This window comes from Calypte anna, chromosome 3 (genome assembly GCF_003957555.1).
Source record: "Calypte anna isolate BGI_N300 chromosome 3, bCalAnn1_v1.p, whole genome shotgun sequence".
NCBI lineage: Eukaryota > Metazoa > Chordata > Aves > Apodiformes > Trochilidae > Calypte > Calypte anna.
The window spans coordinates 5,549,770-5,621,858 of record NC_044246.1 but is presented as its reverse complement, the minus strand read 5'-3'; the positions used below and the strand labels follow the sequence as shown (position 1 = coordinate 5,621,858).

The following is a 72,089-nucleotide window of genomic DNA, read 5'->3' as shown; positions in this document are numbered from 1 at the left end:
ATATCTGCTGTCTCCAGGGGAAAGCTGGAAGATAGGAGAATGGTGACACCACCTTCCCTCAGGAGTGTAGCTGTGCCCAATTATTATTCTCTCTTGTTCCTGTTGCAAAGATGCAAACCCATGTCTGTGTATCCAGGGAAGAGGCACCCATATCCATCTTTTTAGTCAAGTGGGCTAAGACTGCAGGAATGGAGGCTGCCACTGCTCTTTGATATCTCCCATATCCTTCCCAATGTCCGAAGAAGCTCCAGGAGAACTCAGTCTATGAATTCTGGTCAAATTAACTGTTTAGTTCTGAATACATTAAGGAAAATATAAAAGGGACTGAGAACATGATTTTGCTTCAAAACGGTTACTTTTTAAAAGTATATTTTCAAGTATTTATTTTCTTTTTTTATTTTTTTGTTGTTGTTGTTGTTCAGCCATCACACATGGAGGAAGAACCCCAATCCATTCCCAGTTCCAGTCAGAATGGAGGCAGCAGATGATCACCCACTGTATGAGGGACTCTGCCTGGTGTGACCCTAGACAAACCAGACCCACATCCAACTTTTCCTTAACTCTCCCCCCTCTGTCAATCAGGTCCTGTCACTCAAATAACACATTTTCCCACAACAAAAGCAGTTTCCAGGGTGCTGTTTGGCTGTTGCTGCAGCTGTGTCACCTTTATTTACTGCCTTTCTTTTAACCACCATGTCAAATACACAGCCTGCTGCATAGCACTGCCAGTTCAGACATTATTTGGTCCTAAAATCCTTTGGGGAGTGCCATAAATTTAAGAGAGAGGCCATCTCCTGGCACGTCAGCCATTTACCTTTGCAGAGAATTCCTACTGAAGACATCTGTGACAAATCCCTTTTCTCCTTCCCTTATCTCAGGTTATGAGTATAATAAAACACACTGTAACATTAATGGTCTTGTAATATCAGTTGAAGCATTTGGGTGCTAGGAGACACTGCAGCTGAGGTCATTTCTTCAAGCAGTGGATTGGATTACAGGGCTCTTTTTGTTTTTTGTTTTGCCTTTCCCTGCAGAACTCATCCCTACACCGAATGAAGTGGGAGCTTGCTTAATACAGCCATGCAGGGGGTTTCTCTCCTCTTCATGGTCCTGTCTAACCACATGGCATTTCTGTTCTTTTGGAAAAAAAAAATTGGCACTTTTCCTGCACTTTTCCATGCACTGTCATGTCTGAATACAAAAGAATAGGGGTGCATTTACTGTCCCAGCAAGCTGGGGCTGAGGGACTTCCAGTCCCTCTCCCTTTTCACAGGTGAAAGATCAAGAGAAATTGAAATGTCAGACCATCCATTCATTGCATGACCAGCTTCAGCCAGGAAGGATCTGTCCTTTTAGAACACTGACATTATACAAACTTGCAATATGTGATCATCACAGAATTGGCTGGGTTGGAAGGGACCTTGTAGATCATCGAGTCCAACCCTTGAACCACTGTTGCGGTTGCTAGACCATGGCACTGAGTGCCACATCCAGTCTCTTTAAATACTCCAGGGATGGAGAATCCACTACTTCCCTGGGCAGCCCATTCCAATGCCTGATCACCCTCTCTGGAAAGAAATTCTTTCTGATATCCAACCTAAACTTCCCCTGGCACAACTTAAGACCATGCCCTCTTGTCTTGTTGAAAGTCATCTGGCAAAAGAGACCAACCCCCACCTGGCTACACCCTCCTTTCAGGGAGTTGTAGAGAGATGATTAGACAGATCTATAAATCCAGATGTGCTGGACACATGGCAACACTTCAAATAATTCAGATATTCCAGGCAAAGTGAAAGTGCTGGGAGAGGATTAAAATATTTGCATGGTACAAGTGAGCACCTTTCCCCTCACAGCTCAGTCCCACACCATCTAGGAATGACCTCAGGCTTTAAAGCCTGATCCACAGCTATTCAAAAGTGGTGTGTTTGAGTCTGAAGTGCCTCTGTAAGCCTTGCATCAGAAAATAGGATGTTTAATTTAATTTTAAGTTTAATTTTCTGATCAGCAGAATGAGCCATGACTTTCTGCACAAACAACTTAGCATGGCAAATGCCAGGGGTGAAGGATCCTCAGCCATTACATGGCATGGTTTAAGGTTGGGCTGACTATTAAAATGAGAAGGAAAATTGCTGAAAATAGAATTGGTGCTTTCCCAGCTCAAACCAGGACAATTTATCACCCAGGGAAGGACCCAAGGGACTGGGGATGCTCACTCATTAGAGCCCCCGCACTCAGCCAATGTTTTGTATTTCTGGTCCCACTTCTGGCTTGCAGGAGCAAATGCACCACATTTACTAAGGGGCTGCCCATGGGAATTCCAAAATGAGGCCTCTCTGGCAGTTCCTAAGAGCAGGTAGAGACTCCAAGCAGAGATTCAGGTGGCAGCTCAGCTTGCCTGGTGTCACCTTTCATTCTCAGAGAGGTTTAGAACATGGGTTTGTGAGATTTCCCCCCCTCCCTCAAAGCTGCACCTTCCCACTAGGAAAACCAACATGATTTATGGGCTTTTCCTTCAGAAACTCTCAGTAGAAACAGTAAATTGTAGAGGATGAAAGTTTTTTCTCTCTGTCAGTTACAGAAGTTTAAATCCATGCTCCTTCCCTACATATCTTATTCCTCCTTTCCTTCTGCTTTTAGCATGGTCCCTGTCTCTGTATCTTCTCCTTTCTTCTTCCCTCAGCCCCTTGCTCAGTGTTTGAAGGCTCCTGCTCCACTGGATGGTCCTGCAGGACCTAACCCCAGCTCTACCAAGACTTTCATAGAATCACAGAATTGTTTGGAACCTTAAGGATTATCCAGTTCCATCCCCTGCATGGGCAGGGACACCTCCCACCAGCCCAGGATGCTCCAAGCCCCATCCAACCAGATCTTGAACACTTCCAGGGATGGTGCAGCCACAACTTCCCCAAGAAACCTGTTCCAGGGTCTCACCACCCTCACAGTGAAGAATTTCTACCTAATGTCCAACCTGTATCTCCCCTCCTCCAGTTCTAAGCCCCTTGTCCTATCACTCCATGCCTTTGGGAAAAGTCCCTTTGTGCAACATTTGTGCCCCAACACATCAGGCAGTAAATCAAGATGTCAAGTTGATACAGACTTGGGCAGAATGTCCAGAGAGAGGGATTTCTCTCTTACTGTCTCCAAGATCAGGATGAAAATGATGGATCCTGCTGCCAAGAGCACCCAACAGCCCCAGCAATCATCTCTGGGCAGGGGAGGTACAATTGGTCTCACAGCAAACACAGGGCACAGGGAGAAAGGGCACAAAAAGCAAACAGCCAAAGCACTGCTGTGATGAAAGCTGACAGCTGATTGTGCCTGAAAAGGCTTTCCTTCTTCCCATGAACACCAGGTCCCTATTATGAAGTCTGATCTGGGTTTGAAGGAAAGTATTTTTAACCCAAAAAAAAAAAAAAAATTAGGAATGTGTGAAACCTTGAAGGTGGGTGCACTGTTCATGCCAGCTGAACAGCTTGGGAGAGACTGGCATTATGCATGTGAAATTCAGATGATTTAGAATTTGCCCTTTTTTTCCTTTCATTTGGCATTACTTTTTGGTAGGACAGAGAAAGGACCTTTTTTGGAAAGCAACAAACCTGATTAAGGCCATAAAAAGTTTAAACTCTACAGGGTCCAGGCTGTTAAGGTCTGCATAGAGGTGCTCAGCCCCAAGGCTGAACTAAGAGAAAACCAATGGGAAAAAGAGCCAAACATTGGTGAAGATGGAAGAGGAAAGCAGCTGGTCAGCCACACCTGGGACAGCACTAAGCAAAGAGGAGCTGGGAAAAAAAAATACCAGGCTTTTCAGAGAGTGAAATAAGAGCACTGGAAATTCCCTTTAAGTGAAACCTACAGAGATGAGGAGATGTTGGTGATGGAAGGCAAACCAGCAAAGATGGAGCCTGTGGAGAAAGAGAAAATACATACTTGGGAAAGGAAAAGGTGTGAAAAGGGATAAATAATGTGTGCAACTCCATGGGTTACCTGACAAACACCCCTGTAGCTGATCTGCACAGGCTGGAGCAGGACAATAAATCTGGGTTTGTAACCAAACCCTGCCTTGCTCCCCCAGTCAGAGGGGTACCCAGAGTGTGTCCTTGGCTGCCCATCTGGAAGGGACTAGAAGATGGACTTTACACCACTTTTAGTATCAGCAGCCCTCACCAATCTTCCTAACATAGACCCAACATTATCTTCTTTATTTATTTTTATTTTAATGAAGATTCAGTGCAAGAAGTGCTGAGAAGAAGCTCACATCACTGCAGACCATTGCTCTCAGCCTCTTCACCCTCTTCTGCTCCCTGTCCCTTGCCTTAAGCACAGCCACCAGGGCCATGTCTGAGCACCAGCATCTTGGTGTCCTGGCTCTACCCTGTCCCTCTTGTTCCCCATCATTAACATGCTGCTCAGGGAAGGCTGAGGGACCTGCCAAAACTGGGCACTTCCTGGAGCTGTTTTCCTCTGTGAGTTTGTGTCTTGAGTCTGTGACCTTGTCCTCTTCCCACATTCCTGTGCTCCTCTCCAGGTTATTCCCTGCCAAACCTTTTCCCTGGTTTGCAAAACACAGAGAAGCCCTGGGGGTGCAGGCAACCATCAGTACTGAAGCCTTCTTCATTTTTGGGAATTTATCAGCACTCATGCCTGGTGTCTGACACCCTGCAGCAGTTCCTTGGCATCACCCCGGGGTGATTCCTTCCCCCGAGGAGGGTCCTGGGTTTCTGGGGGTGCCAAAGGGTCACTCAAAGAGACTTTTGGGTTTGAGAGCAGCCATTCACTTGGTGAACTGAGCAAGGAGAGAGGAAAGGAGTGGCCAGAAGGGGATGGTGTGGCAGGAGGTGGTCTGAGAAGGAGGACCAGGGTGAAGGGAAGACTGGGAGGAGAAAGGAATGGGCAAGTGGAAAGTAAGAAGTACTGAAGGCAGTTATGGACTTAGGAGAGTGGATGACATGGGTGGCAGCTGGGATTTCTCAGAGCACAAGAAAGAGTGACATGCTTTTTAGGCATTGTGACTCTTTTCCACTGCTGTGTGAGCAGGACAATGCAGCTGCAAGCAGGCATATGGCTCAGATAAGAGGAGCCTAATAAACATATGGATGAGGCTTAAGCCCAGCTAGATCAAAGAAATGGTTTTGGCTCTTCTCACAAAAGGAGTTTTACCCTTCCTCAGTATTTCCCTTCAGACAGGAAATTCATCTTTAATGCTGGGGCAGCTCAGACTTTTTCTGTAGGTCTCCAAACAGCACTTGTGGGAGTCTATAAAGAAAGCTGAACTCCTGGCTTGCCCCTAGCACAACCCTCTGATTTCTCTGCTCTCAGCTTCTCACTTCCCCAGCATCACCCTCAGCCCTTCACAGCTGCACCCACCCCACATCCCCCCTAAGCCCCCAGGTCAGCCCAGGATGCTCCCTGGGCTAGGAAAAGATGCAGGAGAGCTGCACTTGGCTCTTACCTTTTTCTGGGAGTGTGGCCAGAGATGCTGCACATAGATGAAGGCACTAACCCAGGTGAGCTGCTGACACCCAGAAGCACTGATAACACTGATAAGCACTGATAACAGCCAGCAGAGCCCCTTACTTCAAGCTGTGACTCCATAGCTAAAGCTGTTTTACTTAGAGTTTCTTTCTTGTGCACACTGCTGAGATTTTTGCCATTTCCCTTTTTACCTGGTCTGACCTCCTGCAAAAACTCCAGACCTTCTCCAGCCCGGCCACTAATTGCCATCATCCACATCAGCTGCTTGGCCTTGCTTAAAGGGAGAGCTGCCTGCAGCCCAGAGCATTCACTTTTTCCTTCAGATTTCTCTGTGACTGCTCACCCAGAGAGAAGTCAGCAAACGTGGTTTCCTACAAGAAAATCCCAACATCTTAAAGATGGCAGGGAATGTGATGAGGGGTCAGGATTTGGTTCATTGAGGAATAATAACTTCCCCTTTCAGGTAACATCCACTCTATCTGTTCCAAAAAAAATTACTCCTAGACTTACTCTCCGTTGGTATTTTCCCACAGACAATACTGTCTGGTTTGGAAAACACATCAGGCCACACCAAAAAGGTGACAGATTCTGACTGAGCTGATGATTCCTTTGGTACCCTTGTTTTCTTTATCTTGGGATCCTGGATCTCCTCTTTAATTATTTTTAAATGAACTGCTGCATCTCTTCTCTTCTAGAATATTTTACCCTTGTTCAGTCTTGTATCTCTTCCTTATTCACAACATTAAAAGGAATTGTGATTCCTCTTCTTTGATTATTAGTGGTTTAGCTCATTGCTTCTCTAAACTGAGGACACTTTAAAAGCAACAATTAATATTCAGGTCTTCTCCTCTGGTTCTGTGGTGTGAGTGCTCTTCCCAGCTGCTCAGCCCTTTCCAGTTGGCTTTTCTTGTATGCCAGATGATGAAACCTGATGTCCTCCAGGAACCTGTCAACTATGGGATGATGGAAAAGGGCTCCTGGAGACTGGATAAGTGAGGCAGGAACCCACCTGCTCTGTCTGCATTGCTGCCACGTTATCCACAGCTCCCTTATGGTGACTACCACGTGTCCTGGTTTTGGCCAAGCTGGTATCAACCAGACCCCCACCCCACTGTGAGACAGGGAGGAGAAAATCCACCCAAAGCCTCAGGAATTGAGACAAGGACAGGGAGCTTCTCCTTCCCAGGCCTGGATCACTGCACTCCCACCTCCTCCTCAGGGCACAGGGGACGGGCAGGGGGATTTGGGGTCAGTTCCCCACAGGGGGTTTCTGCTCCTTTCCTCCTCAGGACTCCTCACACCCTTCTCCTGCTCCAATGCGGGGTCCCTCTGATGGGAGAGTCCTTCAGGAACCCCTCTGCCATGAGTCCCTCCCATGGCAGTCACTTCCTCTGCCACAGGCTTCTCCATGGCTGCAGCCCCACATCTGACCTGCTCTGTCATCCTCCACAGGCTGCAGCTCCATCTTTGCCCACCTGTGACACCTCAGGGGCTACAAATCCACAGTGACCCCATCTTGGTCCTCCCTGGGCTGCAGGGGCACAGCTGCCACCTCCCCACGGGCTGGGGGGACATCTCTGCACCTTTCCCCCTCATTCCTCACCAACCTCAGTGTCTTTGCTCTGGCACTGCTTGTTCTCACCTCCTCCTCTCCTCTTGTCTCCTCTGCAGGTCTTTTTTTAATGTATTTTTGCAGTTTCATTTCCCCTTTCTACTTGCAGAGACACATCCAGCTTCCCAGATCTGCAGCTCCAGCATTGGAACTGGGGGAGCAAGAAATTTATCCCAAAGAAATCCAGTGTTTTCTCAGGTGTACCCTGCTCTGCAAGGAGAAGGGAATATTCCTACCAGTGTACACCAGTACACCTTTCAGTTTACATCAGTGTCACTGGGGAACTGACACAAGGTCAATTGACATTGTCTGGGAAGTTGGGACAAAAAAAAAAAACAACAGGAGTGATGTTTAGGATAAAATGTTGAGAACTCCTGCTGTGAGTGGCATGAAGGGACTGAGGATCTTTTTTTAGATGTTCATAGGTGTGAGATGTCCATACAAACCTCATGGTACCCAAATATTCTTAGCTCTCCAGGGCTTTCACCTGCTGCCAGGTGACAAAGAGGTCCCAGGTGGTGGCTGCATCATGGCCAGACAGCATCATCTCAACTGCAGCCTGGGCCAGGATAAAGCTGCTGCACCTTGTGGAGCTTTCTGTGGGGCTGAGGGGCATTTTCAGAGGTGACTTTGGTGTGTAGGAGCTTCTTTAGGATGCAGTTTATCTAAAAAGGTGACTGGCAGGGGTCCCAGTGGGAGAGGTGGAATCATAATGGGTAGAAACCAACTTTTCTTCAAGATCATTTCAATTGTGGCCTCTTACAAAAAAATCAAAGCCTGATCTATATAATCTACTCCCAGCACAGCTCAGACAATATGTAGATAAATGACCAGGCAGTGACATTTCTATTTGTTCAGCACAACCCATGCTTCTGTGATCAATAAAACACAAATTTGGAAAAGCAGGGATTGAGTGAAATAGGTTTGGAGCAATTTCATGATTATAGGCAGAATGAAATGAAGCAACTCTATGGCAAAACACTCCAACTGGCATCTTATGTGAATGTGCCTTCTCAAGAGCTACTTATTTAATATTTTATCATATTAGCCTTAAAATCAAGGTATATTCTGTACAGACTTGTGACTGCATGAACCTGCAAGTACAGGAGGGGAGAGTAAAGCCAGGACATGCAGATAGAGAGTGGAGGTGGATGAGTTTAGGGATTAGCAGGAGGTGAAGACGTGAGACCAGGCAAGAGCCAGCACTGATAGAGACCTGGAAATAATGAGAAGAGGCCCAAAAGGTGGTGAAGAGCACCCAGCAAAGCCCTGAGAGCTGTGCACCAGGGAGCAGAGGAGTAACTGGCATCAGAGCAGAAGCTGAAATGCAAGCTGACAGTGAAACAAATGTTGGTCAGTAAAACACAGGCTGATTGCATCCCAGTTAGCATTGATTTGGATGCCAAGAATAACAGCAGGCACTGGGAGAGAGTGGGGGAGTGCAAGGCAGGCACCACAGAGAGGAGATTAAACAGATAAACAAACAAACAATCAGCACACATCGTCCCCTCCATCCCAGGGAGGAAATTATAAAAATCACACAGGAACACAGAGCTGCTTGGTTCTGCTTCTGTGTGAAGCAAATCCTTGGAAGCCAGCAGGGAGCAACTTGAAATTACTAGGGGAAAAAGAAGGGGTGCCAGCCATCAGCCAGGACGTGTTTCACCTTTCTGAGAAAGGTGGTGTAAGTGTTTTTAATAGTAACCATGCCATGGTGGGCAGTGTTGGAAGGAGGTTTGATTTCTGGAGCATCAGTGCTCCTGCTTTCCAGGGGATGGTGAGGCAGGGGGTCCCCAGCCAGTCCTGCCCCAGGACAGAGGCCCCTCTGGTGGGCAGGGGGAGGTGAGACCTCCTCATCCACACTTGGCTGACACAGGGGGTCTGATGTAACCCTGGAGCACTGGGATTTGGATTGGGGAACCTGCTGGGAGTTGCCATGCAAACAAAAGGCATCAAGGAGTGGTGTGTCCAGGCTCTGCGTGGCCAGCTTTTAGGAGGAGAAGGGGTAAGACAAGAAGAACCCCCCAATAGGCTTAAACCATCTAAGATCTTGTAATTTGTGCTGTATCAACCCAGAGTTTCTATATCAAGCCATTGCTTTCTCATTACAAGCAGACACAGCAAGAATTTTTCACCTCCTTTGTTACATGCTACCAATGAGCAGGGGGGGGAGGAAATTAAGCAGATAGCAAAAAGCCATCATGCTCACTGAAAAGAATTAGGAAATGGGATGAGAGAAATAGCTGGTTATTATGTACAAATGCATGCAGATGGAGAGTGCTGTGAAATAGGTTATTCCAGTCAATAGCATAAATTGATTTGCAACATCTCTGCAGAAGAATTTAGTGCAGTGGCTCCCCAGGATTTGTTTGTGAGCCTGGGATGTGCTGGAAAATTATAAACAGCGTGGGTGAAGAAGCCAGTGTAAGAGGATTAATTGGTTGGGTTTGTTACCAGCACACAGAGGCATCTCAAAGCACAAATTAGCCCCTTTCCCCTCATGCCTACAGTGCCAGAGAAGTCCTGTGTTTGTCATGGATGACTGGGAATGTGATGAGGGGTCAGGATTTGGTCCACTGAGGAATAATAACTTCCCCTTTCAGGTAACATCCACTCTAGCTGTTGCAAAGAAATACTCCTAGACTTACTCTCCATTGGTATTTTCCCACAGACAATACTGTCTGGTTTGGAAAACACATCAGGCCACACAAAAAAGGTGACAGATTCTGACTGAGCTGATGATTCCTTTGGTACCTTCGTTTTCTTTATCTTGGGATCCTGGATCTCCTCTTTAATTATTTTTAAATGAACTGCTGCATCTCATCTCTTCTAGAATATGTTACCCTTGTTCAGTCTTGTATCTCTTCCTTATTCACAGCATTAAAGGGAAAGAATTGTGATTCCTCTTCTTCGATCATTAGTGGTTTAGCTCATTTCACAGGGAGGATGAGGTAGCCCTGGGGCTAGTAAAATCCTGAAATGTGATGGGGAAAAAAAAAAAAGTAGAGCATAATTCACCTGGGGGCCAAGAAGAAGGTCTGTGGCTGCATGCTGAGGTGTAACCAGTGGATGCTGGGGAGGAGGGCAACCTGGGCTCACTGCAGAATGAGCCAGGGATGCTCAGCCTCCTGCACTCCATGGCCAGGGCTGATGTGACAGCAGATGCAGGAGGTGTCAGGTGAAATTTTTCCAGCCCTGGCACTGGCTCAGGCACTGCAACAGTCCCATGGAGCTGTCAGAGTGCACTGATGATTTTAAGATGATTTTAAACAGGCAAATGGGAAAAGGGGTGCTCAGAAATGAGAGCTCAGGGGAGGTTAAATAACCTGTCTCGTGTGGCTGTGTTAACAGGAGACTGAGAGAGGGCAGAATTATATCTGAGCAATAAATACAGGAAGGGAGAGGATTCCTGATCAGATAAAAGCTGCTATAACATCAAGCAGGTGTACACAGAGCCTGAAATTGCTTTGGGAAGTAGTGCTGGAGCAGTCTTGGAGCAGGAGGCTGGGAGGAGGTATCCAAGTGTTACAAGATAACATTGGGTTAGGTTACAGAAGAAATTGTGTGTACACAGGGCTGGTTCTGGGTTTTGGAAATGATGTAAGATTCTGGGCTTCAATTCCTTTGGTATTATCCAGCATTCCAGTTGAAAGGAGTCTTGAAGACTTTCTGACACGACATTGAGCCATCCAAGCCCATGCTAGGCTGGTTTCCTGGTTATCCCCAGACTCCAGGACAGATTTGCTCTTTCTTGCCTGATGCTATTAATTTTGATTTTTACTCTTCTCTGGGGCACTGCAGCAGCTGCAGGCAGGATCAGGGTGTTGGTCCAGCTATGTGGATGCCTCAGGGACACCAAGACCATATTCAAGCACCCCAGCAGCTTGTGCACTCCCTCATCAGAGAATGCTGAGATACCTCAGGTCAGCTGAGACAATTTTACTGCTTTTTTCTCTGTTGATTCAATGGGGGAAGACTCTCATGTTTGGCAGCTGACATAGCATGAACCTAAAGGGAAGAATATAATGAAGAAAGGCATTACCAGCTGCAGAAATTCCTGCAACTGATGGACTCCTGACATGGATTGAGTCCAGTCCTTCACACGTCAGTACATCTGGCTGGGAGAGACCCTCTGACTGTGGATGAAATTCACCTGCAGAAACCATGAGTATTTGTTAAGAAGGGCTTTCAGCCTGTACCCTTCCCAAGCCAAATGCTCACAAATGCTCATCCAGGCTTGCTTGTTTTATCAGAAGAACCCTCTTGAGTGGCAACAAATAGAAACTTGGCAAATAAATACCCCAACAGGTAACAGCACATCCAAACATAACCAAAGGAGCTGTTTTTTAAAGTGCTTTTTTTTTTTTTTTAACCCAGAAATGGTTCCCAGGTGCTAATCTGCAGCATAAATGGGCATGAAGTCTTTTTTCCTCAACACTATGTACCCAAAACCTCCTTCAGGACCAATCTTATCCAGGCATTGAGCACTCTGGATGTTTTCAGACTAAACCCCTGGGCAGCAGCATCTCTCAGAGGACTGACAGCTGAATAAAACTTAAGCCTATTAAATACATAAACACACTCTGCTGGGGCTTTAACACACACCTGCAGCCAATATGATGCATAAGCCACTAACTGGTTTGAGTTTGGCCCTCGTGATAATAAAATATTTATCCAGCACCTGTGGCTGGTTATAAATATTTGTGTCACAAGTATTTTCCTGTAATTCATTTTGCTGGGCTTTAGATTGAACAGCACCATATGGAAGAGCAGTTACTGCTATGGCTTGGCCCAGCATTGAAAGTTTGGATGCAAAACTGGCCAAATTTACATGAAAATTGCTAAGCTCCCAGGGGAGTGAGCACCATACTGCATGGGGGCATAAATGTGAACTGAATTTAAGCAAAAGAGGAACAGAAATTCACATCCCAACTCAATGTCTGTCCTTGCTTCCTCACAGTCCTTCAGAGACCTGTTTGTCATCAAGAAGCTGAATTCAGGCTCTTGGGATTGAGGGAGAAATTCCAGGTTCCATCCATGCTCCTGATTCTTGGTGTCAATCTTTTCACCAAAAGCAGCACAGAGATGAAGGGGACAGAATCTGGGTGCACTTGTGGAGTGTGGCAGAGCCATGATATATCAGCAGCAGTGTTTCTGTGATCAGGAAATAAGATAAACTTTGATTCCTTTGGAGAGAGGTGCAAAACTACAGGCTGAAATTGGAGCAGTAATTCCTTCTATTATTCAACACATGGGTTTTCTACTGAATTTATACCTCACACCTCATAAAAGGGGTTATCCAGAAAAAGGGGTTATCCAAATGCCAGACTCACCATGCAGCATCAGGGAATACCTCAAGGACATTATAGTGTTAGGACACCATCATGCTGCCAACACAGTGCTGATAAAAATCATGTCAGAAGAAGCTTGGATTCCATCCAAAAGGCCAGCACCCCCCTGGATAACTGCAAAGTGGAACAATAAAGTGTAGCAATAAAAAGGTAGAAAACCAGCAGAAGTGGTTGTGTAGCAAACCTGCTGGGTCAGCTTGGTGCACACACATCCTCATGGTTTTTGGGATGACCTTCTTGAGGTCTTGCTGAACTGGAGTTGGTTGCTTTCCATTTATTCCCATTTCTCTGCTCTGGCTATCATCACTGGGAGGTTTCTGTAGGCTTAGATTTTGCAGGTGGGGAAGAAATTCCTGGGTAAGTATTTGCTCAGTGGATCTATTTTTGTTCAAGCATTCAGTGTCAGTCTCTCATCTGAGGCCAGATCAATACATTATTCTGATTAGTCACCACACTCACATTTAAGGGCATTCAGGACTAAAACCATTGGAAAAAACTATTGACATTTTGAAATTAGTTTTTGCTTCAATGCATACCAGGAAAAAAAAAAAAAAAGAAATTAAACCTAATTAGCCTCCTTTGTGAAAAGATGAGACCATAAAAACCATCAGTAACTTGGCAGATACTCACAACTTTTTTGGTTGTTTAGAGGTGGCTCCTTGGTGTCTGATTTTTTTTTTTTTTTTTTTTTTGACATTGTCTTACCCACCTCAGTATCATGGAGCTAAGGCACAATTGGGTGAGAAGAGGGATGAAAGGAAACCTGGGAGTCCCCAGGGAGATGGAGAGCAGGGTGGTGTGGGCAATGCACTTTGAAAGACTGAACCAGGTACAAGCTGATATTTTTTCTTAGATGCTCGTGTTCCACAGCCAGAGGAGCTGAGCCTGCTTCACCCATTAAAAAGCACAGAGGGATGATCAGCTTCTCAGGGCAAGCAGGCAAAAAAACATAAGCCCTACAGAAATGCTGCTTCTGGAATAATCCATTAGAAAAGAGGAAAGTTCTAATCAGAGGAGGTAATTAACTTCTGGGACAGGGGAGGAGAGTGTGAACAGAGCCTCTGTCAGACCTGGAATCCTGATCTGCCCTAACACAGCTACTGCCAAGGTAGCTTAAGTCCTGTAAGGTCAGGGGAAAGCATCTCAATGGTCGCTTCTCCCTTTAGAAGACAAAAGTGCATCTTTTCTCTCCACACCTCCTAGATCTGACAGATTCACTCGTTCCTACTTCTGTTTCTTTGTAGTCCACATCAAAGCCCCCCCACAAACCACTGTGGAAGATCAGAAGTAACTTCAAAAAGCAACCCTTCTCCCTTTGATAATCCTCACGGCCAATTATTCCATCCCTTTCTTCAGGTGTCAGCAGGTGCAGACCCTTCCCCAGGGGCTGCAGCAAGCTGCCTGTCCCTGTCCTTGTCCCCTCCAACCATGCCCTTTACTGCCCATCTTTGCTCTTTGCCTTTGGGTTTGGAGCAGCTGTGCTCTCTCCTCTCACCTCCCAGGGAGGATGCTCTCCTCTTGCTACTCTCCAGGGCTGCCCCATCTCCTCAATCTCCCATCTCTCCTGGAGATGCTGCTTGCACGGTTCAGCCAGACCAGGTCAAGCTCCCTGGGAGGTGGGGGATGAAATAAGGTCACTTTCTTTCATAATGATTTCCCTGTTTTCTCTCTTGACACGTAATAGGAATTCAAGTTAAATGCTCTGTGGGTTTTAATTTCTGCATAAGAAATTTCAAACAGGGCCTTGCCAGCCCATGCAAATAGGATTAATCTACAAAAGCAGCTAACTAAACATCTGGGATATTGTACTTTGTTTCTGGACATCAGTGCTTTTTGCATCTCTGCTCAGAAAGCAAGCTTCCAATCACAGATGCCAACTGCTAAAGAAATTTAACAGATCTTTGCCCATAATCAGGAAGCCAGACCAGAAATGCAGAATTAGGAATTGCTAATTGCATTTAAACTGATACCACAGTTTGCTACCTAATGTTTATGTAAGCATGCTAATTAATTTCTGCCCATGTGTGGCTGAGACAGAAGCTGTACAGCTGTAGGAGAAGGTGGCACTGCAGGCCAGAATAAAATTAATAATCTAAATAACAATCAGGATCACAGTAGCAATGCACCTGGAAACAAAGAATAAAATAATTAAATTCTTCTAGATGAGCTATTAGTTTTTATAGTCAATACATTACTGGCAGTGTGAACTTTGGCTGACATAAAAAGAGCACATTTGGGTGAATATAACCATATACTGACCACAGTCCTTATATGCCAGAAATTGGAAGAAAACCTCTGGGATTAATACAAAATGGCCTTGGGGAGCTTTGAGCTTCCCAGAAGAGTGAGTTCCTCACTTTTTAAGGGAGAAGTTTAACTTCTCTCTTTCCACACAACCTAGACTTTAAAAAGGGAGACAGCCCCAGGGCCAGGCAGTGCCCTGAGCCACGTTTGCCCCTGGGAAAGTTTCAGCAGTGATGTTGGACTTAACACTCCTGCTCATGGGTCTGAACATTCAGTGACCTGAATACACAAAAACTCATCCCAATAACAAGTATTCATAGAATCATAGAATCATAGAATTAGCCGGGTTGGAAGGGACCTCAGAGATCATCTAGTCCAACCCTTGACCCACCGGAGCAGTTGCTAGACCATGGCACTCAGTGCCACATCCAGTCTTTTTTTAAATGTCTCCAGGGACGGAGAATCTACCACCTCACCGGGCAGTCCATTCCATAGCCTAATCACCCTCTCCGTGAAGAAATTCTTTCTAATATCTAACCTAAACCTCCCCTGGCACAACTTAAGACTGTGTCCTCTTGTCTTGTTGATGGTCGTCTGTGAAAAGAGTCCAGTTCCCACCTCGCTACAGCCTCCTTTCAGGTAGTTGTAGACAGCAATGAGGTCTCCCCTGAGCCTCCTCTTCTTCAGGCTGAACAGCCCCAGCTCCCTCAGCCTCTCCTCATAGGGCCTGTGCTCGAGTCCCTTCACCAGCCTGGTTGCCCTCCTTTGGACCTGTTCCAGGACCTCTACATCCTTCTTAAACTGAGGGGCCCAGAACTGGACACAGTACTCGAGGTGTGGCCTAACCAGTGCTGAGTACAGGGGAAGAATCACCTCCCTGGACCTGCTGGTGACGCTGTTTTTGATACAGGCCAGGATGCCATTGGCTTTCTTGGCCACCTGGGCACACTGCTGGCTCATGTTCAGTTTCTTGTCGATGCAGACTCCCAAGTCCCTTTCTGCCTGCCTGCTCTCCAACCACTCTGTGCCCAGCCTGGAGCTCCCCATGGGGTTGTTGTGGCCAAAGTGCAGGACCCGGCACTTGGCCTTGTTGAACCTCATCCCGTTGGAATCGGCCCAGCTCTCTAGTCTGTCCAGGTCCCTCTGCAGAGCCCTCCTGCCTTCGAGTTGGTCCACACTTCCTCCCAGCTTGGTGTCATCTGCGAATTTGCTGATGATGGACTCAATCCCTTCGTCTAAGTCGTCGATAAAGATATTAAACAGAACTGGGCCCAACACTGATCCCTGGGGGACACCACTATTAAGTTGCTTTGAGGAGAAGAGGGATCATCTGAGGGGATGGGACCACTCATATTTCCCAGTTGCAGAGAGCAATAATTTGTGAAAAAGCCCAATTCTATTGAGCTTCATTTCAGGTTAATTTCTGGCAATGTCCTCCCTCTTTCCTTTCTCTGGGAAGCATTTTCCTCTTACTCCTAGTGACAGGCAATGAAGCCTGCTGAAAACTCTGTGGTCACTTAGCTGTCTGCCAGGATGATTTTGATCTGACGTTGGCTGTCAGCCCATGCACCTGCTCCCAGCCACCCTGTCCCTCCTCATTACCTAAATCTGTCATTTGTCCCCAGCTGCCACACATGAGGCAGTCTCAGTGGCAGCTGAGGCAATGGCTCTGACAAACACCAGCATCATCACCAGAGAAATAACTGCATCGCAGCACTCATCACTGGTGGCAACATAACAACCTTTGAAAAAGAACTGGGACAAGAAATCCATGACAAAAAAAAAAAAATAAAATTAAAAAAAAGCAAGCAGGATGGTAACATAGGAAGCTATGAGATCACCACTGCAGGCACTAAAAATGACAGACAAATATTGGTACTGACAATTTTCTAATTTCCCCAAATATTGGAGTGGTTGGGTTATCAAGACAAGATCAATGCTGTGCCACTATTTTTTATTTGCTATCATCAGTCAGCATCTGAAACAAAACCAAACACTCTTTGGAATGTTCTTTTTTCCTACAGGGATAACCAACCCACCACTAAGCTAGAAATAATATCAAGGTTAGGTAACACTCTCTGGCATTAATGGTCCCTCCTTGAGCTGAGGTGGGATGCACAATCTTGACAAATGGAGACAGGATTTCTGTACCAGATATTCACACACACACACACACACAGAGCACTAAAGAAAATACTCCCCATTTCATAGTGCAGGCAGGCAAAAGCCAGACTTTTTATTAAAGTTTAAAATAACAAATACTCACCTACATCACAGTATAATTCTTAGGTTATCCCTTCAGCTTTGAGTTCTGTGCTTTCATTCCATGTGTTTACATTTTTTGCAATTGTCTACACACTGCAAAATTAACTTTTTGACTCATTTAGCATCTGTGCATATCCTGTAAAGCTTAACGTTACACTGAAATGAAAGGAAATCTTGAATCTTAAGGTACTTAGTCAATAAAGTTCCACTGGAAAAAAAAAAAAACCAAACAGTATAAATGTTTCTTGTAGTACAGTACTCTTAATTTTATGTCAGTGTCATTTTAATGCCATAGTTTTCTATTATTGACTGTATAAAGAGAAGCCTAGGGAAAAGAATATCTAAAATGCCATTCCTAAGTCTGTTAAACTCTGTTGATTTATGATATATGTACAGTATATAAATATATTTATGTATATATGTACATATATATTGGTTAACATTCATTATAAATAGAACTGTGTTAACTTATGCAGTATAAAAATAGCCACTTTCCTGGGAACATGCAAACACAGTATGCTCTCACTTATTCTATAAAACCCAAAACATCCAAAACCTTTAGCTCTGTGGTTTTTCTTTTTTTTTTGTTGTTTTGTTTAGTTTCTATAAACATGAATTTTAACTGAAGATTTTCAGCTGATTTAACCATAAAGTAAGTTTCTCCAGTGAAGATATAAAATCTGTTTGATGCTAGCTCTAAGGAAGCTCAGACACAGTATATTTTGGGTTGTTTACTTTCAAGTATTTTCCCCATGTGCACTAAATTGAGACACACTGCATTTTTTTTCTTTTACAGTAAACTATTATTCAGCTCTAAACACTAAAAGCCAAATTACAGGCAATCTGGCATGCTTGCACTGCAGAGAAAAGGCTCTCCTCTACACTATTTCTACGTGGGAGGCTGTCCTAATATGGCTATTTGTGCTCCAGATCTTTTCTTCACTGCAAAGCATGATCAAGATTCCCATCTCGTGGATTCTTAAGGCCAGAAGAGAAAGCACTACAACCACTTCAACCTCACCTGCTGCTCACTGAAATTCACTCTGAGGTCTCTGCATTCAGCACAGTGACTGGCAGCTGGACTAAAGCACCTCTCCTGTGTCAGCCAAAGAGGGTTCCAGCTTCAGAAGTTGAGCAAGATCTTGACTTTTTTAGTGACTTTTCCCAAGGGGAAAAAAATTCGGTCCCATCTGAACCACACGTGACATTTTTCCTTTTTTTTCTTGCCATGTGAAAAAAAACCTGAAAAAAGTGTTTTGCCCTGAAACATTCCCTTCTCCAAAGTGCTCCAAGTACTTACAAGAAAAGCAAAAGCAGAAAAAGGGGCTATGTTTAAAGGGTGACACTACTTCTGCTCCTCTGCTTGCCCAGCAGCTCGGCAGAGAGCAAGCACACACTGGGTTGGACTGTGGAAGAAACAGAGCTGAGCCCTTCTGCTGAGCAGATTTTAACCACCCACCAGAATGCCATAAACACATGGCTGTGCCACCCATGGATTTCAGTTCTCATTTTCCTTCCATTCATAGCTAAAAACCCCACTCCTACCCATTTCAGAGGACAGAGGGCTGAAAAGCAGCTGTCTCCCCTCCTGAAAAGCCCCATCTCACCCAGCAATTTGTTTTGCTACCTTTTCAGCATTTACAAAAGCATTTCATAGAAAGACAAACAGCATGGAAGACTCAAGGCACACTCTCTTCAGGACAGTGTTTTTCTCATGAGTGGGGACCTTTCAAGGAAGTAGGAAACTTGCATTTCTCAATGGCATGGGCAAAGGAGGGATGTTAGCCCTGGGTTTTTTTTCATTCCAAGAATTATTATTTGCACCTTCAAGTTACTGGTTGATAGAGGGATGATCTAGATGCTCCCCCTCCCTCCAGTAGATCTATAGATACTGCTCTGGAAATGTTTTCCAGATTTAGGTATTTTGTGTGTTTGGAGTAAATCTGTGACTACACTTCTGACAATGAAAAGTGAACAGCCCAAAACTGGCTGTGTCACCACTTGCAAGATGAGATGTGCAACTAAATGAGTTGGATGCCAGGGAAGACCTAACTTCCCTGGAGATGTTGGATGAAGTTGCTTCTGCAAACCTTTCTCTCTGGCACCTCTGAAAGTGGTAAACTTAACTCTTTCTCCCTCAAAAAATGTTCCCAGCCACACCTTGCATTTTTTCCCTACTCCCAGGGTGGCTCCCACACTTTTCCCAGAAGTCTTTTCTATGTCAGAAGTGAATCTTTGTTAAAGTAGCACAGTCTTCCAGCTTTTATATTTTCAGGAAAAAAAAAAAAATAAAAATGAGGCATTCTATTTCTTATAGTAAGTAGCATAAATGTACCACAACAATGGCATGGATACCCCTGTATTAATTGTTTAGAGAGCTGTCATTGGAAGTTGGGGACTGGGAAGTCACAAAAGGCTCATTTGCCTTCTGATCGTCCTTCATGGAGGCTGCTTGGTCTGAGATGGAAGAGAAGGAGAGTTGGTCATGTTCCATTATATGCACTTGGTCATCTTCCTTGTCCTTCTTCACATAAAACAACTTCCTAAACTTTTTGAGCTCATGGAGTTCACAGAAAGTCTCAAGAACCACCAACATTGCAATAAGGCCCAGCAACAGATAACCTGGTATGAAAAAAAAATAAGAAAAATAAGTTAATTATTATCAAGTGAAGTGGGGCTGAAAACTTTTAACCCTGTAACTCTTCCCACCCCTGTCATCTCTGACCAGTATGTTTATTTTCCCTATGACCAAGTTGAAGAGTTCTGCAACTCACTGTGGACCCTCAAATCCTTTTATTCCTTTTTCATTTTACAATCAACAAGATTCCATATAACCAAAAAAACAATGGTAGTGGCTCTAATCATGTTACAACTGCACAAAATAAAAATATGTAAAGGCATAAAATGAAAGAGAATACTAAAATGTACCACATGTACAATCAATTCATGTACAACCCCTCACAACTTTGATGATTAAGGACTCTTCAAAAGATTTTTTCCCTTAGCATTCCTACATCTTACAAATAGAAGTAAAATATGGTAGCTAATTATGGTTATCCACTGTTTGTATCAGTTCAGCAGGACAAATCTCTTACATTTCCTGAAAACTTCTGAATTATTTTCAAGTATAACTTGCTTAAGTGATATTGATGATGATTCTGATGGTGTACTGACTGATTTTTAAAGGTAATAATTCTCACAGACTGAGACTTCTGGAAACAGAGCTTTGTGTGGCTAATAGCTCACTGTGCTCCTTTGGGGTGGTTTTTTTTGTTCCTCTTCAAACATGAGCATCTAGAATTTGAGGGAAGGTATTAACATGAGCATTTTTTAATCTCACCATTTCATTAGATCTCCTCTACTAATCATTAAAATTTACTGAGGGGCACGATTACTTGAATATTTTATCATTCCAATGAGTAAATCAAGCAGAAGCTAAGTGTATAATTATTAGTACAAAATGCTTATCCAAAGGCTGAGCATTAAATGTGCTGAGATTCAGATCAGACAGTTTAATTATATTCTACATATGGTCATGATTGTGTTACCTAAAGGCATAAATATTTCACTTGTAGTTACAGATTATGCACTGGCAACAAGACTCTCCTTTTCCTTCCAGAAGCACCATTAAATCAATATTGCAATACTGAGTACTGATCTAAATCAGCACTACAGCTAAAATTTATGAGTTGTTTTTCAGCTTTATCTCATGACACCAAATGGGAGCTCTGCATTAAGACAAGGAGGAAGTGACAAAGCTATGCCAATTAAAAGGCATCAATAAATCTGCACTGAGAATGTAGTAATTATCTCTGAAACTCTGTCCAGACGATCACCACTTGATTTAGAACAGGACTAGAATTCTTGGAAAGCCTGTAGCATTTTCTGATGTAGAACTCCAAAACTTTTCTTGAAGAAAAACTGCATTCAACAAGAAAAAATATTGTATACATCCTTTTTGGTTCCTTGAATAATTCACATGACAGGAAAAAAATAATTTAAAAGTGATGAACTTAAAAATTGTTGAAATTAAATACTCTCATGTCATACCATTGCCTGAAAGCTACTTTTTTTCCTTTTAGTACTTCCTTCAATTTATTTCCTCAATTTTCTACAGTGTGAAAAATGGTAATCACAATGTGTTGGAGTTTCCAGAAGGGTTAGAATTCTTTACAAGGCTTTTACTACACATGACTTTCTCCATCCACTTCTTCAGATAGCTTCCCCAATCAGCTCTGGAGCTCAGTGGGATAATTAAAAATTAGTGCTGGTAAGATGGGCATGATGGGCAGAGGAAACAATGTCCTGCAATGACAACAGGCCTGGCAGGAAAATAAAATAATGTCCAGTCAGCTAGTTCAAGGCCCTGCTTCAAGGAATGAAAATTCAAGGCCCAATCTTTCCATAGGTAAAACACAAACCAAGTTAATGGACACTTTGTCTGTGCTGTGACTGCTGGGTCATGCACAGCAGCACAGACAAATGCAAACCAGCCTAAGAACTGGACCTGAAATGAAAGGTTTTTTTGGCCATTCAGATCTTCTAACTGGTGTGCCTGCTGACCCAGGGCTGCACAGACTGAAGCCGTATCAGTCTCTGGGATACTTCAGAACAAAGTCACTGGAGAATACTGCCCTCTGCACACATTCACTCAGAATGCCAAAGCAAAGAGAATTTCCTTACCTCTGCTTTGATCAAATCACTGATTTGATTCGTGCCTCTCTTCAGTGTGCAACATAATTAAACAATTTCAGTTCAACATCTATGGTCTTGCTTTGTTATCATCTCCATCTAACTTGTCTCTTTGACAGCTGGAAAGTCCCAATGCCAAATCCAGCTACATTCTGTTACAACTGTCATAAACTTTGGTATTCTGCCTCATTTCCTGTTGCTCATTAATTTGTCTCTGTCTACCCACTATCTCCCCTTATGAGACAACCTGAGGTCACATGGATCATCTTCCTCCTCACTGAAATCTTAGACCAAGTTGCTCATTACAGTTTTCACAGTAATGTGAGCATTTTTTTCTGCTCTTAATGAGAATAAGGAGCTATGATTTAGCACAATGGAATTCTGGTTTAAGAACCTGTTTATTCTTTATTAAGAAAACTGACCTTATTTACAGGTTTTCTTCTTACACAGAGACCCTCCAATGCCGAGTTTGCCAGCTGACAGCTCACAAAACAATCACCATCCACAGAAAGGAGAGGGGGGAAGTCTGTCTAAAGTCTGACTATTGTTTTTCTGTTTATAAGATGCCTCTTATTTACCTGGTCAGTTCAATACTTACATGTAATACCAATTTTATACAGCTCTCGGAATTTCTGATTGTATCCTTCTCCCGGCACGTAGTCTCCGAGGCCAATGGTGCTCAGGGAAATGAAACAGAAGTAAAAAGACTCCAAAAAATTCCAGTCATCTTCCAGGACAGAAAATATTGCTGCTGGGATTAAGAAGAAGCAGGAGACCGTGATGAAGCCAAGGACTACAGCATGGATGATGGCAACAATCTGCTTGGAGAAGCCCCAGCGGATGTGGAAATAGAGCACGGGCCGCCGGGTGACGTAGACGATGATGCGCTGCACCACGGCTGTCAGGAAGAGCAGGGTGAAGGGGATCCCAATGACAGAGTAGATGATGCAAAAGGCCTTTCCCCCATCAGATAAAGGCACTGTGTGTCCATAACCTGCAGCAAAGCAGAGGTGACAGAGGTTGAGCTAAAGCTGGAAGCTCACGTACCGATGTGACACGGTCTGTGTGGTGGGAGACAAAAGAATTTCTTCCTGGTGGGTGATTCTCAGCCCTGCTCCGGACAAATGCTGCTCAAAGGTCTGTTTTAAGCAGGTAAAAACAAAGCAATAAGCAAGCTATAAAAATTACATTTCAAAACTGTGAATATAAATGTATCAATGCTTATTTTGGAGAAGGAAGCAAAGGACTGGAAACCTACACCAGGAAAACTGTGTTTTACTCTGGATTTTCCTGTTGAATTTTTTGTTTAGTTTTACAAAATGATGCAACAGCTTTTACCCACCATGCCAGGTGGAATAACCCAGACTTCTGAAGAATACTATCAGATCTACTTTGCGGTAAAACAGTCCAAGTTCTTTTGGAATTATCATAAATCAAACAGAATTATAACCAGCATCCCATGTTATAAGCTTCCATGCTTCCACAAGGTGTTTAGAAGGTGGTCCATCTAATATGTATCACAGAAAAACTCCTGGGAGGTAACCAATTGCAGCTGAATTTTTGCCTGGCCATTTAGGTACAGAAATATCAATAGTGATGGGCTTGGTGTGCAGCAAACTATCCACCACTGTCCAGCAACCTCAATATTCCACAAATAAGTGGAATAAATAATAAATAAATTCCACCCAGCACAAGCAGCTATGCTGCCAAAGCACACTCTGCCAGACAGCTTGGTTCTAAATGCAAACCAAGGGCACAGAAAGAAAACCAGTAAATCCTGCATAAACCAGGAATGCTTTCTTCTGTTTGCCAACCAAAAACCACAATCATTTTGTTTTCATTGCAACAAGGAAGAGGAAATCTCTTGAAATCTAGTCTGGGCAGTCTTTACACTGGTAGCAAACCAAGCAAGTGCAGGCAGACCCTGTTTAATTCTGCAATCCCCAATCTGCCAGCTCATTCAGGTCATGTTAGTGCTGTACAGGGAGGCAATTTCCAGAGCTACTGGAAGTAACTATGTGGAAGAGCTCAGGCAGAGCTCAGTGTGTGCAGGGCTGTGCTGCTGCTCATCTCTGAACTGGGATCACTCAGCAACACTGGAGCAGGGAGAAGTTCCCAAGGGGATTCACTTACCTGCTCCTCTGTGATACCTGCTGCTCTACAAGCCCCTCCAGGTTTTATATGAACACAAGAGATTTCTCCTCTGTGTTAATGAATATAATACAGCAGTGCCCCCTTAGGTTTTCTAGCAGTGTAAAGAAAGATGATGTTCTTTTTATTAAAGATGCACAGAGGCACTCACAGACAATGGAAGACAGGCGAAATGTTTTAGCATTACAATGTACAAAGTCTTAGAGAAGAAAAGCATGAGACCTGGTTTCTCCATGCTAGTTAACCTGGCAAGAAACTTCAGTTGTATTTTAATTTTAATGACAATATGAATAATTTACTCAAGCTCAGTCTTTTGAACCCCAGAAATTTGTATTAATGAATGGCTTTTTTTCTTGCTCACCTTCTGTTTGCTTTATCTGTTCTGAGATTAGAGAACCAGAAGAGCAGCTGAATCAGCTGCAGGGCTTTCTCACCTTGTGTTCTACTCAGCCCCTAATAATAATAATGCTGGACATTTGACTGGCTTTTCTGATTACCACTGAGCTGACACCTCCTTGACCCTTTCTATCAGGAAGGTCTTGCCCCTCAGAGGTACCTGGGGCTCCACCAGGTCCCATCATTTTGCATGTGAAACTATGAGTGGTTTTGTTGTCTGCATCACTTAACATTTTATCTGCACTCATTTTCAAGGACCATTTAATTGCACAGTTGCCCTGCAGCTCTTCCACCACCCTTACTCCTTAAATAATTTTCTGTGTTTTTAGTAAACTTTGTTGCCTCCCTCCTCCAGGTCATTTATGATTATGTTGAACACCAATATCCACAACACAAGGCCTCCAAGGAGCAGCCCTGGTGACATTCCCCTGCTTCAAGAACTTACCATTTTTTCCTGCTCTGTTTTCTACGTTTTCCTACCTCACATCCATGTGCTTAGTTTTGCTGAAAATTTGTGAAAGACAAACACATGTTTTGAGTAGGTCCCAGTGTACCCATGGGACACGAACACTAAAAAGGCAACTGCAATGCTCCATCACATCAAGACATCTTCAGTAAAGCAGAACCAGAGGTCTGCTATTTGATGAAGATGCTGATCAGACCTTCTCTGGATTAATCAACCTCATTCTGTACATTCCTGCTTAAAAGAATGAATTGACACTGGAAGAAGAGCAGAGTATGGTTACTGAAACCATCAGGGGAATAGAGATTATTTTATGAGAGGCAGAAAAAAAGTGGTTGGCTTCTGCAGCAGGGCTGAATGGAGGCTGAAATGTGATACAGCATCTCCCTGTTAATGCATCAGCATCTAAGTGCTACCAAGGGGAAAGAAATGCTTTAGATGAAGAATAATATTGCCACATAAACAAACAGCTTTGATGTAGCGTGAGTAAATTTAGTCTAGAGATTAGAAAAAGGTTTCTAACCTCCAGAGGAGTGTTCTGGAGCAATCACCCACTTTCAGTACAGAAGAAAGAGCCCAGCTCTGTTTAAAATGGAGCCTGGTGAATTGGTAACTTTAGGGATGGTGCAGTACCATGAGGCTACACATGACAAGCAGAAATTGACCCTGCAGGCCTAGAAAGTCACTTGTAAGCTCCAGGTTCCTAAATTTAGCATATGTTTGCACTGCACTATTAATCCAAGCTTTCACTAATTTGAACCCAAATACACATATCATGCAGACAGAAAAAATTAAAAATTCTGACAGTTTCTGCACAGAGCAGTTTGACAGCAATTTAATTCCAACCTCTGTCAGTTCATTTCTTGGTGTGGAGGGGCTGTTACCCCTTCCAATATTTTTCTCCTAACTTCTTCATAAGGACAGACATTTTCCTTCCAGATGCTACTCACTATGAATCCAGACTCAGAGAAAAGTGTAGAATGAGAAAAACTTTACCACAGGCAAGTTTGTAGCAAGAATCATAGAATCATAGAACTGGCTGGGTTGGAAGGGACCTCAGAGATCATCAAGTCCAACCCTTGATCCACTCCCGCTGCAGTTCCCAGCCCATGGCACTCAGTGCCACATCCAGGCTCTTTGGAAATATCTCCAGACACGGAGAATCCACTACTTCCCTGGGCAGCCCATTCCAATGCTTGATCACTCTCTCCGTAAAGAAATTCTTTCTAATATCCAACCTAAACTTCCCCTGGCACAACTTAAGACCATGCCCTCTTGTCTTGCTGAAAGTTATATTAAAGTTATATTATATATCTTGTTGAAGGTTATATTAAAGTAGGTGCTCAGATGAGCTTGCCTGGTTAAACCTTACAGCAGTTTTCCCAATGCACAGAATTAGGTGAGGTGCCTGAAGCAGATGCCACCTCCCAGGTTTTTCTCTGCACTTCTGGTGAGGTTGTCACATCACTTAGGGGACAGCTGAGGGCATTGTGTAACTGCTCCTCAGCTGCTAATATTTTGAGGAGCTATAATACTAAAGAGCCTTGACAGTTTCAGACTGAGAAGAGAATAGATGCTCCACTGAACCAGCAGCAACAAGAGGGTGAATTCTTCCAAAAGCAATGGATGAGTGACCCAGTGTTTGCTACTCAAGATCCAGTCACTGCTTGGGAATAATTACACTGCAAAGCTTGAGCTAAAGCAGTCACAATTTATGAGGCTATGGCAAGTGGGGAAGGAAAGAATATGGTTTTTTTCCCAGTGTTGCTTATGTGACTTTTCCTAACAATGCCTATAATCTCAGTCATCACTGTACAAATGTCATTTAAAAAAAAACCCCATGCAGCCATACATTAAAAGACAGGAAATTACAGATCTGAGGCAGGAGATATTCCACATCTGCTTGCAGACACTCACACTCTTGCTTCCCATCTCAACTCCCACACCTTCTTGTAGCTTCTTTGTACTCTCACCTCTTCATGGAAATGTCTTTCTATAATCCCTCCATAAACTGATTAGCACATTACTTCTATATAAATAAACAGATAATAAAATGTGTGCCAGATTACCTTTTCCAATGGAAACTACTGTGGTCAGAAGCATTACAACTGCAATCCTAACATCTTTTTGTTATCAAAAAAGATGTTCAGGAGCAGGAGATGACTTATGAAGACATTTAATCTATCAAGCAGACTTGATATGGGTGGCTAGAATTAAATTGGCTGTGTAGGATATCAGATAACTGTGTTACTGATTAAGAAGACAGACAAGATTTACTGAATGCTGTACTTTCATATTTATAATGCAAATATCAGATAACAATCACTCATTTAAAAGCACCAACCTTTGAACAACCAAACCCTCAGATAACCTGCCCAAACTCAGAAGCAAAGTGACACGAGAGATAAAAGGATATTACTCAGATATAATCCCTTCTATTGCCTATTCATAGCTTAGAGGTAACATTCCTTAAAAAAAGCTTGCAGAAAAAACTGCATGCAAGATTAGCACAATTTGCCAAATTAAAGATCAACCTTCCATCTAGCTCAGTGTCTTGAGACAGACAATATTTGACTGATCATACAAAGAGCAGAACATATAAAGAACAAAACATAGACAGTTGGCTTCCAGTTCTGTTCACATGTGGGGAACTTTTCCTTAAAAATTATTTACTCTTATGATTGAAGGACTTCTACTCTTTTAAGTTCATACATATACACAAAATGTCTTTATTTATTATGATGTGATATCAAATATCATCATCTTAAAAGTGCTTTTTTAAAAAAAATAATTCAAAATGTTTAAGTCTTTCTACGTTGATCTTGGTGCTGTGAGTTATACAGGTCAGTTATGTGTTCAATAAAATACTTGCTCTTCCATTTGCTGTCTTCCAAGATAGCCTCTTGCTCATATCTAGTTAAAAAGACTTGGTCATGACTTTTCTATACTTTTCAATGGTTTTTATCTCTCTTGTGCAAGTCCCTCTTTTAGTTCTGTCTTACCTGTGTCTAGCTGTTCCTCAGACACTGCTTTGACCAATGTAAGCAGCTCTGTAAATCACTGCTTGGCCAACAGGCACACACATGCCACAGCCTTCAGAAAGTTTGTCCCAGATGTGATGAAGCCTGGCAGGGGGGTATGCAGGCTGCAGCACTGGCTCTTTCTCTCATGGCATTGGATGCCCATGATCTCTTCTCCTGAGCTGGTCTCATGAATGGGGACCACTGTCCAACAGCAATGAAGATCACTCCTTCATGACTTAAATAGTCAATGCTTTTTGTCATCTGTTTTCTTTTGCCAAGTGCTCTTCTCTCTCTTTCCTACCATAGGTTTCCTTCCAAGCCACTGGTACCTCAGGTCCTCCTAGCCCTGTTGTAACACCACCAGGTCTATGTGGCACCACTAAACTACTCAGGGTGAGGAAGGGGTCAGCAGGAGCAGCAGCACAGTCAGCATCCTTCTCCACACGCCCATTCAGATGGCAGAGTCAGAACACCCAAGCTCAATGTGGCAGAACATGACAAGCATCTCCCTGATGGTCTGAGTCAAGTGTCCCCAAAGAGAAGTCAGCCCTTTAAGTCTGCTTGTCACCACAGAATACCCAAACAGATGAAGTGAAGCCTGTGCTAAGCACTAAAGTCATGCAAAGATCTCTTCATTCACTGCAAGTGTAACATGACTCACTGGAATATGATGAGGATGAAAATCAATGATAATATTTGCACGATCTCTACATTGTTATTTTTACAAACATTTGACATTTTCCACTGTGTTTAACAGTGAAATACATCCTCCTTTGTAACTGGTCTATTATCTTCTAAGATAAAAAGGAAATGTCTGGTGATGGTAGATCCACGTGGCAAGAGAGACTACAAGTAAGTCTCAAGTATTTTTTCTATGGCAAGGAAAGAAAGTGAACAGACACCCTACAGAGTTCAGACCAACAACACTGTGCCTGAAGTACCTGATTAGTAAGTTTAGGTAAGCTTACTGGGACATAAATTTGTAGGCAAAGGTCACCTACCATGCAGAATGAAAGAAATGACAAAAAGATACACTATATTATCCAGCATATCCATATGTGCCAAAGCATGTGCTCACTATCAAATTATTTCAGGAAAAGTATTTTCCTTTTTCTCTTTCTTTAGGGTGTGCACTGGGATGGATCAGCTTTAAAAATGGCTACTAAGCTGTTAACCAGTCCCTTAGCACAGCTTTACACAGAAGCCTTTCATCCCTGCAATACAGACAGAAAAAAATAACATAAAGAACCATAACCAAGCATGGAAACCTGTGGATAGCTAAAAATGTGCAAAAGAGTAGACAAACAGTAGTGTTGTGCTCTTCAAAACTCTTACTCTGAGGTTTGAGACACAGCAATACCATTAAAATAAGACACTGAAACACAGTTATATGTTGGAAAGGGGTAAGAATTACAAGTTCACAGTTCTGTAAAACAAACCTGAGAACTTCTGATTTCCAGCCAGGCTGAGATTAACTATAGAATATGACAGAAAGAAAAGAAGAAAAATTTCCCTATGACAGGCATTTTAATGCAGAGGAAAGCCATTTGGATGCTACATTTTGCTACCTCCTCTGTTGAGTTTGGAATTAGTTGTGTATGAACTGGAGGAAGGAGGAGAAAGAGATGCTGTGAATTTGATGAAATTATCTGGGATTTCAATTAAAAAAAAAAAAAAGACAGAAAATGTGGATGATGAGGAGAGTTTTTTAAAACTTTTGTTCACTGCTCAAAGCTCACAGCAACTCAAAGAGTTGCATTTGCTTAAATGTGGAAGTGATGAAGGCTGCAGCTGAACCTCTTATGCCAGTTCTGCCACTGGAGAAAACATTCACAAGGTTCATCCTCACACAGCACCAGTGAGGTTGATTTAAAGTTCCAGTTGAGGTGTTTTAGTATGGTGCCATCCCAGCTTCCTTCCATAATAATATATCCCTCAAATGTCACTGGAAAAAATGGCAAAAGCATATTGAAACCAATTAAACATGAGGATGAGATCATCTCTATAAAGATTTCCCAACAAATCATTTTTCAGCATGGAATTGTGTTATTTTGCCAATTTCTAGAGCAATACAGGCTGTCCTGGCCCCTTCTGCAGCTTAGCAGTCCTGGGAGCTCCTGAGTTCCAAAAAACTTTTTATAATTTCAAAATTATGGCATGGAAATCCTTACATTATTCATATTTACCATCAATCCATTTCTATGATTTCCAAGAAATATTCTTCTTCTTTCCAGCCAAGTAATGTGTTAAGATGTGCCAATCTAGCTGCTGATGAATTGCCTGTTTGAGGAGAAACTGAACTATATTAAGGACACTGTGCAAAAAAAAGCATGAGATACAGGAGGTGGGAATATTGAGATTGTAGCCTGGGCATGTTTTTCCAATTCCACTTTTTTGTTGTTCCAACTATGCAGCAGGAAGAAGTTGTGTCACTTCAGATGAATGAGAATGAAGCACAAATAATTTTTATTTCTTTCTTCAAATTCTGACATACTTTCATATCAATTATTATCAACATTTTCTCTCATGTAGAGATGAGAATATAGATGAATCCTTTCAAACCAGTGAAAAAAACATTCTTGAAGACTGATGAAAAATAGCTTTGCTCCATATCCAAGTTAGCTGCTCTTGTGATTCACAAACACTAATATAAAAACTCATGTTATAAACATTTTTCAATTACATCCCAGTGACAAAACATAAAGCAGTACAAGTTACCTGCTGACATTTCAATCAGCATGAGAAAAACTGCAGTCAATGCAGGGGAACCCCTGGATAGTAGATATTTATATATGGTAATTTTCCATTTGAAAAATGCAATCATTTTTTATAATCTTCATGTCCCAGGCAGACAGAAGGAGATACTAAAAGATGTCACGATGAAGAAAATGTTTTGGCGTTGTTTTGCATTTTTAGTCTTTAAAAAAACCAAGAAGAATTGCACAGTGACTTTGTTTACATTGGAATTACAGCACAGTAAATACAGATCCATGCAGGGGAACACCAAACTCACCATGAGATTTAAGAAAGCCCAAGTTTCCTTCAGATTTGCTCTCCTCTGTTTGCTAAGCCTGAGTGCCCAGTAATTGCAGAGGTATTTCATAGAATCACAGAATCATAGAACTGGCTGGGTTGGAAGGGATCATCAAGTCCAACCCTTGATCCACTCCCGCTGCAGTTCCCAGCCCATGGCACTCAGTGCCACATCCAGGCTCTTTGGAAATATCTCCAGACACGGAGAATCCACTACTTCCCTGGGCAGCCCATTCCAATGCCTGATCACCCTCTCCAGAAAGAAATGCTTTCTAATCTCCAACCTAAACCTCCCCTGGCACAACTTGAGACCTTTTGTGCCCTCTTGTCTTGCTGAGAGTTGCCTGGGAAAAGAGCCCAACCCCCCCCTGGCTCCAACCTCCTTTCAGGGAGTTGGAGAGAGTGATGAGGTCTCCCCTGAGCCTCCTCTTCTCCAGCCTCAACACCCCCAGCTCCCTCAGCCCTTCCTCACAGGACTTGTGCTGGATCCCTTCACAGCCTCCTTGCTCTTCTCTGGACCTGCTCCAGCACCTCAATCTCCTTCCTGAGCTGAGGGGCCCAGAACTGGACACAGGACTCAAACTGTGGCCTCACCAGGGCTGTGCTCCTCTCCAAGAGTGCCTGCTTCAGGATTTCCAAATCCAAAAATACTCCACAAGGATGACAGAAAAAGGGGAAGCAGTAATGATCTGGAGATTTGTTTCAGCTCTGCACTTCATCTGAACCAAAGCACTACAGCAGTGCCAAAAAACCTGGCAGACTTCAGCTGCCTCCAGAGTTGGAAACTGCAGTTCCCAGAGTTTCTCTAGCATCAGGTCCTGCAGTCATGTTTAGCAGTGCTTCAAAAGTGCAGTTTCCCATACATGAAGTGTTTCTACTTCTCTGACAGGCTCCAGAACTTTTGTAGGAAAAGCTTTCACCTATAGTTTCTGAATGGCCATGGGTGACTCTGTAAGATCAGCAATGCCAGACTGAACAGTCTGTGAAGCCACCTGAACCACAGGACACTCAACAACAAGGATGATCCATGAAGTGATGGGAAAACAGCACTCCAGACCAAACCAAACCTATGCCAATATTTTCTAATTCTGACTCAGGTATTCAATGCTCCCACATTCCTCAGGAATGTTGATCCAGGTCTCACTCACACCACCATGCAAGACAATGAAGGCTTGGGGTAAAGACTGCAGCCTGATGGGCACAAGAAGTTACATTTGGACCCTTTACAGTGACTCAGGCAGCATCTACCCATAGTTAACAGTTAATGAAGAAAGTGAAGAACCTTACACCATGTAGCAGTGATGCTCATGATGAAGTGATTCCCATACCACCAGTTAAGAGCCATTCAGGAGCTGTTCTAAGGAAGTGCTCAGTACAGAGTGGAAGGATGCGAGGCACTGGAGCAGCACAACAGTAGATGGAATTTTCTGCACAGGACCCAGATGCAGATAAAAAGAGGAAATCCAGAAATTGGTATTGTCCCTCCCACATCTGAGGTTATCACTGGTGAGTGTTTGGCACAACACTCTCTCTTTTCAACACGAGTATCAGAGAGAAACACAACTCAAGAGATAATAACTTGAAGTGGAAAATGATAGTGTTCTTTCAAGCCACCACCTGACACCAGATCTTGCTAATCCTGCCTGGATACATTATGCATGAGTAAAATAGACACCATCAGCCCAAGGAAACTCTGAGATCCTTTCCGACCAGTCTACACACATTGTTTGCCACCAAAAAGGGACCTACCATGTTGCAGACAAGGGGGGCAGGACTCCAGCTGAGGTACATACTCCATTCCACAGCTAATAAATGCTCTCCCCAGGCAAAGTCTGGGTTCTCAGGCACTCAGCTGGCAAAGCTTTCCCACTGACCCTGCAAGGGCAGGCTTCCCAAACCCCAGATGCAGGCAGCACAGCTCCTACCAAACTGTCCATCGAGAAACCCCCTGTTTGTTGGGACACACTGAGCCTGGCATGAGCTTTGTGGGGGGCCCTGTGCTCCAAAGACCCCCAACAGCTTCAATCATGTTTTTTGAAGTGAGGTGTCAAAGACTTTATCCCCTGCATCTGCACAGCTTCACCCTGTGCTCAAGGCAGGAGCAAAGATGAAATATCCAAGTGCAGGCAGAGAGGTCTGTCCAAACCTCTGCGCAAAGCATTCAGGCTTCTATCACAGATAACAGTGAAGAGATCTGCATAGATTTCAGTGTTATCCCAGATTTAAAACCCTATAAGAGTTAAAGTGGATCAATCTAGTTTTGGGTTTTCTATTTTTTTTCCCCCACAGGCCTCTCAGTAACAGCACATCTCTAGAAACATCATCTATTCCAAAAATCAAACACCACATCTTTAGATCTGCCTCTAGCAAAGATTTAGCATAAGTAAAGAACCATCTACCTTGTTTCAACAGCTGTTTTCCCTGTTGTCTCAGATTCGTTCTCCAGTGGAGGGAAAAACTGAAAATTACAAAAGTCTGCTGACTAAAATCCAAATAAAAGGACAAAAGCAAGGTGAGACTTCCTAAGGGCTCCTCTGAGAATTCAGCCAGGAAAATTCTTTCATTGGTTTGCCTGCCTGCTAGGCAACAGATGGTAAGAAAATCTGTATCAAAGCAGGGGCTCCACTAACTTGATTATGGATGTTTCCTGACAGAACAAACTGTAAGACTCAGAAACTTAAATCTGATAAAAGAGAAGTATGAATGAGCTCCACAAGGAGCTTTTTTACTTGCAGTCCTCTGAAATGTTAGAAAACAAATGACCAGCAAAAACCCCCCAACCTTTGCACTGTTATGTTTGGTTACACATTTAGCAGCACTTCCACAATAATATATTTTAAAGCCACTCATCACCAAGATCAACATGCAATCAATGAAACAGGTTCATTAAAAACCTTCTGAAGAACTTCACCACCAGCTTAAAGATACTGAAAGGGGTAACAGCCCTTCTGCAGTTCTTCCTGGGATTCCCAGCCTTAAATATTCAGTGTAGGAAAAAAAATATCTTAACATGGAACATGTTTTGGCAAAAAGACCAGGAAAAAGAAAACTCACATTACTGACCAGATTTAGACAGTAGTTTGCCCATGACAGTGACCTTCTCATTTCTCTTGTTAACTTGGTAAAGAAACATGATGAAACTTCCACACTGACAGCAGCAAAAAGCTGCTGTGTCTTACACAACAGAAATACTTTCAGATTTTGTCTTCAGATTTGGGTTTGCTGCTTGGGTTTTCCTTTTGGTGGTGTGGTTTCTGCAAGTTAACAGTATTTGGGTTTTTTTAACCCTGAAGTCTTTATATTAGAATTTGGTTCCCTTTAGTGCTATCCTGAATTTAAGACCCTGTAAGAGTTAAACTGCAATTAATGAAAAAGACTGATCTATGGAATCTTTGGAAAAACTCATTTAGCAGGTAAATAAGATGCACTTAGCATCTAATTGGCAGCAAAGCTGAGAGGAAACACACTTTCAGAAGAGACTGGTAGAAGATGGGAGCTTTTTCCTTGAGGAAAAGGCTTGGAACCATGGTTTCATTTCATGCTGTGATTTTCTCTCTCCTCACCTCCTCTAATTTTTCTGTAACAGGTTTTAAAGTTCTGTCAATGACTTCAGCCTTCCCCCACCTGAAAGACCTTGTTTATGCACAGAGTGCCACAGGGATGTGCCAGCTGCTGAGCCCAGCACCTCTGCAGTATGGAACTTCCTCTTCAAGTCTGGTACAGTTTACTGGGAAGAGTTTTGGAAAACTGATAATTTGCACCTGCTACCATCCCAAATGCACCTTGGGATCTGTCAAAAGCTTTGAATCTGTTGCAGGGGCACTCACTGCAATGCTTTAATCACTCTTCAGTCAGTGAAGAATACCCATCTAGTCTTCAACTCAGTTGTAAGTTCCTGCAGTGCAACGAGTTGTTCTTTCTGTCATCTGGGAATAAAAAGAAACACCCAGCTGCAAATTAGTATGCTTCCCACCTCCACTTTGGAAACAAAGATTGCTTTATTGCCCCACCAGAAAGAACCAAGCATGAAAACAGTGAACGAGACTGGTACTGTGGAAGGGATGAGGAATTCACACAACATTTAAAAATCAGGCTATTTCATGCTGTGGAGTTTAAGTCAAATCTGTGAGCAGCATCTTTGCATCAAAATGCAATCTCACATAGAAGAAAGTGTTCTCTACTAGATACAGCAGAGGAATAGGAATTTATACTTCTAATCTTATTATTGATTTAACATGGGCAGATCTGGGAAATTACTGTCATCAGCACCCTTGTTTGGAAGAAGATGCATGGTCCTTACCTATCTTTGCCATGTACTCCAATATTTCATGCATAAATAAATCAGACATCAGAGAGTATTTGCATACAGATAAAACATAATTCTATCTTCTGTTTTAATAGCTGTTTCTCAGAAACATGAAGAATTCAACATATGCAAACTGATTTACCATAAACAGCAAAATGAATCAGTCCTCACCTTAACACGTGGCTTATTTCCTCTACAATATTAATTTCTAACTTCAAAAATAATTAAGATAAAGAGTCAATATTTACAGAAGGGCCAAAGTGAGATACTTTTTCAGGTGAGAAGGCTTATTCTAAACTTTAAATCACCATCCTAAACATGATGCTTCATGGTACTCTGCCACATGAATATACTCCCAGTTTCAGGCTCAATATAGAACACGAATTTGCAAGGCCCACTGGGGAAATACTTCAGCTGTGGTGAGAAAGAGCTCACTGAACCATGACCAAGTTTTGCATGTGCTCTAGAATGTTGAAACATTCACATGTTTAGGATGTATCAAACACTACAACTCTATGTCTGACCAACAAAGAAAGGAAATTGAAATGAAAACAAAAGCACTGTAGCTGTATATATGATTTCTCTTTGTAAGAGGATGAAATGGAGACAGTTTTGCTTATCTACTTTATTTAGAAAGAGTGATTAAGAAAGGCAAACTACAGACACAAGACCTTTAGGCATCCATGTAAAGATTCAGAGAAACACTTAAATGTTGGGTGGTTTCCAAACTTTGATGATTGGCATTTTATTTTTAAATGGTGAATTGCTCTACAGTTAGGGAATTGCCTCTTGGTGGGATATTTGATGTTTCCAGAAATTCTTACAACTAGAAGGGGATTTCCTTAGTGAAAAGATATTCTGACCTCTCAGGGCCAGAATAATATAGCCCTGCATATAATGAAAGCAGGCAACATTCAATCAGTAGGAAAACTCACCAAAAATGCTACAGTTCTGGACCCAGCAGATCAGTCAAAGACTGTTAACACTGACCAATGATTTTGAGTCCCATTTTCTTAAATCCCATTATGCTAAGGTGGCACAAATGTCAGAAATGCTTGGCAAACATCCGGGCTGAATTCTGAGTGAGGTTTCTCATGTTCAGCACCCTACTTGTATTAGCAAAACATGGGCAACCCCCAACAGGCAGGGCCAGTATAACCCATGACTCCCTCAGAAAAGGGGGATGCTGTGAGTGGCATCTCCCAGACCTCCATATAAAGCAACAGGGAATCTAAAATGGTTGGTAATTCCAAAATCAAGTGATTTGGAATCACTGAAGTCTGGAGCAGTAATGTGTGGGGTGAAAGGTAAGAACTTTTCAAGGGAGGAATTTATTTGCAGGTGTCTGGCCCTGTGAATGTGTGCAGTGTCTTGTAATTGTCAGTGGTCATCATTTGTAAATGAGCTGCAGTAAATAAACACAGGAGTATGGCTGAGTGACTTCCCCACTAGTTTCAAAGACAATACAATTTATCACCTAACACTAGTTCACAGAATCATAGAATCATAGAATCGACTGGATTGGAAGGGACCTCAGAGATCATCAAGTCCAACCCTTGATCCACTCCCGCTGCAGTTCCCAGCCCATGGCACTCAGTGCCACATCCAGTCTCTTTTGAAATATCTCCAGACACGTAGAATCCACTACTTCCCTGGGCAGCCCATTCCAATGGCTGATCACCCTCTCCAGAAAGAAATTCTTTCTAATCTCCAACCTAAACCTCCCCTGGCACAACTTGAGACCTTTTGTGCCCTCTTGTCTTGTTGAAAGTCGTCTGGCAAAAGAGACGAACGTCCACCCGGTTACAACCTCCTTTCAGGGAGTTGTAGAGAGTGATGAGGTCTCCCCTGAGCCTCCTCTTCTCCAGCCTCAACACTCCCAGCTCCCTCAGCCTCTATTCATAGGATCTGTGCTTGAGTCCCTTCACCAGCTTAGTTGCCCTCCTTTGGACTTGCTCCAGCATCTCAATCTCCTTCCTGAGCTGAGGGGCCCAGAACTGGACACAGGACTCAAGCTGTGGCCTCACCAGGGCTGAGCCCAGGGGCAGAATCCCTTCCCTGGACTTGCTGGCCACGCTGTTCCTGATCCAGCCCAGGATGCCATTGGCCTTCTTGGCCTAGTTACCCAGCAGGAAAAAATTAAGTTCCCCTTGAAATGTGTGTACCTGAGATACACTGGATACAAATATTCTGGTGGTGGCAACTGTATGAAAAAAAAGTCCAGTTAAATTCTTTCAGCTTTGCTAGTTGTCATTCTGCTCCTGCTTGAAATAATGCTCCTTTACAAGGGACAGCCAGCAACTGTCAGATACATTATCAGTCCACAAAACATGTTCTTAGGTTGGCAGCTTCTTGCTTACATCTGTTGTTAATTTGGCTGTGCGGTTTTTATTCTGCTCATTCACCAAGTTGCTACATAAAATGTCTTATCTACTCCCAGAGTTACTGCTGGGAAAAAAGACCCTTGGCATGGGTCTATCTTCTCTCACATTGCTTGCCTTTGACCTGCCTGCAATAAGTCAGTACTCCTAGTCTGATACACTCAGGTCTTGCTTCTTGGTCCTGTGCAGGGAATAAGGTTGGACCGTAGGGTAGGAATCAGGAGTCCAAGACATCTTCCTTCCACTAACAGAATTATTAGGTAGGCTGAGTCCACTTTGCATCAACCAGAGCAAACATTTTACTAGGTCTAAGGACAGGCAGGCAGCACATGGCAGCAGAGAAAACACTGTCTGCTTCCCACAAAGGTTACTCAGGCACTTGGTAAATAATGTGGGCTGTATTAACTGGCATCAGGTTGTTATTTAAACACAGCACACAATTGAACAAGTTCTGGGAAAGGAGTGGCAATCTCCACTGAAGGAAAGAGACAGAAATGTGTACTGCACACTTTATTACAGATTCTCTAAGTCCCTATCCAAGCAGCTGTAATTTCCTCTAATATTATTATTAGAGAAATAATATTATAGAGCAGAAAAGCTGTTACTAAAGTAAAAAAAAAAAGAAAAAAAAAAGTATTTAATGCAAGAAAATGAAAGCCTGCTTAAGTGCACCCACAGGATGGAAAATCAAGTTTCTGTATGGGACCTCAGCCTCAAAGGAGGGGGGTAGAGAACTGTGAGACAAGATCTACAGCCTCATTCTCAACCACACAACTGGCTTTCCTCTTTGTTCATCTCTCATCTCTCTACAAAATGCATATGGAAATAACATTCTAATCTCACAAGATACAGAAGATAATAGAAGTGCTCCAATCAGTAAAACAGTTTCTGGTATGTGGATGCTTCAGGATCTACTGATAAAAGATGGTTCAGAAATGGGAAAGACTGTTGCCATCTCCCTTATGGGTTTGGTATAATGCAAACCCCTGAGGGTTTGGTATAATGCAAGGCTAAAACCTGGGACTCTAAGTTCTGGTTGAGATGTTGAGTTTCTGTCTTTTGCTTTGGTTCAGACTCATGGCTAATAATAAATTCTAGTGAAAATGACATTTTCCTCAAAGCAGCACACAAAATTCTGTCAGGTGGCAATTACTCCCAGAAAACATGACCTGAAAATTCAGCTGGCTTCATTTAGTACAAAAGGCTGCATTAAAAGATGAGCCTGAAATAGAAAAGATTTATCTTTGCACTATAGCTAGGCAGAAAGTCAATGCACAACAACTTCAACAACTAACTAAGAGAGAAATCTGACCTTAAATTTACTCTTTCTTATCAAGGTGACTTTTTCCTACATGCAGTGCATCATGATTTTGTGCTCAGGACTCTCTGCTTGCCCAACCAGAGTTGCAGCACTGGACCAGAAGCCAAGTTGGGGGCCTGGATTTCTCAAGAGATGTGCAAATCCACATAGGTAAATCAAACAATATCTCACCCTTGCTCAAGAGCTCTCCATCCCATACAGCATTTTGCATTCATTTCTGTGTATTACTTACACCTTACAGCAGCTAGGACTTTCACCTAGTAAAACAAAGATACATCTTTGAGCCTTAAGTCTTTTTTGCTCTGCTGCTGAGTCCACTGCCAATACTAAATAAAAATATAAACACAAAAGAAAGTAACAAGACATGCTGCGAAATGTTTAAAATTTCATTACCCATTAGTAAATCATACAGCCTAAAGCTTCCAAAAAAAAAAAAAAAGAGGGGAGTTTTCTGGTTTGCTTTAGGGTTTTCTCATGTTACTTAGGCTGTAGGCTTCAAAGGAAAAGGTCTATGCCATTCTTATACTGCACACAGTTGGGTAAATAGCTAATAAAATAAGCCAAGAGATTTCATGGCTTTCTCACATTAATTTAAATACAACAAGTTATTTTTAGGGCTCTTTTTCCCCTTTTATTTAATAAGTAAGATGTAGAGGACTGTACAATGAAGTCTCCAAGAATTAAGCATCCAAGCTGCTTAATTTTTTAGCACATTGCTGAGCACATTTCATGAAACCCATGTATAGCATGATTTCAGCCTTCTGGAGAGGAGGTGAACTTGGAATCTAAGCCTTGCCAGGATTCACCTTGGTGACTCTGAAGTCCCAAACCCCTTTTCAAACTTGTAAACAAAGGTGGATACCCACTCTGGCTTGCCTCTGGACTTTGGCACTGGTACTGCATGTTGCAATGTCTAAGCTGGTCCAAGCAAAGTATGTGCTCATGGTGAGCCAGGTAGGTTTAGAATAACAAAGAAAAAGACCAAGTGTCACATAAGAAACAATTCAGTACAGGCTTTAAGATAAAAATGTGTACAGCTCATGTCTGCCAGTGCTGCCATCATCTGTGTTCTTCTGAAGGATCCCTTTTGCCTCTTAATGCTGAGAAATCCTCTCCCATTTTGAAATAATTATTATTTTAGTATGTCTTTAACCCTGTGTGTAACAAAAGGAGAATTACTTTCTGAAACCACAGTAAATATGACAGTCCTTGTTGAGCTGGCTGCCTCCTTGTCCTAGATCCAGGACACCTTTTCCCTGCAACCCTGTGTTTAGCTTAACTTCAGCATCACCTTTAAGCACATTACCACAGAAAAAAAAGGTTCAAAAGCAGATTTGCATCCCTGACAGAATACTCAGCAGGCTTTGCAGCTCTATATTTTTCAGAAGGGCAGACTATTTTTTTTTCCCCAACAGACCACGTGTTCATATTTTAGTTTCACTGCATGTTTCTGTATCAAAAACCAGATATACAGCTTTTACCAACAGTCTGTATAGAAGTTCTGGTTACCCCAAGTAGAGGACAGCAAAAAGATGCAGAAAGCCTCTACCCCCTGTTAGGATAATGACAATCTGGGCTCATGATTTTCAGGAGAAACACTTTAAAAACCCTGTTAAAGTTTCTATTGGTAAACAGCATGAACTTTATCAGAGGGCACAGCCTCACTTTCTCATCTACAAACAGAACAGTACTCAAAATACTACTGGGTTGGCTTGTTCAGCTGGCAGAACTTGTTTCCCAGTCCAGCCTCCTCCCTCAGTTGCTTCCAGGGAATACTGTCTGAATTTCCAGATCTGCATTCCCACAGCTCCTCAAAGCTGCTGTGATACCTTCTGAAATCTGCTTCAGCTCTGGCACAGAATTAGTTTAGAGCACAAACTATGGCAGTACCTAGGAAGCCTCAGTCAGCAAATGTTTGGGGCCTGGTGACAGCTGGTATAAACCACTTTGATTCATATGTGCTTTTCCTGTAAGGAAGTTTTCATACTCTATGTGTTCAGAGATGAATGCACATCTTTTTTCTTTCCAGGGGAGAGACAAGCCATATGTTCTCACAGAAGTCACTCCAACATTTTTCTGAAGCACAGTCACTGAAAAGCTGTGTTTCATTCAGTCCTTTCAGTCCTGGTCTTAACAAGGGACCCCATCACTCTGTCCTCATAAAAACCACGGTCCACTTAAGGTTGCAGCTAGGTTCTTACCTGGAAAAGTCAATAGACATATTTACCCTAGGATCTTCTGGGTCATCCTCAGTAACTATTCCAGGCCTTTGGTTGGATTTTGTACAAGCTCTCAAGTATCTGAGGTCAGATCCAGAGAGATGGCAGAAACTGAGGTAGTTAATTCCCAAGAAACTTCTTGCTATTCTTTATTCCTGAAGGCATCAAAACTTTTGTAGGCATCCTAATTTTTCTCAAATTGATAACATTGCACCTCCACACACACCATGCTCTGCACACAGTTTAGCAGCTTGTGACCTGCTTCATAACCTGAAGCAGTGGCTAAAGCAGCTGTTTCTCCACAGTTCATGATGTCCTTCTATCCAAAAACCCCCACAGATTATTAAAATAATGATGCAGTGGGGTGAAGTGAACAAAAGAAAGAGTTAAAAACAGCCAACAATGAAAACAGGAGAAACTACAGCTTTGAAAGACTTATTTTTAAATTACATTCACATCACAGTAAAAATCCTACTCAGCAATGTCAGTAACCGCAGGTTTTGATTGTTAAGTTTTAGAAGTCCTGCTCTGAAAGTATATATAACTTTTAGTTTAGACTTTGAAGATGTCAGTAGAATGGTAATACCAACTGTAGCTTTGCAAAAGAATTACGAACAGAAGCTTTTAAATTAAATGCTTTTTTTTCAGAGATTACTCTATTCCTTTCAATAGAGATGTAAAGTACCACAGAACAAAATAAAGCCAAGTAGAGCAATAATTAGAAATAACAGAGTAACAGAAGACCATGTAATCTGGCCATGACAAACAGCAAATAATTTTACCATGGCTAAAACCAGAGAAACAGCAAAGTTAACATGAGGCAATTCATAAGCCTAGGGCAGAACACCAGTGACTTGGTCCTGACCCCAGCTACACTTTGTGCATCAGACTAAGTTCTATGGACTGCTTCTGTGATTTTTAAATTTTTATTTTATTTTTGTGCATCTTTTGAAGAAGAATGAGCCTAGGCCTGACACAGGATTACAGAAGCAGCATTTGCAGTCCTTCAGCTGTGGAGAGTTGCTAGGCTGGCAGTGGAACAGCAGGATGCAGAAGTGAGGACAGAGCTTGGGAGAGAAACACTTGATCCATCAGCAGCCAGCACTGCTCCAAACACCAATACACTCATGCTGCTACTCCATGGCTTCTCTGATTTCTGCCAGGGTATAGTTTTTACTCACTGGCCTGCTCAGCATAAACACTGGATTAGGGCTACTCTTGCAATTCTTTGTTTCAGCAAGCACAAGCAGGAGTCTGGCACAGCTGATTGCTGTACTCACATAAGAAATCAGGAACTGCCAGCCTGCCAGGAACACAGGACAGGACAGACTGTGTCCACCCCTCCACTGTTGCCTACTTACACAGTGGAAAAAAAAAAAAAAAGAACTTTGTCCTGGACACACAGGAGATAATATGACTGATCTGTTGGCTGTAACTCTTATCTCTGGTAACTAGAGCAGCTTGCATCCTGAAACAGAGTGTAATGTACTTCCCCCAACGCTTAAGAGCATGATTTTTGACAAATGCAGATGTTTTGGAGATATCCATATAAGAAATTTTTGGTTTGTGGTTTTGGTGGGCTTATTTGTGGGTGTTTCTGTTGGTGTTTTGTTTTAAACTTGTCTTCTTTGGTGGCTTTAAATTCAACCTTTTCTTTGAATTTCATTAAATGTTCTCATATTTTTGTGTAGTAAGACAGGGAGATTAAGCATCCAATCCACTTTCTCAGTACTACTCTATGCATATTCATCATACCTCCCCTTAGAGCTCCCCTAGACAGTAGACTTTTTCCCTCTTCTTCCTGAAGACAGATAGAAAAATCTTAGTTCAAACTGTCCTAAGAATGGCATTAAGCAGAACCCAACTGAAAGCTCTCATAATTCAAGAGACAGTATATTCACCCTAGGGCCAGACCAGAATATGACAGCAGCAAGTCTGGAGCTGCTCCACAGTGTATAAAACACAGGAATTTTCCCCCTAGAGAAAGCAGACAGGCAGGCAGACAATGATGCTTTCACTTTGTGTTTATACAACTTAATCTGGGAGGTAGGACACTCAATTCCAGGACAGTCTACTGATCTCCTTGGAGGGGGACAGCCCTGGGGACAGCAGCTATGACTGCTGCCCTGTGCAGAACACTTGGTACCATTCAACCACTCTTCCTGGGGGGTGAGGGTTCAAATTCCTACAGGCAAAGGAGGGAGAAGAGTGTGGTTTCTTACATCCTGAAGTCAGAGTTGGCCCACTGAATGTTATTCTTCTCCTCTGACATCTTTCTCAACCTACCTCTTCATTTCCTTTGCTTTTCTTAGAAGCACTCCAGGATATAAACCACCCTGCTGCAGAGCTCCACACAATCTGGCCTTGTCTCCTAGATCATCCCCAGCAAATTACCTTTTTCCTGTGGATTTCGTTGCTAAGTAACAAACAACTCTCAAAAGAGAAACTTAAGTTCCTTCTCCAAGTCTGGCATCCCCACCCTGGTGAATACCTGCAGTTTATTATGTGTATTTAAATGATCCACGAGTGCTACAGTCAGAGCAGCAGTACAATGAAGCTCAGATTTCTGCTGGAGTCAGAGGTGACTGCTAGGGAGACTAATCTGAGTTTAAACCATCACAAAGCTTGTATGATTTCATACAAGAGGCAGCAGAATCTTCTGACAGGTCTCTAAACATACATTTGGTATGAATTATTAAATTTATTTATTGGGTGTGTAATTATGAGCTAATACAGGCATCCTCAAGGTCACAGGCCACCAATTCTGATGCCAGCAAAATAAAAGGTGCATTTTACATTAAATTCAAACGTGGAGAGAGGGGAACTGCTTTCCTTAAAGCCTCTGTGGACTACCCTCTTTCTAATTAAGTTAAATTCACACTCTTCCATAAGGTGTGAAAGATCCAAGTGGCCACTTCCCCCAGAGGTCTGTATTCTAAAAGCATATGAAATCTTACACTGGAGTACAGCTAAGACATTACTAAGCTTTCATATCATTCCCTAATTTTCTACGGATTTAAGATCTGTGTTACACACTAAATATGCACTGGATGTGGGAACTGTTCTCCTGGTGGGGAAAAAGAGAAAGAAAGACCACTTCTTGACAGAAGAATGTGGAGAAAATGATGGAGACTGTCAGGTTTGTCTCTCCACATAGACTGCACCTTCTCTTGCAGTACACCCACTGACCCCTGCACAATCTCCCAGCCTGTTCTCTTTCATAAAGGCAAAATTTAGTTTCTCTTGCAAATCATCAGTAGCAACGTTTATGAGACTCAGACCTCAATGAACATCCTTACAAATCAAATATACACATGTTAATTCTAACTCCTCATGAGCCTTGCCAGCAAGACTGGTATAAACCATTTAACTTGAATGTGAAACTTTCCCCCAAAACCACATTGCTTATTTATTATTCCTTCAATCAAGCAGTTTCAAGGTAACAGCCATTGCTTCAGCCTTTAGCTCCAACTCCAGCAGAGATTTTCCTTACTCTCTTCACAATCCAGCAAGCAGAAAGCTGAACTGAGTGAATCTTGGGTGTTATTCCTTGCAACACATAACACACTCATTCCCAGTACCAACACAGAAACCAGTACAAGCTACATGCTGGGGAAGATACTGATGTGCACTAACCCCTTTGTAGACAACCACATTACAGCCTTCAGCAGCAGTTGAATAGTTACAGCCCCTCCTCTTTTCCCTCTCTGTCTTGTCTCCAGTAGCTCAGATGAGAGTTCAGCCTGATCTTAACCAAAAAAAATTAAAGCTATGTGTTGCTATCACAGAAGATGCAACTTCTCCTCACCCTTCCTCTGGCAAATCCCTAGATCAGAAGGCTATCCTAGCTTCCTTGCAATGTGTATTTTGCCAGCTCTGTCACAGTAGAAAAGGATCTAAAAAAGCTCTTTCTCAGCATCACTCTTAACCGAATGTTAAATGAAATATAAAGTTTGTGATGGAGACAAAATCCTCGAAGCCTGACATTCAGAATAAGACTTAGGGTCCTTTGCATAAAAGGTCATGGGATATTCCTACTCTGAGAAGACCTTTTCCAAAAACATATGTAAAAATACATGGCCCTGAGTTCCTAAACTCAGCATCTCCTTTCCTTTCCTTCAACAAGGAGAAGCCACTTCACTTTTCCTATCTTGCACCACAACCAACATCAATTTCTCTTTTTTCCCTTGCAGTTCTGCTTACAATTCATGTAGTGCAGTATTCTGACACTGCACCAATATGGGATAAGATCTCAGAGCCTAACAGCATGCCAAGAACAGTGAAATCACCCTACCTAGGAGAGCGAGGACGAAGAATTACTTCATTTTTATTTTTAGAAATAAAAGAAGTATTTTGCCCCACAACAAAGCCAATCAGAAACAACTGCTTCAGCAAGATCATTCATGACATCTAGCACTGAGACAAGCAATGGCCAGAGATGTATGTGCACAAGGTCATAATTACAGAGTTTCCAAGACAGCTGCTATTGAAATGCACACAATTGTATGTTCTTAGTGTTTATGTTCTCAGTGATTAATGAACAAATTGCTTCCTCTTGCACACTGCTCCTATGGCAATCTGCACGACTGCTTAAATTGCATAGGGAGGAATAAAGTTGTTAGAAGAGAAACCTGCTGCCAGTCACTGCTGTCATCTGCTGAAACCTCATCCCCTGCCCATTTCTCTGCCCTTCCTATGCCCCATCCTTCAGGCAGCTTGTGACAGTCCTGTGACACTCCATGTGTGCAGCAATGCAAATGGCTTTCAAGTAACAATTTCCCTTACTGTGTCTGTCCAGCAAGCTCCCTCCAAATTCTTAATTGGCTCTTATTTTCTTCAAGGAGTTTCTCTTGTTACTAAGACATCAAAGAATATAAGGAGGGGGGGGGATGACAAGGAGCCAGGGATGCTAAAATTAAACACTTTCTTTATATAGAAAGCTAAAAGGTTGTGAAATAAGCCTTGTGCTCTGTACAAGGGGTAGGTGTGCATTTATTTATATGATGAATGGCAAATTCAGTCAGCTGAACATAAGGAACACTTCAGTGCTCTCTGCAATTTCATTTTGCTTCTCCTAGTACAGAAGCAGCCCTCAGCTGGTACCATTCAGTACCAGGGTTCTCTCTCCTGTACTGTACTCAGCAAAGAGAGGGTGGTTCAGGTGTTCAGTTTCTACAAAGACAGCACTTTTTCAATGTTCAAACACTTCCAAACTTCTGTCTGAGATGACCAGGAAGGGTTCTGTTCTTGCTTGTCTTTCATTTTAATGATCATTTCAAAAGATTTGAAGGATTTCTTGCAGAGTAAAATGGGAGGGGGGGATATGGACCTCCCCACAAATCTGTGCTCTCTGGGAAGAATATAAGCAAGTGTTGGGCACACTTTATTGGTCTGGATTTATACTTGTCTGCTTGTACAAGTTCTTATCTGTATTAAATAGCAGAGAGCAGAAAAGCTAAAGACCATAAGACAAGAAACAGATGGATTTTGCTATATGGGGCCCAACCCAATGGACTCTGGGACACAGAAGGAAGTACCACCATTTGATGCCTGGTACCTCAGTGATGACTGCATGTCCTTCAGGTTCTGAAGCTCACAGATATCATAGCAACACATGCATTTCAGTGTATGCCATTTAAGTGAAGTTTTTCAGAAGGTTTTCAGTTTCCAGAGTGGTTTCTCAGATGTTTTCAGTACTTCCCTTCTGGAGCCTCTCTGATCAAATCAGACAAACATGCAGGACCAGGTTATGCCTTGCACTTCAGAAGATGTGCAGTGGGAAAGGATAACTGAGGAGAGAGTCTGAGCTGAGTTACCAAATCCAAACATCCTGTAGCTAAAGTGTAACCAACTCAGTGCCACCCTCACTGTCCCAATCCTGAATATGTTTTGATTGATTCACCTTTGAAATCAATATTGCCAGATTTAAAAGTAATAAACTGCAGGGATGGTGGATTTGGTTTTAGTCACACAAAAATCTAAGAGAAGTTACATACACTACACTGTATAAACAAATAGGAAAGGATTTGTTTAAATACCTATTTTTGAGTTATTATTATGTTGAAAAAAAAATCATTTGAATACAGGAATAGCTCTTGGACAAAATAATTTATACTTTATAGCACCAGAAAGAGTAATTGATTGAGAATGGAAAAAGGCATCACAAGGTCAATCTGGCACCTTAAGTTTAAAGTGTTTTGCAGTTTTACTGGAGGAAAAAAAAGTTTTAAGCACTGACGTACTACCACCATTCTATGCTCTTCTCACCAACATTTTTACTATACTTTGATTAAACCTCAGATATTAAGATGAGGTGGGAGGGTTTTGGGGGACACCCAAACACTATTTTAACTTTTTTTTTAAAAAAAACAAACACTCCTTATGCAAAAAACTCCTTATAACAAGCAGTCAACCTGATCTGTATACTTAATGACTATTATTAGGGCAAGCAATGTCTGAAATCAGTCAGGAAGCACCCAAAATAAGATTAGATTACTAAATGTCATTACTGATACCAGCTGATTACATTTCCTATAATAGAAAGAGTGCTCACTTGGGGAAAGGGGAAAGAAAAGCCCACATTGCATCTGTTACAGCAGTACCAATGTGTGCCAAGATTCAAAGCCTTCTGCTTGCACTAATGCGAGGGTTATATTTCTTTTTTTTTTTTTTTTTAAGCGTTTCTTATTCGAAAAAATGTGTTATTCATTTTGCTGAGCCCCACTCAGATCACCACAGCACAGATGGCTGAACTCACCCTTGACAAGAAACCTGCCCACTACAACCTTAGGTGAAACACGACTGCTGCATTAAAAAAAAAAAAAAAAAAAAAAAAAAAGTAATATAGAAATAATTTAAAAAAAAACAAGTGCTTATACAAACTACAGCCAGGGGAAGGTTTTCATGGAGCTCTGCAGGATGCCAGCTGAGAGCTGCTCCCGGGAAACAACCCAGCAGCATCTTCCAGCCTCCTCCGTGCAAACTGAAGGCAAAACACGAAAAGAACAACCCCAAATGTATCATTTGACTCAGGTTAGCAGGTTAGTAGGAAAACGACTACTTCGGAGCCAAACCGCAGCTTCACCCTCCACAAGCCCCCCTGCTCTCCTCACCCACAGGGCCTGCGGGGCCGGCCCCGCACCAGTCCCGCACCGGCCTCGCACTATCCCCGCTGCCCTGGGCGTGAGGAGAGCATTGGGGCAGAAGACCCCGGCCCCAATACTCGAAGGTTTTCCCCACAGAAAGGAGGAAGCACCCTCCTTCCCCCCTCTCCTACCTCCCCAAACCCTCCATCTCCTCTGCGGTGCCTCGGAGGGGGTCTGGGCCTCCCCGGAAGGCCTCAGTCAGCGGGTGAGTCCGCCGTTCCCTTACCCGTGGTGGAGAGGACGGTGCTGGCGAAGAAGAGGGAAGAGGTGAAGTCCCAGTTCCAGTTCCCCGAGGCGTTGCTGAGCACCGAGACGCCGTAGTTGCTGGCTTCCAGCACCCGCCTCAGAAACTGCTCCAGCTGCTCCTCCGAGAGGCAAGCGTGGTCCTCCAGAAAGCGCTGCTTCAGCTTGCCCAGCTCCTGGCGCAGCAAGTCCTCGTAAGGCAGCTCCACCGAAGAGAAAACCACGGCGCCGAACACCAGGTAGAGGAGATAACCCAGCACCAGCAAGGCGAAGCACCAAGCCGAGCGGTGCTGCTCCACCAGCCGCACGCAGGAGCTGCCCGCCAGCGACTGCAGCATCTTCCCGAGCCGGGGCGGGAGGGGGAAAGGAGGGGTGAAAGGGGGAAAGGAATGGCTCTCGTTGCCAGGGGAAGCGAAAAGGGGGTTGTGGAAGGGCTGAGGAAGGAGGGGAGGGTGAGGGGAGCGCGGCCGCTGGCTGCGGGTGAGGGCGCGGAGCGGCGGGCGGTGATGTGGCGCTCACGTGGCGGCGCGGCGCAGGTAGCGCGGCTGAGGGAAGGGCCTGAGGCCGCCCAGCCCGCCCCGCCGCTGCCGCTCCACGCCGCCTTTTCCCTCGCCTTTTTTCGCACCGAGGAACGCCTAAGGCAGGGCGAAGGGACACAGCTAATGAATGGGCAGTGAAAATGACCGGCACTCCGTCCCGGTCGTCTGTCGTCCCGCCCACACCGTAACACACCCCCCCCCCCCCCTCCTTCCCCGTCCTCTGCGGCGGGATGGCGGGCGGACGGGCGCCTCACCACAGAAGTGCCTGGAGGTTGCCTCGCCTCACTTCCCGCACACTCCCAACCATCAATTTCTTCTTCCATTGCTTGGTGTTTTTTTATTTTTGGTTTTGGTTTGGTTTGGTTTTCTTTCTTTTTCCACATTTCCGAAGGCTCTGGGCAGAGCTGGAGGAGGGAGGTAGCGCCGGAGACGCAGCAGGGTGAAGCTGAATTTTAGCCAGGGTATGGAAGTCCAGGAGGAGCCCTGATGGATGGGGGTCATGTCCTCCCTCAAGTGGGACACAGCTTCAAAACGGGGCCTTTCCGGGGGTGCAGTTTGAAGCAGGTGACCTCCAGAAGCCCCGTCCGAGCTGTGTAAGTCTTTACTTCTGTGCTGTGCTCCTGGAGATGCTTTTTTCCTTGTACAAAAGTACCCAGCTGGTGCTTGGAGCCACGTCCACCATGAATACAAATGCAGTGTCCAGCCAGCCATTCACTTCAAATGCTTCTTTCCTCATACATCTCAAGCTCTGGCTGGCAGACATAGAGATAGCCTGCAGAGGAGTTTCTGACACATGAAAAGGAGCCTTGAAAATTGTCCCTTAAGGTGACTAGAGGCAGCTTCTGGTAAAAGAGAGAGAGGAGATCTCCTGGTTTTATCCTGCAGGGTTTTCCCTCTTCACTTTCATCTCTCAGCTGATGGCAACTTGGACACTCACAGAGAATTAGTAGCAGTTTGTAAATTAGAGACTTCATGGGTGCTGAGACAGTGAGTTGGGACAGCTCTGATGTATCTTAACCCCTGAAGAACCCCTGTAAACTGTAAGGACCAGAACAGAAGAATACAAAGATGAAAGGCACAGAACAATGTTTTTCATGCTGGAAACTTAAAATGATGCATCGAGGTTTCCTTTTATAAGGAAAGCTACACTGGGCTGTGGGATTCAATCTGGTCTGGCATGAAAAGCTCATCCAGTTCCTGGCCTCACTGCCAGCTACAGCAGAGTTGTGCCAGGGCCTTAACCACTCCCTGCCTTGTTTCATGGTCAAAATATAAATGTGTTCATGCATGCAAAAAGCAGCTGCTTGAATGCTTGGTTAAAAAGTGCATTTGAGGGTACATAGAGGAAAGGACAAGCAATCAGATCTCAATGCCATGCCAGGAGTGCACACGTGTTCTGGCCTACAAATGTGCATCTCTGGGGTGCCTACGTATGTACTTTTTGCATGCACATTCAATCATGCTGAATGGGGCTTTGAAACGAGCAGCTAAAGAAAATCTATGCTGTATATCCAGAAGTTAAGTGACAGAGAGACAGACAAGGCAGGGATGTCATAGCCCTACACCACTACTTTAGCACCTTTCATCACCATCACTCTATCTTTAAAGTGTTTGTTTGGTGGGTTTTTTTCTGTAAATCCGTGATGTATAGGAGAAAGGCAATCTGAATCAATAGCAATGACAATTAATAATGGATACTGTCTAAAAGAATGTAATGCAGACAAGCTTTTGAAGGGAGTATTCTAAAATGTTTTATGGCATCACACAAAGTGTGCATTTATGTGTCATTACAAAAAAAGAGGTCAAGGAACCTCATTGACTGATTTGGTATGCTTGGCTAACTCCTTCCAATTACTTAATCACTTTCCCCCTCAAGTTCCAAATGACTGAGTTCCTCCATCAATAATAGAAAAGCCATTTAAAACAATAAGTGTGACATATTGGGCACTATTTTGATCAAGTGTACTCAGTTTGCCAGGTACAATAGGTTTCATAATATGATCTGATTTATAGCAGCATCTGGTAGGTACAGTTGCATTCGTGATAAGGAATGGGCATGTCTTTGCTACAAAACACTATTTCCCCAACCTTCAAACCAAATATTTGTTTAAAGGTTACAAAACATTTGCCTAAGAACACACATCTCTTTGGTGGTAACAGGAAACTGCAACTGGGTAGCTGAACACTTCTATTTACTGGCCACCTTTGCCTTTTCACTCCTTCTCCATTTTTAGTAGGCTTGCTGGGCTAGGGAGAAAAGGAGGACTCTGAACAAAACCTGCACTGCCCTTATAATGCAATTTTTTCCCCACAGATTTTCAGAGACGTGGGCTGGGGGATCAGCAGTACAGCTGTGTCAGCAAAGCATTCATGTTCTTGCTTTCAAAGCAAATGTCTGGTGAGTCTGAGTTTTAGCCACCATTGTTTATATTCCTGTTTTAACTCAAAGCCCTTAATGTACCTGATAACTTAATTACAGTGGGATTCTTAATACCTGATAACTTAATTACATTTGGGTAAATGTGCAGAAGGGTGTCATAATATTAAGTTTTCTGGCTTCAAATAATCATAGTTACCATTATAATACTATATGTGAATGCAATTATGTCATTCCAGATTCATTCCAGAGTATGTTGAGTCCATTTTTCACATTGTTTACTAGTCAAGGACAGAGCTAGTCAAGGATTCAGTGTACTGAACTCAGTGTTATGTACTGTATAAAAGAAAGTCAGAACATGCTACAGCAAGAATGGGCTGAAATTCTGAAGCAGGCTTTACAGATCAGTCCTTTTTTTTCCAGCTGAATTGGTAGGAAAAAGCCTTCCACTGTGATCATCCCTTTTAATACAAAATTAATCCAGTTAATAAAATGTACCACACCATCACATCACTCATCCTCTGGCTACATGCAGTGATGAATGGGGTCCTTACTGCTGGAGAAGTCCAGCTACTAGTAGGGAAAATATACCCTCTATTGGTAGATATCAGTGCCCTCTATCACACCAAACTCCCCTCTGAGGTACAGAAAATTCAAGTACAAGTTGCCTGTCTGCATGGGTAAAAGTCAGGCACTCAAATTCCCCCATAGAACTGAGACAGAAACTTTCTTTGTGTCCTGGGGTGCTAGAAAACCACAGAGAAATTTTGGTAGTCTCTGTAACTCTGCTGCCTGGGGAGATGTGACAACTCCCCTGTCACATCCCTGGGTTAGCAGCTTCTCTAGTGTAGTCCAGAGGCTGAGAAAACCCTCTCTTGTAAGAGAGAAATGTAAGGCCCTTTCAGAGCTGTGTGAGTCAGTGACATTTTCTATCAGGAGAGGTAAAATTGAAATCAAGAGGTTTTGTGTTAAAAGCAGCCTATTTTTCTCTGAGCTTTTTAGTTAACTAAAATAATAATAATAAAAAAGTTACTGACACATTTCCAGTGCAGTGCCCCAAACACCAGAAGATAAGGAGATGGTGGCAGGCTGGAGAGTGATAACAGCCTGGTGGCAGTGACCAGAGAGGGACCACTCTACTCTGGTCTTTTATCCAGGGAATGTAAATGGCATTAGACAAAAGAAATAGCTGCAGTGAATAGCTCACAACAGTGTTGCAGTGCTCAGAGTCTGGGCTCTGTTCAATGGCACATGGCAAAAAAGAGGCTTGATGCTGGGGCTCTGCTGCTCTAATCACTGAGCTCTGGACCCTGAGGGGAAAATGAGTCTGGGGAAAGGGAAACACCCACATTTGGCTACTCATAAATATTTTCATCACCAAGAAGAAATAACTGAAAGTGGCTCAAATACACAGAAAGTTTTAAGTTGACTAAAAGGGTTTTGTGGTTTGTTTGTGGGTTTGTTTTTTTTTTCAAAAGAGTATCTCATGGCAAAATAACAAACATTTTTGAATCAGTAAAAAAGAAAATAATTCCTGTCAAAAAGAAGTATAAGTAATCATAGGATCATTGCTTGGAAAAGACCAGTCCAACCAGTAACACAGCACTGCCAAGTCTGCAACTAAATCATGTGTCCATACATCTGAAATACCTGCAGGGATGGTGACTCCACCACTTCCCTATGCTGGTTCCAGTGCCTGACAGCTCTTTCAATAGAGACATTTTTCCTCATATCCAATCTAAACCTCCTCTGTAATAAATAGAGTAATAAATAAATAATAATTACACCAAAGAACCTTAACTCCTGAGGTGCAGGGTAAATAAAAATCAGTTACCAGGCAATACTTTTCCTGACAAACCTGTTCTGCCCTGGCATACTTATAGCATGAGCTCACAGCACAGGGAACAGAGGAGGTGGTGGTGAGGAAGAGTGGGATGAACCAGAACAGTGTGGGAGCCAGTAAACAGTTATGTGCTGAGAGCATGAAGCAGTATCAAAGCTGTGTCATCCTCACAGCTGAATACTGAACAGCAACAGGGAAGGGATTTGTCCTTCAGGGTTTTTCTTCAAATTTGCCATGAATATAAATTTAGTGGTTATAGCAAGTCTTAAGCCTGACTGATCTGAAGTATGTATACATGATGGAAGGTAGCCATAAATGTAAGTATGAGAATTCACTTGCATTGAGGGTTTTGCCACATTTAAATGTTGCCATTAGTATTTTTTAAGTGAAGATGAGAAGTAGAATCCTTCATAGTTTGCAGTATCTCTTAAATGAAGGCTGGAAAAGAATACGTTTCCTATTGTAAAAGAAAATATAGCTGAGCAATTGCTTTTGAACACTCAATTTGTGGGTTTTAGCAAAAGTTAAAATAAGGTCACCCAGTGGCTCTGACTGAATGTCATGCCCCCATGTGCAGGCAGGGTGTGGAGTTCAGAATCACACCCTCACAGGCACCAACACAAAAGTAGTTAAATTGAGAAGCAGTCAGCTGGCTCACCATCTGTTTTGGATGTGTGTGTTCTGTTTTGGATGGGTAAGGTGTTCTATTTTGGCTAAAGGGAATCATCTAGATTTGGGTCAAATAATGTGAATCTTACAAAAATTGGAAATACACAGCCTGAATTTGTAGGATAAAGTAATCTTTGCAGAGGGGATTCATTCCCACATTAATGTGGCAGGAGGATGGAGATGTGATAGAGAAGTACAAGCATATTTTTGCCTTTAAGATTTATCACCAGCAAGCTGGTGACAGCAGAAATATAGCCTTGGAAGCAAAAGAGTCAGTGAAGTCTGTGTCCATGCCATTTCCAATATCCTGCCTGGCTGCATTCTACTTGAGAGGGAGGGGAGGAGGCTTGGGCTTGAGCTTTAGGGGCTTCCTCAAAAAAAAAAAAAAATCATTTTATGCCTTTAACTTAATGGTACAACACTGTCCACAAAGGTTAAGACCACAGATCTGTGATAGCAAACAAATGAATGTGACTGTCTTGGGGTTTGTATTTAGGGGAAGATTTACATCATGGAGTAGTAGTATTTAGAATCAAGTGAATTTATATGCATGGTCAGGCACAATTTCTTTCTTGACCGAGTCATGCCATGTTCAGGGTTTGTGTAATTTTCCTGAGAGTTGCAGGAAGGGTTTGTATTTAAGCAACAAGCTCAACATCCAATTGAAATAGCTGATAGGCAACAGTTTTAGTGAGATAAGCACTTCATGTCATGGAAAAAAGCAATTTCGTGTCTACTTTCCATCAGGATTACCCAATGGCATTATCCATAAAGGAACTTGCTCACTCTAGGAATTATAGGCCCAAAGGGAATGAGGGCATATATGTCTAGATATATATATATAGAAATATACATTTTATATAGTTATATATTTATATATATTGGGGAATATTATATATTCCCCAGGCTTTTCACCACTGTGGTCTCAGTTGTGCTGTATCTTGGTAGAAAGGTAATTACCTGTGATTTGTAGGCTTGTGTTAACACTGAAGGAATGTAGTAGTTACAGAATTCAGGATGTCAACATGACCTTATTAGAGCACTACATTAAATAAAAATCAGTGTTTTAAATAAAGTGACCTTGCCCTCCTAAGTCCTGTGGCAGTCAGCCAACAGAATCACTCCTTTTAACCTCTTGTTCAAGATACTTCAAAGAGGAAAACCAGTTAAGATGCTTCCTACTTTATACTAATGACAAAGATTCACAAAATACTTCATTTATCTCACTTCTACTCTGCAGAATTTTTAGTACTTCTCTCCCCTTCTTGGCAGTCTGGTGTTAAATATGGTCATGGAGGGAAAGAAAAGAATAGAGCAGCTGAGGTAGACTTGAACAGCTGTGGATGTTCAAGCCTCTTCCTGACATTATCACCTGCAGGCCTGATCTTGGTTTTGTCTTAAAAACTTTGTTCTGGCTTTTGGACACTCAGATAATTATGATGCCAGCAAAGCCCACCAGTTTTCTCTGTGTTATTTTCAAAACAGCCCCAGAAAAGGTTATGCACTAAATAGCCTGTCTGCAATTACTTTTTTTTCACTGGTTAGGCTGTGTTTGCATTATTTCTGGGTTTGGTTCACTGAGGTCCAGTCCCAATCTCTTAGTTTCATGCTGCCATTGGGTAGGAATAGGTTTTTGCCTGTTTAAATTCAGTCTGCATTGCCTTAGAATTGTGTACTGGTGTAATCAGTGTTATGTGACAGGCTGAGTTGGATCTGTGTTGCAGGGGGATATGTAGAGAGAAACCTGGACCCAGCAGTGGGGATGTTTTCCCTGACAGGTAACAAACCCTTTTGCACATTTGTGGGAAGGTCACATTAACCTCTCAAAATACCTTTCAGCTTCATCTCCATTTGACTCCATTCTCCCAGAATGTGTACACAGCACAGCTCTGCTCCCCAAGGCCTCCCTGACCTGGGTAGGAATTATTTCAGACTGAGCAATGTGTGCACTTGGACTTCTTTGTGGAGTTGAGTCAATGTGCTGAAACTGGGTCCTGGACCCAAGTCCCTTGGATTTCCCACTGGGAAGTTGGGTTCAGGTAGCTGGAGAAGTTTCTTGATGCTGCTCTCAGTTGTAACTTCTGGATGCCTGCAACCATCCTGACCCATCTGAGACCTTGTGGTAACTACTCATTGCTCTCCAATAACTACTCCAGGCCAAGTTACTTGGCTGTGGTAGGGGATCCTACTGCTGGAGGTGGCTGCCTGGATGTGGATCATCCAGGGAAAACAAAGCAGGTTCTTAGGATGACACTCAGATGCTGCCTAGATGCAGCCCAAGAGGGATGGAACCCTGGGTGGAGCAGGGAAGCATCTCTGGGAAGGGATTTTCTTTCCCACTGCAACCATAGCTGGTGGCTGGGGTGTACAGCAATTTGGCTTTTCAGGGCTCTAGTAGACTCCTAGAGAATTTAACTTCTAAGAAAAGAAACATCTCACAGCTCATTGCCAGTCTCTGGTACATAGAACACACTCTAACCCACATCCTCAGCTATCCCTGAAAACTAACCTTGTGTCTGACCTTGGGTATTCCTGTGCTGGATAAATTCTACAGTTTCAAGTAGCTATATGTTTCTCAGTTGGCTGGCACAAGCTCCAGCCCTTTCCTACCCCTCTCCTGGAGGGATGGAGAACCAAGACCACCCTCTTCCCTAGGAAAATGTGCAGAGAGCACATGGTGGGAATGCTGAAGCAGGCACCCTTCCCTCAGCATTCCTGTAGAGCTCCTGATCCATCTCTTCCTGTGGTCAGCCCTGTTAGCTCTGAGGCCTGACAGCTCTGCAACACAGCCAAAAAAACCTCTCAGCCATGGTGGTTGTTCCTCATTGCTGAAGACCCACATATCCACAGTGAGGTAAGCAGGAGTTGGCATTTACAGATGAAGGAACACAAGCAAACCCATCTGACCTGTGCTACTCCCACCTAGCCATGCTATTTGGACAGGTTCATTTTCCAGGCAACCCTTCTGCCTCAGTGGAGTTAAATTTTAGTAAGTTCAACTCATTGCCTTGCTGAACCAATGAGTGGAACAGCCCATGGGTACCATTGCCACATGCACCTGCTATAATAAATACCAAAGCCTACTTCAGTGACCTGAATCTTTTGAAAATTTAGTCCTTTATTTTTATCTGCTTAGAGGGAACACAAGCTGCAGTGTCCTACTTTTCCTCAATTGTGTCATCTGACTCATCAATCAAAACTGAATTTGAGTCCTATTTTTACTCACTGACTCTCAGTCAAGCTAACAAACCTATCAGAAGTACAAAGGGACAATTTTGTCACTCAGCCCAAGATACCTTTGCAAAACTTGAATCATGTGAGATATTTTAAGGTTTAAGAAAATTACAGTTTCAGTAAGGCCAGATTCCACACTTTCCCCTTAAAGGATAGACTTGGATAGAAAGAACAGAACAAGAGGAAAGGTTCTGAGAAGGAAGAACACTTTAATATAAGGGGTTAAATGGCATTGGGTTGATTAATTTTTAACAGAATACAAAAGTATCATAATTTTCTACACATCTGTCCCAATGCTCTGTACACTCTTACTGCATTTACCAAAAGTTCACAAGGGCATGTTTACTGAGAAAGAAATATAAAAACTGTCTTGTTTAAGGCTTGTTTTTGTCTGTTAAAGAAAGTGCTTAAATGTTAATTCAGTTCAGAAAAACATAAGTTCAAAACCTGTCAGGATTTTCCCCCCTGTACTTTCAGAAATGCATAAAGTGATAAAAACCCCAACACAATTACCACCCCACCCCACCTAAAATCTGTTTTTTCTTGCTGTTATAGCAAGGCAGTTATGGGTGACCTGGTCCTGTTCTGTCTGGCCCATGAAGCATATATGGGGAATGATTGCAGCTATTACAGAAAATCATTCCTTCCTTCCTCTTGAAGTCTCTTTCCTAGAATCCAGCCTGCTCAGCCTGCTAGCCTTCAAACAAGTCTTCAACCTTACAAGGAATAAAGAATAAAAGACTGAAAACATGCAATTCCTAGGGAAAAAAAAATTCTCACAAAATTCTTTTCTGATCTTTTCCTGCTTTTAAGTCAGAGATAGAAAATGATTTGGTAAGATGATGCTGGGAACTAATGTCTGCAACTCTTGAGCATTGCCAGCCATGTATTGTGATTTTATCCTGCATTCTGATTTCCTCTACCTCCCTCACTTCTTTCCTTAAGCTAATGGTTCCTCTGCTCACCCTCACTCCCAGCTAAATCTCCCCTTTCCCATAGACATCACCATAAAATGAATTTAGGGCTATATTTTATAAACAAGAAAATGAAATAGAACTAACACTGTGTATATTTTTCAAGCTGTCCTTTTGTTAATGAAGTCCAAACACTACCCCTGTGCAAATAACTAATGATCACATCCTAAACCAGGCTGCAGGACTGACCATTAGCCTGTGTTTTCCAATGACATTGATTTGATGTGGAATTAACTGCAGGACAAAACATACATCTTAGTGTTAGGAACAATCTTTCTGACAGGCTTGGTGCTCTAGGTGGGCGTTTGTTTTCTTTTCAGTCAACATCAGATGTCTCATCAATATTTAAAGAAAATCAAAATGTTAATAATTATTATTAAAGTTAAAAGTAATCATATATATTGCCACAATGGCAATTACTCTTATTACTAAGTGAAGGGAGCTATTTTTCTAGGCAGTACACAGAGAAAGAAAGAGGAAGGAAAACACCCTAATAATACTGGGCAGTAGAATAACTTCTAATATTAGTAATCAGCAGGGACAAAACCATTGTTTTCACATTGTGCTGATGTTTTCTAATTCACTACAGTTAAATTCTTACCTGCTCTGGCTTGACAATAAAATACAAAAGCTGTGCAGCTACCAGACCACATGAACTGTTTCTTTTTGAAAAAACTTTCAGGAGAGCAAAATTTACCTGTGATGCTGCAAACCAATGCTAGTGAGCAAAAGTGAATCTGCTAGTGAAATTCAGTACATCCAAAATCCATTATGGAACTAAAAGGGAAAGTATTATAAGTAGTAAGTAGTATTATAAGTAGCTCATGGAATATATACTCTTCTTTAGTTTGAGTTTTTTATTACAACTAAATGAAACATAACAAACAGAATGTTCCAAGGAGCCAAAACAGAGAAGAGTCAAACTGTAACAAAAGTTTCAGTCAGGTTTTTGTAAGAATGTTGCATGGTGTTATAGAGTGAACATGAAGCTTCACTGAAATTAAGCATTTAGTGCTGAAGAGCCCCAGAGTCCTCAAAGGATTCTCAGCCTTGTCACAGAAAGGAAACAAGCATAAGAAGGTAAGTAAATACATCCAGCAGCTACAGGCTGAATTTTCTCCTGTCAGAATCCCAGTAAAGACAAGTCTCCCCAGTGCAAAACCAGGGAAAGGATCTTGTGGAGTTGCCTTTAAACATTTAAATGCATCTAGAAGAGAAGTGCTACTTGTCAGCTGACAATTACAACAGGAACCATGGAATGGCTGAAGTTGGAAGGGATTACACTGATGATAAAAATGATGATGGTTGTTCCCACTACACAAAACCAGAGCAATTAGGTCCAGGGTTGAAAACTGCTTTCTCCTCACTATGTTATTACATAATTATACCATCTATTCACCCCCCAAATTTATCTAAGTTATTATATACTATTATTGTGCCACAATTACTGAGCAGCTTAATGATCTTTAGCATTTAAAAAAGAGAAAGTTTAAATGCTTTTTATTTCTAAACAGCCTTTGAGTGAGGAAGTTCTGTTTGCCACATTTTATATCTGGAAAGTGGAGTCATGGAAACAGAAGATCACTTTAAACCCCAATCACCAAGAGATGCAAACAAGAATTTGATGGCATAGTAGAGAACACCAGCAAAGCCCTACTTGAAATCATTAGGAAGTCAACACATAGAGTTCATAGCAGTATTATTTTTTTGCAATCACATGAAGCACTTGCCTGCCTCCTGAACTTCTCATCCCCAGTGACAGGAGTCACCAGCTGGTACTTGGGACCCTAAGTCCTGCTTGGAGGAGAAAATTTCCAGACTGGCCTCTGCCTGAAAATTCTATTTCCTGGTGGGTTCTTACCTTGCTCCTTTTCTCTTTACCCATTGGTACATCCTGCAGGCTTCTCTGGACATCTGCCTGTATGCAGGGGTGTCCAGAACTCTTCCATACCCCCAGCTGCTCTCCTGCAAGTCACCAATGGGCCTTTCTTTGGGACACCCTCCCCTGCACCCAAGCCTCCCACCATTATCCCACCCTAAGAAACAGCATTTATTTTCAGTTTAAGCATCAACAGATGAAAAATCCTTTTGGTGTGCAGCTCTTAACCTGCCAGCATAACACTTCTGGGAGAGCTGACTCTAACAATTTATCATAGAATCATAGAATTGGCTGGGTTGGAAGGGACCTCAGAGATCATCAAGTCCAACCCTTGATCCACTCCCGCTGCAGTTCCCAGCCCATGGCACTCAGTGCCACATCCAGGCTCTTTGGAAATATCTCCAGACACGGAGAATCCACTACTTCCCTGGGCAGCCCATTCCAAGGTCTGATCACCCTCTCCATAAAGAACTTCTTTCTAATCTCTAACCTAAACCTCCCCTGGCACAACTTGAGACCTTTTGTGCCCTCTTGTCTTGCTGAGAGTTGTCTGGGAGCAGAGCCCAACCCCCCCCTGGCTCCAACCTCCTTTCAGGGAGTTGTAGAGAGTGATGAGGTCTCCCCTGAGCCTCCTCTTCTCCAGCCTCAACACCCCCAGCTCCCTCAGCCTCTCCTCATAGGATCTGTGCTCGAGTCCCTTCACCAGCCCAGTTGCCTCCTTTGGACCTGCATCCAGGCTGTAGTGGAAATATGCAACATAAACTGGGGACATGCTGCTTCCTCCCATATGTGGTCCAGGTATGGCAGTTTCCCTACACAAATGGGACAACAAACCTAAAGAAATGTGATGCAGAAGTTCCTGTAATAGTTTGGCACTTCAGGAAAGTCAAGCTGCCCCTCCTTAGTTTCCTAAGCACCAATTGAGGAACTTGAAGGTGGGGGTTCTGAAATGTATAGCCACAGGCTTCTGTCTGCTCAGACATTCCCATTCACACTGTGTGATAGATAGGCAGACATTATTTTGGGAGAACAAAATGTACTATTAGCACAGGATTGAATAAATCCTGCCTGTCTCCTGAGAAGTTCAGACTGAAAGAAAAGCTGGATATAACTATCCCGAAGCACTGAATATTTATGGAAAAGATATATCACAGCATTTTACTTATAACTGTGCAATATACTTCTGTGACTTTGCTCCCAAGGTATTTCTTTTATATCTAAAGCTGTTGGCACAATACTTTGCAGCAAGAGGAGCTCTCCCCTCCAGCCCCCCAATGAACTCCCTGAGACATATTTCTTCTGCTTGATGTCAAAGGGGACAATTTGAATTTTCACCTCATTGTTTTATATTGAAATGGCTTTGGCTATAAAGGTAGAGTAATCCAGATAACTATTTTGAATATAGCTTCACTAAACTACAGAGGAAATTACATTATCTGCCTATAATTAGATTCAAATGTTCTTCTCAGTGCATTTTAGCATTTCTGCAGACTGGATTCCTTATGAAGTGTACAGTTTCAGAGTATAGCCTCACTCCTGTGAAAATTATGTGGCATACTTTCAGGAGAATATCTTTATATTAGCTAGGAAACACAATCTAATATTCTAGGCAGTTGTTGACTAGTTTCCTCCCATTCCTGTAGCATAATTTGCTTTTTTTTTCTCTATGAATTGTTTGATGCTGTAAATCTGGGAGGAAAACAATTGATCTGTAGCTTAGGATAGAACAGAATTTTATAATGAAGTCTCTATTTCATATTTTACAAGTAATGCATTTAAGTATAAAGTACTACTTACTCCATATAAACAGTAGTAGAATTTCAGCAGTTGTAATTTTTTTTTTTTTTGCATCCTGTAGCCTTGCTATAAAGAAAATAGGTTATTATTTATTAGATTATTAAAACAGGATATTTATATGGTTATACTGCAGGCAATATACTAACCCACCAGATGTGTTTTTGCAGTGTCTGTAATATCACAATAATTCCACATAAAGTTTAGATTTTTCACTAGATTTTTCACATCCCTTTCTGATGGCTCTTTCCAAAGGAAGATTTTTGTTTTTTTTTTAAACTAAAGAGTAACAAGTGACTCCTGAAGACACTGTTGCCATCATACTGATATTTCATCAGACTCTGCTGTGTTCTGATGCCTCCTGGGTTTGCCCACAGCACTCAGAGTGAGAATAGGGTGGGTTTAGCTGGCGAGAGGGAAGGGACAAAAGGGACCTGGACTCTCTGCCATGTGTCCTCCTGATGTGCACTCCAGGAGCAGCAGGCACAGCACTGAGAAACCTCTGTGACCCCTTCCCCTCCCTTTCCAGCCCACTCCTAACATTTCACCAGCTCAGATGCCCTCAAATCAGTCTCTGAACAGTGACAGGGAGCAGAGAAAATGAGGACCAGAGATGCACGAGGTCAGATCTGAGTGAACAAGATGATGTAGATGGCTCATCCCATCTGCATTTTGGTTCAGGGTGTCCCCATCCCTGAGAAGAACAGAGCTGCACCCCTGCTTCCATCATGTACTGCTCTTTCCAGCCAGTGCTGGAATTGTGTGTAAACCAACTGAAATAATGCAGTGGAAAGATTTTCCCTCCAGGACCTCTGATTTTCAGGAGAAATAGTTCCCCTTGTTAGCTAGGAATGAACTGTAAAATCACACCTCAAAAAATGAAGTCTGACTGTACTTGAAACTTGAACTTAATTAACTTCAAACTCTGGCTTAAAAGGAAAAAAAAAAAAAAGATTGTCATTTTTGACATCAGGTAGGTAAGGCAGCATCTCCCATTTTAGTACATTTATACAATGCTGAGTTCAGGTATTTCAAATCTCATTAGGATATAAAGAGTGGACTTTCACTGGATTGGCATGGAAGTAGAGGCATCATTTCCAGGGTGACATGGCCTGCCTGGACCTCCAGGCTCCTAGACAATGTGGCTGGGTGAAAGAAGACATCAAGAACTCCTGCTTTCAAAGATTTGTCACTGCAAAGAGTGATGGGAGTAAATGATAGATCAGCCTTAAAAAAACCCCAAAATAATATTGAAGAAAAAAATTGAACTCTAATAGTTTGTCTGTCTGGTTATTTAAAAACAGGTGAACAAAGAAAGTGCAAAGGACAGGGAGCAGCAAGGAGAGGGGTACAGGGATTATTCATAGGTGGGAAAATAGAAAAGAAACTTCCAGAAACAACTTGGCTCAACACCCATTGAAGCCAAAGAAGGGATTCTGTTCCTTGACTGAAAATCTCATCTGTGTGTGCCTTCTCAACACAGATAGTACCCAAGTTTCTTTTTTTGCCTCTATGTAAGGCTCATTAATATCATCCAAATAATGTAAAAGGAATGGTCTTGGACAATCCAGCCATCAGATTATAAACTTCCAAGAAAATGGAGCACAGTGAGAAATAGAGTGAGCTGAGATTGTCCCAAGAGGTCTTATTAAAGTTATGAGAGAATTATAGACACAATCAAAAGATTCTACAGAAAATTACTGTTGAAACCTCTGAACTGTTATAAATATCCTATGCTGAATCTCTTGAGAGTTCCTGGAACTACAGGAGGTGCAGTTCTCCTTTAAACTCCACAGGATGCTTCAAAAGCCTGCAAGAGTTATCTTTCTCTAGTAAATATTGGTGTATTAACCAGTTCTTTTAAAATGCTCTTTCAAAGAAAAAAGTAATTAAAAGAAAAAAAAACCACAAACCAACTAAAAAAAAAAAAACCCAACACTTTGGAGGCAAAGTTTTCATTATCAAGAAAAAGTAGGAGACAGCAAAAAAAATTTAGTATACATGTGTCAGTAAGTGTGAATGTTGTAAAACTCAAGCATTGTTAAGGAAATTAATTATGTTAATTAATCACTAAGAGGGATCTACAAATAATTACACATTGAAAGCTTCTGATAGCAGCTTGCTGAAGTTTAAGAACTATCCCTGGCTGGCTCAATTACCTCCCAAAGCTACAAAGGCTACAGGGTTTTACTTCCAAATAGTGCTCTCATCTCTCTGCTCAGAAGGCAGAAACATCCTTTACACCCAGAAATAAAGCTCTTTGTACAACCTGGATTTGCCATCGTGGTTGACATCCCAAGGACTGATTGGTGCTGAACAGCAGGTGTGTAGGTGTGAAGCTTGGGTGTGGTGATTTTTATAGAGGGCTTTGTGCCTGAGCTGGTAAAACCTCCAAGTGCCCTGTTAGGAGATCTTAGGTGTCCCTGTGAAGCCAGCTCAGCTCACATATTTTTATCATGCATCACCAAGTCTGATGAGCTTTACAGTTTCCTTCTAGTCACTGAGCCTTATTCATGATTCACCACAGAGCAAAGCTTAGTTTCTGCTTAGAGAGCAGCTTGCCTGTAATTATATATTCCTCATCCTTTCCTAGAGCACCCACTTCTATTTTTTTTTTCCTTATTGCTTGCTAAGGGAAGTTTAAGGGTTGTTCTTCACCAGGGATTCTCAGTGAGAGACCTGGGGAGCTTGAGTAAGTTCTTACACAGCATGATTGTATAAAGTATGAAAAATACCCTGCTGCCTATGTAATCTGAGGAAAACTAACTATGAGGAATGGATAAGCCTCACATTTTTTATTCTAGGGGCTGGAAGAAACTATTTTGGGACTTTGAAACTTTCTATCTGATCCTGTATGCAGTGAGGGGAAAGAGAAAGAACTGGTCTTACAGCTATTTATATGAAATTGGCCTGTGATTATTTATTGCTTGAAGAAAAATGTCCCTTTATTTATGGGAATGCCTGTGAATATGAATGGCTCCAGGGGATAAAAACAGCCACTGAAAAGCTGGTATCTGGGACTTGTCTAATTCCTGACACTTTTGTTGGATAAACATCTTCTGAGAGCTAGAGCCTGAGAGCTTATCTGAGAGCTAGACTCACAGGAATAAATCTTACTGGGTGCCATATCAGAGTGGGTAGGTTTTCTCTGGAAACTAACTTTGAAATGCTAATAATTTTTTACAAGTGATTTATTAAGAATTCCCAGAATTATTCTGTGCAGCTGCTCTGTTTCTCACTATTGGGATTGTCCCCATCAGACAGGGGGAACCTGTGGGCTCCAACTCACCACCAGTTGTTCCTCAGAACCTGGCCAAGGCATTCCCTATGGGAAAGGTCCATCTGATAGCAGAACCTCAAATACTGTGCTTGAGGCAGCTCCTGGCTCTGTGGCTGTCCAGTGAGGAATTTAGGTAATGAATTTCTTCCTGAATAGCTAACTTCCTAATAGAAGTGAAATCTATTAGCTTGTTTTACAAGAAGTCCATCTTGCTTTTGCTGAACTAATTACCTTGCAGTCATATAGCTGGTTATGTTTTTCTAATACACTGTGAAATCTATTGGATCTGGAGCCAGAGAAATTGCAACACCTCAGGTTCATCTGTGATGAAAAGCAGTGACTGTTTGTACAGATCATGTGTCATCAGAGAAACTCGGAGCAATTTTATAAAAACCAGTACCTCTCAGAACAGCTGGAGGAATATATAAATCACTAAAAAGAAATATTCTTGTATTTGAACATTATACACTGGCTTTTCTTTTCAGAATGTTTTCTGAACATACAAAAGCTCCATGCTATGCAGCACCATATTCAGTATATGGGCAACTCAACAGGGTTTAGGGTAGGAAGTAAAATGCCAGAAAAACTGACAGAAACCATTCTGAGATGCAGAAAGCAAACACTCAAGTTAGGATTTGACCAGGATAAAATCCCTGGAAATGAAATAATGCAACTTTTCATGGCCACAGTGTTAAGAGTGTTCACTTAGAGCTGTTAACACACAGCTCCTGTTAACACAAATCTGGATTTCAGGTTAGCACAGGGTCAGGGAGATGAATCATATGTGGTGAAGTAATAGTGAATCACTGAACCCACCCATCAGAGGTGCCCTTCAGACAAGCCAAACATCACTGGTGCATGACTGCTTGCTCAGAGTGGTAGAGCTGCAATGCTCAGCAGGGACAGGGTGGATTTTCAGTCCATCTCTCCTTGTCCTGGGCCACAGGAAGGATGTGCAACCCGTGTGGAGGGAGGGGAAGGTTCAGGTGTAGATGTGCAGCCACGTGGCTCCATCCATTCTCAGCAGATTTGGGGTTTGGGTTGGTGGCACCCACACAAGAAGCCATCCTGGGACCTTTCAAATGCCAGGGGCTGGGGCAGAGAAGGGAAGGGTGGGTTGGTGCCTGTGTGAGGGGACCTGGCAAAGAACCTGCTGCTTAGTGGCAAGGATTTTGGTAAATCACACAACTAGCTGAGAAGAGAAAGAGGATATCTGACAGGCAGAGAACTGAGATGACAATGAGGTGATGAAATAAAACCCTGAAGGTGTGAGACAGCCAAGAAATTAACTAACATCTCCTTATTCCCTACCCAGGATTTTAAAGCAGGCAGCATTAGATGCTCTGCTCTGGCCCTACAGCCCCTGGGCAAGGCCATTCCTGCTGAAAGGCTTCTAGCAGCCTTAATTAAAAAGACAATTAAACCCCAGAATGAGTTACCCTTAGCCAAAGGGGTTAGGAGAAACCAAAAGGCTGCTCTGTGATTTTTCCCCCCCACCCTATATGTTGGAGTGGGAATGGAGCTGGAGAGATAACAGGGCAATTAAAAATGAGAAGTGGATTAAATTAATGATGATTCAAAATGGCTGGGAGATGCTGACTGCTTCCCTTTTTTTAAAAAAAAATATATACTGTATTAAATAAAGAAGTGTGAATAATCAGCAAGTGGGAATAAGGCTGGAAAATTAATTGCAGATTAAGACCACAGTAAGAGTAATGGGAAAATGTAAAATATATGATGTAATGGCTCCAGTAATGCCTATTTTGAAGGAGCAAGAGGAGCTGTGGAGTCTGAATGGATTTGATGGGGTGCTGTAGGGTTTTTGCAACACAATGGCAGTGCTAAGATCCAGGACTCATCTTGCTGTAGTCATGGTGAGGGAGTCAGCTCTGGAAGACAGCAGCAGAAATGAAGGTCTGGGAGTCTCTGTGGGGAGCCAACCCATTCACTTGGACACCTGAACTTGTGTCTTGAAGCAGTGATCTGGAAATCCCCCTTTGTTTCCCACTGCAACACTTCATGGGGTAAATAAAGGAGAAGGGGGGGGAGGGGGGGCAAATAAAGGGGAAACCAGGGGAAATAAAGTGTTTTCCACCAGAGATGGATGAGATGAAATTTCCTCCTCCTGCTGCTCCACTCAGGTTATTACAGAGCTTTTATTACCAGGATGTTTGAGCCTTACACATACTGAGTTCACAGTTCCTCTGTATTCCCTTAACTCCATCAGCTTCTAAGGGAAAAAATGAAGGAAACTCTGAGACAGAAAAAAAGGTATATTCATAGCTGCCACTTCAGCTGCTTGTACCAGGACTGAGCTCAGAAGGGCAAACTTTAAAGGGAGAGAAGCCTCTTTGCTTCAGCAGTGGGATGAAGCAAACGTAAATCAGCACAGATCTGGTTTTCCTGACTCCAGTGCTAAGAAAACATCTTTCATGGATCTAAAGACTCAGAAATCAAAAGTGATTCCCTCTCAGTTTCATTCTTAATCTTTTAATCAGAAATGATGCCTGGCAAGAATCTCTTTTGTTAACAGGAACCATCAGAGAGCTGTGGAGTTGGTGTACCTCAAAAAGCTCCTGAAATAGGATCAATCTGCTGAAACAGCAAGTTGGAGGAGAAGACAATATCCAGAGGTCAGTGACTCACGCATCTCTTGTGTACCAGCCTTGTCTTCTTCACTTACTGCTGGAGATTTATGCATCCTTGAACATTTGCATCAGCTGCCTGGGCTCTGAAAGCAGCAGTGACTGTACCCAGGATAGTCTGGAGGGAGCATTCCAGTAATCACCCCATGAAAGCCCTGGTGGACTGGTATGAAAAGAGAGAAAACAGCTCTGACAAGCAGATCATGTATGAAATATTAAAACTCTGCCTTCTGTGGGCTTGCATCCAGCATTAGGATGCCTTGTGCTATCAGTGGGTGGCACCAGGGAATTTAAGAAAACTATTTTGCATACAGGTTTTTCCTATAGACTTCTAATTAAAAACAAACATAAGAATTTAAAAAAAAAAATAAATTAAAAAATAGAAAAAAAGCATTTTCTTTGCTGCCCTGCTCTTCCTAAGCAACCCAGTGGGGACAGAGCTGGCTGGATGCTGCCATTCCCATCAGCACACTGTGTTGACACCTCCAGCTCTGCAGAAGCATCCCAGAAAAGGGCAGAGGGCTGGGCAGCACACAGCCACCACATTTCCCTCACCATTTGAAGCTGGAGTTAAGGCAGAGATCTCAAGCTCCCAGGTAAGTCTGGAACAGGCACACAGCCTCAGCACCTTCCATTTCAGAGACACCAAAAGCCATCAGAGGGCAAGATGGGACACCAGAAGATTCCAAGGCACTGAATGGGCAAATAATTTTTATTCTGCTTCCAGGGTCTGCCCTCCACCCTGCCCATTAAACCAGCTGAAATCAGAGTAGGAATGTCAAATCCCAGTGGCTTCCCCTGGTTGATTCTTCTTAATGCAAGCATGCAGAGGAAGGCAGGAGAAGCTTAAGTGACCATTTTAACAGCTTTAGTTTCTCTAGAAAAATCTGCAGCAGCCATCAGTGGCACATTTTTTTCCTTAACCCATTTGCAGCCTTGGAGTCCCACGTACATTCCACTTGTTGTTTTACAGGCAGCATTTTAGCATTTGGTTAGAAGGGAAGAGCAACTGCAGGGAAATGAAAGATAGCTGGGCAAAATATTTCCATCTAATTCTGCCATGAACACTGGCTGGTCACCTATAGCTTTCTTGTTCAGAAACCTGGGGCATAAGTTTGCATGCAAATGAATATATGAACACTGAGAAAGCAGCAGTGCAGCAGCTGAGGAAAGAAAGACAGACTGGTATTTCTTGGTCAGTTTTGACTTAATGCCTTGTACTTCTTCAGATAGATCCATACAGTGTCTCAGTGGGATTCCTCTGACTTTATCAGGGTTTTCTCTTGTGTTAGCAGAGGGTATGGGAACAGAGACATAGTTTCTCCTGCACAGGACATGAAATGCATCACTGCCTTCCCTGATGTAATCCCTCTTCCGTGTTTTCAGGGGTCAGACCCCCTTTTTGATGATTGCAACAACCTTTGGTATTCAGAGAACTTCCCCACTCAACTTCCCCCAATTACTTTTCACTATTGAGAGATGGATTTAGGAAAAAACACACTAATTTCTTGATATACTCTCCTGTGCTTTTCTGACAGGAGATGGTGGAGTGGATCATGGAATCATCATGGTTGGAAAGAGCCTTCAAGATGATCAAGTCCAACCCTCAGTCCTATGCCACCATAGCCACGAAATCATCTCCTCAAGTGCCACATCTACCAGGTTTTTTGAATTCTCCCAGAGATGGCGACTCCACCACCTCCTTGGGAATCCTATTCCAATGCTTCACCACTCTTTCAGTGAATAAATTTATCCTAATATCCAATCTGAACCATCCTGGGTGCAACTTGAACCCATTTTCTCTTGTCCTATCACTGACCACTGGGGAGCAGAGGCCAACACCTGCTACAACCTCCTTTCAGGTGACTGTAGAGAGCAATAAGGTCTCATCCTCCTCTTTTCCAGGCTGAACAGCCCCTGCTCCTTCAGCCTCTTCCCATCAGACCTGTTCTCCAGACCCCTATCCCCCTACTTACCTACTTCCTAAATTGTGGTGCCCAAAACTGCACACAGGACTCAAGGTATGGCCTCACCAAGGCTGAGTACAAGGGTAAGGCCACTTCCCTGGCCCTGCTGGTCACACTGTTCCTGATCCAGGCCAGGATATACTCTTGGACTGCTAAACAGAAGGTCAGGTGCAAGACTTCCACAGTCTGTAAGTAGAAATTAAAAGCACTAAACTCATGCATGAGTTTGTCACCTGCAGTCCTCATCCTGCCTTCAGGTGTGGATGGTATTGAAGCATAAAAACACAAAATTCACATAAAATTCATGCTACTGATGCACACCTGACTTGAATCCCACTTAATAACCCTCAGAGCATGTTACAAACATTAGCTGTGTTACCAGTGATGCTATAAAGGAACCAGATACACCAAAGTACACTCAGGTTCCTTTTCCCTAATCAAGTGACACACAATAAATGACAAAATACTAAGAAGAGCTTCTAATAGCTTTGCATTTGCAGATTATCACAACATCATGGATTCAGCGTGCTAAAAATTCCCTCCATAATCAGCATCATTAAAACCTCATGTCCATCTTCCTCTTTGCCCTGCAAAATGGTCATCTGATACATTGGCAGGAGAGGTTGCTGCCCCCAGCTTTGCATTTCATGGTATAACAAGGCACACAAAATCACTGCTTCCACCACACTGCATCAACCCGTGTCTAATAATTGTTGCACTAAACAGCCAATTTCAGTCAAGTCCTTGGAGGTCTCAGAGGTATTCCTGTGAAAACTAAATGGAGGGAGAGTTTTCTGTACGTGCTTTTTTCTGAAAGAATTTTAGGCACCATCCACTTTATTAGGTGTAAAGGGATCCACATAGGACCCCAATTAAGCTTTATTGGTCCTCCAGTTTACCATTTGTTGGTAACTTTATCTTTCCACACAGACAGAATCATTGCAAAACAAGGAAAACAGGGACCTCCAGAGGGCTTCTAGCCCAACCAGCTGGATAAATGATACTGTGTCATACCTGATGAACATCTGTCTAACCTCTTAAAGATGATTCCCAATCCTGAAGTCACCCCCAGGCAATTATATATGAGCATACACACATCTTCATTCCCCACCATCACCTACAGGTGAAACACTGTAGTATTAAATGAATAACATTCACTTAATGAGGGAAGCTCTAAAAAATAGGGCTCCAAGCCTGCCATTCTTGTCTGCCTTTGCATTTCAGTTTACAGAAGTGCAGGTAAGGAAAGGAAGGAAGGAAAAACAATGCTGCAGCATTGATTTCTTTCAGGGACATAACAGTTGCATAAAGGACTCTGCTAATTATAGCAACCAGCTATCAAAAAAAAAAAGCCACAGCAGCATTGCAGCACTTCAGTGCCTACCATAGTCCGTAGCTCTTTAAGCTGAAAGCAGTTGTCATGGATAAGAATTGATTTCCAAAGGTTTTGTCCCAGCAGACCCCTTCAATAAAACATGGGTGGCCTTGACCCCAAAAGGTCCTTCAGATGGTGTAGAGCCCTTTCCTTCAGCCCACCTTGGTTTGAATTGATGGGGTTGCTTAGTAGGTGAATCCATAATAAATGACTCTCAGCTTTAGGACTTGAATCCCAGGGAAGCTGCTAAAAAAGATGACTTAGATTTATGTTGGAAACAATGTGAACCATCCTTAGAAAGTACAGTATTTAGGCAGAAATATACTGGTCAGTAAAAGGTTCAAGAATGACATTGCTTCTCCAAACACCAGTACCCATTTTCCTAGTTTCAGGGAATGGATCAGGCAAGATAAAAATTACTGGTTTCATGTAGATTTTTCACATCTAGATTACTTCTACCTGTAGATTTTTCACTGTCTAAATCTGATGTTACATCTGGAAGGATATGTGATGATTTTCTACCACCTAAAAAGCAGTGTCTCAAAGAGGGGAGGGAAGATTTTGAAAATCCATCCTCTCTCTTTTCTCTGGCTTGAGGGAATCCCAGCTGCTCACTTTTGCTTCCTCAGAGCTGACACCAAACACAGAATCCATCTGAGTCCCTGGGCTATGTGTATGTACACTCTAAGGCCTGAGGAAAGAAGATTCTGAAGCCATATCCATGAAAAAACAGTCTAAGGAATTTTCCTTGACCAGATCTTAGCTCTGTGCCTCTTGAAATGAAATCCTCTTTGTTCTCAGCATCTTAAAAATCTAAAAGCTGCTGCTGCTGCAACTTGGCTTAACTCCCTCTACATCAGGGTTGTGTTGGTTTCTCTCAGGTTTGGAGCTGCCATCAGTTTGGCAATGCAAGAGGATAATTCCTCAAATGAGGGAGATAACTTTATAGAACAAGGGAGCAATCCCATTCGTATCCTTCTCTCCCCGAGCCTGCCTTCTGCCAAAAAAATGACAAAATATTTAAGCATAACATAACTTTGAAATTGTTTGTGGCACTTGGAGTTGAAACTCTAAGCAATAATTATGCTAATGAGAAATAAAGTATTTTCTTGGCAGCAGAAGACTTTTTTCTTGGCATTGTTGTTGCCTTGTTTGTTGCTTTCTTCTCATCATCCCCAGCTCCCATTTGTATGCAG

The 72,089-nt window shown here is 42.7% G+C and overlaps 1 protein-coding gene and 1 long non-coding RNA gene across 2 annotated transcripts; one reads left to right on the top strand and one right to left on the bottom strand.

The window, feature by feature from the left end:
• Positions 1–16,882: 16,882 nt before the first annotated feature.
• On the bottom strand, positions 16,883–48,982 carry KCNK1 (potassium two pore domain channel subfamily K member 1). The gene is made up of 3 exons (XM_030447760.1): positions 48,301–48,982; positions 22,235–22,630; positions 16,883–19,566 (listed from the first exon to the last, which is right to left on the bottom strand). The coding sequence occupies exons 1-3, from the start codon at positions 48,653–48,655 to the stop codon at positions 19,307–19,309; spliced, it is 1,011 nt and encodes a 336-aa protein (XP_030303620.1). The 5' UTR covers positions 48,656–48,982; the 3' UTR covers positions 16,883–19,306.
• A 72-nt stretch (positions 48,983–49,054) lies between these two features.
• Positions 49,055–69,304, top strand: LOC115598104. Its single transcript, XR_003987385.1, has 4 exons — positions 49,055–49,449; positions 51,171–51,254; positions 67,440–67,539; positions 69,090–69,304. It is a non-coding gene; the product is annotated as an uncharacterized LOC115598104 (long non-coding RNA).
• The last annotated feature ends 2,785 nt before the right edge of the window (positions 69,305–72,089 follow it).

What these genes read in the sequence shown, in the direction of transcription:
- KCNK1 (XM_030447760.1), bottom strand. Translation starts at nt 48,655, where the DNA reads ATGCTGCAGTCGCTGGCGGGCAGCTCCTGCGTGCGGCTGGTGGAGCAG. An exon ending in CACCGTCCTCTCCACCACGG is followed by an intron (nt 22,631 to 48,300) that starts GTAAGGGAACGG and finishes GCTTTGCTGCAG; the next exon opens with GTTATGGACACACAGTGCCT. An exon ending in GTATAAAATTGGTATTACAT is followed by an intron (nt 19,567 to 22,234) that starts GTAAGTATTGAA and finishes TTTTCATACCAG; the next exon opens with GTTATCTGTTGCTGGGCCTT.